We start from the raw sequence: 59379 nt of genomic DNA, 5'->3' as shown, positions 1-59379 counted from the left end.
ATCAAGGCAGAAAATACCACAATATCTCCTTTGAACTGGGTTATCTGAGTCCACACTCAGATAATGTGGGATTTTCTGACCTGATATTCTAGGATATAGGGCTGTGTGGAAGGGCCCCTAGTTCAAAGGAGATATTGTGGGATTTTCTGCCTTGATATTCTGGGTTATATGGCTGTGTGGAAGGGCCCCTAGAATATCAAGGTGTATAATCCCACAATCTCTGCTTTGAAATGAGTTACCTGAGTCCACACTGCTACACATTCCAGTTCAAAGCAGAAAATGTAGGATTTCACGCAGCTGTGTGGAAGGGGCTTCAACGCCTATCCAGAAAGACCAGGCGCTTTCCTATTGCAAGGGCAAGAGAGAGACCCGACGGGTCCTTTAAGCGAGACGCCGCCATGCATTGTGGGTGTTGTAGTTCTGGAATGGCCCCGCTCTAGGTCAGTAATGAGCGTCGAGCTTGGCAGGTGCACTACAAGTCCCAGGTGCCGCGGGGAGTCAGGCGGCGGTGGGAGAGGCTGGGTTAATCATGAGCTGGTCTTCCGAAGGGGGCGGGCGGGGCCAGCGGCATGCCTCGGCAGGGCAAGGTCCCCGCCGCCCTCTTTTCGCGGGCGCTGCTCGGGAGAGGGAGGCTCCGGGCCCCGGGGGTTCCCTGGCAAGCCCCCGAGCCGAAGCCGAGGCCGATCTCCGCCGCCATGACCGAGGAGGCCAAGAGACTGGCCGCTGGGGCTGCGGTGGACAACCACGTGCAGGTAAGGGCGTCTGCACTGTGGGACGAATGCGGTTTGGCGCCGCTTTCACTGCCATGGATCTGTTCTGGTCAAGAAGGCTAAGGCGTGTCAAACTACAGCTCCCACGATTGCATAGCCATAGCATGTAAAGTGGGGTCAAGCTGCAGCCATTCTACAGTGCTGCACCACCCCTTGCAAAACTACAACCTCAGGATTCCACACCATTGAACCAGTGGGAGTTGTAGTTTGACAAGGGTCTGTTAGTAATACACCCAAATTTGAATACAGGTGGGATTGGGGGGGATTGATTTTGCCATTTGGTAGTTGTAGTTGCTGGGATTTATAGTTCACCCACAATCAAAGAGCATTCTGAAATCCACCAATGATATAATTGAACCAAACTTGGCATCCAGAACTCCCATGACCAACAGAAAATACTGGAAGGGTATGGTGGTCATTGTCCTTGAGTTTAGGAGTTGTAGTTCACCTGCATCCAGAGAGCACTGTGGACTCAATCAATCATGGATCTGGACCAAACTTGGCATGAATATGCAATATGCCCAAATGTGAACACTGGTGGAGTTTGGGGAAAATAGACCTTGACGTTTGGGAGTTGTAGTTGCTGGGATTTACAGTTCACCTACAATCCAAGAGCCCCTTGAACCTTACCAGCGATAGAATTGGGCCAAGGACAGGGGGAGAGATCTTCAGCCTTCTCTGCCAGAGGGGTCACCTAAGACCATCAGAAATATGTGTTTTCTGATGGTCTTCGGTGACCACTCTGAAGCCCCATTGTGACCCCCTCAGGGTTCCCGATCCCCAGGCTGAGAAAGTTGTCCTGTAGCATTGAGCCATAGCAAACTGCATTAATTCTCCAGTGTAGATGCACTCACGTTGTGTGGCCCCTTCTATGAAACAAAAATGGCTTGCCACTTTGGCTATGTTGACTAATATTTACCTTTAAATTGTATTTTTTTTTTTTACTTTTATCAGCCTTGATTCTAAATTTGTTACCTCAACGTTTAGGTTTGATTTTACAGTAGAGTCTCACTTATCCAAGCCCCGCTTATCCAAGCCTCTGGATTATCCAAGCCAATATTTGCAGTCACTGTTTTCAATGTATTGTGATATTTTGGTGCTAAATTCGTAAATACAGTAATTACAGCATAACATTACTGCGTATTGAACTGCTTTTTCTGTCAAATTATTACATGATATTTTGGTGCTTAATTTGTAAAATCATAACCTAATTTGATGTTTAATAGGCTTTTCCTTAATCCCTCCTTATTATCCAAGATATTCGCTTATCCAAGCTTCTGCCAGCCCGTTTAGCTTGGATAAGTGAGACTCTACTGTAATTTGTGGTAATGTCTGTGTTATCACTTTGATGTGGATGTTGGATCTGTTTTTTATTGGGATGAGTCTACACTGTCATATAATCCGGTTCAAAGCAGATAATCTGGATTTTATATGGCCATTGTGATATGCTCAATTGTACTGTAGCTTTGAGTTGGAAGCGTGGCAGACGCCACACTGCATTGTTATAGCAATGTAACTGGTTCAATAAATAAGAGTTCTGGGATGTGTACTTTTGTGACATATTTACCCATCTCTGGTTGCATCTACACCAGGCATGGGCAAACTTGGGCCGTCCAGGTGTTTTCGACTTCAGCTCCCACAATTCCCAACATATAGCAGTGTAGAAGGGGCCATAGCCTAACTGGTGGGTATTTATTTGGCAGCACTTTTGGCCCTAATAATTTTTAAGGATATCCTGAATTATGAAATCTTAACTGTGACAATCAGGTGTTTGAAATGCATTGCTACACTTGTTGGAGAAACAACACGATATTGTACTGACTTTAGTAAATACAGCATTTAATTATGATATTTTACTACTTCAGAATATTGAATTTCATGCCTACATTTTCATCAGTCTTTAATAGTAACATAGGAGGATGGTTTGGCTATTACATCCAGCTGCATTCACTTAATTTTTCTGAATGTGTTTTTATCTCCTTTAAAATGAGACTGGCAATGATAATGGTTTTTGAGTTATTTTTTTCTGATCTGCAAAAAATATAACCTGTAGTTTGGTTTCTGTATTGCTTGTGATTGCCTAAGCAACTTGTTTCTGTTTACTTGTTTCTAGACTAATCATGTCCTTGGAATCGGAAGTGGCTCTACAATTGTTCATGCTGTACATAGGTTAGGTATGTATTTTCGCCATTTGTTCTGTTAGAAATAGTCATAGAATCATACAGTTGGAAGAGACCTCGTGGGCCATCTAGTCCAACCCTCTGCCAAGAAACAGGAAAATCACATTAAATTATTATTATTATTATTATTATTATTATTATTATTATTATTTATATCCCGCTTTTTCTCTCCACAAGGAAGGCACTAAGCCACTTAGATTAAAAGTTTTTCAATACAATTTAAAACCCCAAAATACACAAAAATTAAAATAGAATTAAATATTACTGGTTGTAATTAAAGAATAACAGTTTAAGTCCTTAAAACTCCCATAGTATTAAAGCATGGAAGTTATAAAGGTACAGTGTAGATGTGCCCATCATCTGTGACCCCTTCTATACTGCCATATAATCCAGATTGTCAAAACTATGCTATGAACTAGATTATATGAGTCTACACTGCCACATAATCCAGTTCAATCCAAATAATCTGGATTTTATATGGCATTGTAAAAGGGACCTCAAACTCTGCTGTTATTGTTTCTATATAGAGGAGATTTGGGTTGGGACATTTTTTTATTATTATTATTATTATTATTATTATTTGTTATCAGCCTCTCCTCATGGCCTGATGTGGGGTATAGCACAGTCAAAACACATTACCATAAAATGCATACAATAAAATACATATATTAAAACATATTAGCATAAATATACATATAATAAAATATATAGTACATAAATTGTATGGTATTGCACGTACGTGGAAGGACGTGCCTGATTGCATTCCTTCATAATTTCTATACATTTGAGTTCTATATTATTTGTGATTACAGAAACATAAAATATAAAGAATTAAAACCTAGCTGTTGATAAATTGAGTGAGCCATGGGCAAGTAACTTAAGTCTTTTCAATACACTTTAGCATAACATCATTGCAGTTTCTCATTGGTGTTGTCAATCTGTTGTAAAGTATTTCGTTTAAGCCATTTTAAGCTGTTCATGCAATGGTTTTGCCCTGAATTTGATCCAGTCAGGTTGGCTGGTTCCACCAGATTGTGCAGAATGGAGGTTAGTTCTTCTTTGTGCTACAGTACCTTTGTTGAGAATGTTTTTTTAATGCCCAATCAAAAGACTTTGTACACAGCCCTAAATAATAATAGAACAAAAAAGATTCCATAATCCATTTACAAGATTCGACTTGCCATTGTTCAAATTATGCCTCTTAACTACTTATTCTGCAGAATGAATGCTGCCTTGTTAATATAACTCTTTTCATTCATTTATTACCTGGAAGTGAGCATGAGTAATAAAAGTTTTCATCAGAGATTGGGGTGGAGAAATGGTAAAATAGTGCTAATAAAAGTTGAATATCTTTTATCTAGAAATCTGAAATGCTCCATAATGGTCCACATGGGTGGCTGCGATAGATATCTTTTGCTTTCTGTTGATACAATGTATGAAAACAGTGTTTCATGTACAAAATTATTAAAACCATTGCGTATAAAAGTACCTTTGAACTATGCACAGAAGGTATATAGCAAATTGAATGAATGTCATGTTTAGACTATCCTGTTTCCAAGATATCTCATGGTGTTTATGGATATATTCTAAAATATCGGAAACCCAGAATAATACCGGTCGCAAGCATTCCAAATAAGAGATATTCAACCTCTGTAGTTCTTCTGTAGATAATGTTGCCTTCCTGTCTTGCAAACAGAACTAAGCCTAAAGGCAATATTTTGAATGGACTATTGTGAGTGATAATACTTTAATATGGGTTGCTCTTGCACTTCCTGTGCTGATTTGAATAGGTATTAAACCCAGTTGTTTCTCTTCTACAGCTGAGAGAGTGAAACAAGAAAATCTAAGCATAGTTTGCATCCCTACATCTTTTCAGGTAAAATCGTTCTCTTAACATTCCTATTAAATAGTTTGTTGAAAGAAAAAACATATCATTAAAAACGTATTAACTCTCTGCTTTGATAGATATCACAATTGGACATTTAAGTAGAAAATAACTAACTTGATGTCACTCCTTCTTCCCCCTTAATTGTTCCTTATTCTGCATGTCTCAAAAAGAGACTGATAATGGTTAAAGTTGAAATGATATCAAACTGCATTGTGAGTAGATTCACCTTTTGTCTTCTAGTGAGAATTGAGTCTTGATTAACTCCCAAACCCATTTATTTGTCTTTGGTGATTTGTTGATAATAGTAGATCACAACTAGATATCTAGCAAAACTTGGGGGGAATTATGTAATGCGGATAGCAACTCTTTGTTTATAAGCATAGTATTATAAACAGTATTTATATAGCCACATTTTGTCCTTTTGGAGGATAAATAGAATTTGTTTGTTTACTCAAAATGATCTATCATTGGTTTGCTTACTCCTATTTCCTGTTCAAGTGAGGATGTCCAGAGAAACAATGAATACAATTCATTCTGTTCATAGTTTATTAGATCATTTTGAAAAGATCTTTGCTGCATCTTGGTAATGTAGTGTTAGTTTTTAAATGTGGAAACAGAGAACTTTTACTTCATATGGTCAAGGTAGAATTGAATTTTAAGGCATTTACCTTTCAGAATGGCCACAGAAGTTCAGTTGCATATACAGTACTTAAAAGTTTGTGTTGATATTTATGTTATGGAGACTGATTCTTTTAATACTAACATTGACCATCCAAACAGTCTTGGAAACTTAAACATACAAATGTAGTTCTAAAATGAGATTAACCCGACATAATATATACAACAATGATCAAGAAAGAAACCCGTACCAATATGAAAATTTAGTTACAGTACAGAGAAGAGAGTAACATTTTGTAAACTGTCTGTGTGTGTGTGTGTGTGTGTGTACATTTTCATAAATCACTCCTTACACAGAGGCATTCTTAGGTTTTTTAAATATATTTTGGTTGCCTTAGTTAACTGATAACATTGGCAGTTGTTTGTGCTTCAGATTGTGTCTGAACTGTACAGAAAATTGTTTCATAATTGTTGATTATAATCAACAAAATATTTGTATGTATGAAATATTAAAGGACTTGAATGGCATAGGAATATGCCTGTGGGCTGAATAGAAGAATAGATACCTAGAAAAACCTGGGAGGACTAGGCAATGCTGATTTATTTATTTGCCATATTTATACCCTGCCCTTCTCATCCCTAAGTGGACTCAGAGTGGCTCACATATATATAGGCAACAATTCGATTCCATACAGACATACATTCAGCAAATAAACATATACATTACAACCAACCGTTAAAAACATCTCAAATATTAAAACCAATTAAGTTATCAGATGAAAATGAAGTGGTATTAGCAAAGGCCATGTATTTTTGTGACGTTCCCATGCTTCCTTTTTCACCGCAGTGTTTCCAATGGTGATGTTTGCTATTGAGTAGTCTCCTCAAGTAGGCCTACCAAGCTGATCTTTCTGCTTGCCTCTGTCAGTTGGAAAATAAATACAACTGGCTTTCCACTTTTGCTCGGGTTAGGGACACAGGGCCCCTGCGAAAGTGGGAAAACTCTGACTAAAAAACCCACGTTTTATCCTGAGAAAATAATGGTATGACTCACTAGGAGCCCTTGGTGGCGTAGTGGATTAAAGCCTTGTGACTTGAAGGTTGGGTTGCTGACCTGAAGGCTGCCAGATTCGAATCCCACCCGGGGAGAGCGCGGATAAGCTCCCTCTATCAGCTCCAGCTCCATGCGGGGACATGAGAGAAGCCTTCCACAAGGATGGTAAAAACATCAAAACATCCAGACGTCCCCTAGGTAACGTCCTTGCAGACAGCCAATTCTCTCACTCCAGAAGCAACTCAAGTTGCTTCTGACACATACACACACACACACACACACACACACACACAAACTCACTAGGTCCTACTATAGATTCCTAGAAAGAGTATATTAATCAAATGGTTCATAATTGAATTGGCAAGAGTTAAACTTGCAGATGGGGAGGGCCAACTGTACTGTTTTGCTGACCTGTGATTATTTGAAGTCAATAGGTAGGAAGTGCCCAATATGGAAGAGAGACCCATACCTTGAACGCAACATGTCTATCACTTTTGTTAAACACTATCTTCCAAATTACACTATGGAACACGATTTTTGTTCCTGGGTTATAAATGTCATTTCCTAATTGTTTTTGCGAGACATTCTTCAGCACATTTCGCTATAGTTTTTCAATGAATATCTCATTGAGTCTCAACCAATTCAATATAGTGTGTGGCAGCCACAAAAAACAAAGTTTCTGAGGTATAACAACTGCTTTCAAAGTACGTACCGCACAATTAAACAGGAAATAACACAGATTTTTTTTTTTAAATTTTGTTACATAGTGTTATCAACCATAACAGCCCATCGAGGACAGAGAGACATTCTTGGATTAGTTTTGTGCTGGAATTTGTTTTCCTGGGCATGGTATAGCTGTTACTAACATTTCTCTTATTGAGCATCCAGAGATTCCAAGTGCATTTGAAAATCAGTTGTTTGTTTGAGTCACATTGTACAGTCACCATGCAATGTTGCAGTCATGCATGGCTTATTGAATTACTAGACATGATCAGGCGACAAAGCAAGATCTGAATGAGCCATTCAGCTACTCCTTCTCCACAAACTGAAACAGGGCAGGAAATCTTCACTTAATATCTTCTGAACAAGAAGCCCTGAATTAAAGTTAGCTTCATATTCACATATGTTCAGAAGCTGTCAACCATAATTTTCCACTTCAGATAAAATGGGATGCTATAGTTAAATGGAAGACTTCCTTGGGTTTTTTCCTAGCTGGTGCAAAGGCAGGCATATGGTGGCTGAGAGTGCACTCATGAAGTCTGTTTCTCCACTTAATGCATAACAATACAATTATTTGAATAATATCCTCTAAAGGAATTTAGCCATGTATGAAAATAATTCTTTCTATAGCTCACTAGTTTAGCTTTATTAAAAATGATAAATCAGCCTTCTTGCAAAACTTAATTCTGTATTTTGAGCTAACAGACTGAATCCTCCCTCCCTCCCTACCCTGAAGACCATATAATTATTTGGCTTCTTAATTTCCTTCTAGGCACGTCAGTTAATTCTGCAGAATGGCTTAACTCTAAGTGACCTGGATAGACACCCTGAGGTAAGAATGTTTTTCTCCCTCTTTGGCATTTTGCTAGTTGTCCTGTGCACAGAGAAATCTGTACTTGGGCTTTTCCAGTACAAGTGGAAAGGGAATGATGAGAGCCTGGTGAATGGAGGCTGCAAACAGCAAAGGGGGGTGCAGGGGCGGGGGGCAGTGCTTTGTGGGCTGCACCAACCAGTTCCACGGGCCGCAGGCAGCCCGTATGCCTTATGTTGTGCAGGCCTGCCATAGAGGCATGCTGAAGGATCTAGAAAATTTCTAGGGACAACATATTTATCAGATTCAAATAGGTGAAACCACAGGCACTGGTCGGGCAGATACAGGAGTTATACTTTACATCAAGTTTGCATTTATCCTTTTAGTATCCAAAACTTAAAGTGCTTACCTCAGTGAGTTATCTTCATATAAAAGCATTGATTTTGAACTTACATAGGATGATATCAGTGCATATAAATAAGTCCTCCTTTGATACCAAAATCTGATCTCAAATTCCACGACTTAATTTCTTCAACAGTTTGAACCCCTGGAACAATAATCATTGCGGAGTTTATGATGACAGATAATTGCATAGTTATTTTTATGAAGCACAGGGAGAGTTTGCCAGGAAATCCTGTTGTGCCATTGAGCCGGGTTACATAATACAATTTATGCAGAAATAATCTTTTTCAGACATAAGAAATATATTAAGGAAAGCCCATAGGACAGGTGTCTCCAACCCCGCCTCTCAATATGTTGGACTATAAACCATCTTGCTGGTTGATGTAAAGGGAATAATAGTCTTAAGTCTTCTGGTTGGGGATGGATGCTTTAGAACAGTGATTCTCAACCTGTGGGTCTCCAGGTGTTTTGGACTACAACTCCCAGAAATCCCAGCCAGTTTACCAGCTATTAGGATTTCTGGGAGTTGAAAACTTGGGGACCCACAGGTTGAGAACCACTACTTTCGAACAATCTCAATGCATTTAAACACAGGAAAAGATAAGCTGTTTCATCCTGCTAAGAAGAACCTGTCATAAATACTGTAAATCTACTTATCCATAAAATAGTCTGTCTTTTTGAAGATGGTAATTGTAGGTTATTTTGGGAGCCAGTTCTGGTGAAGAGGTATGGTATGATCAAGATAAACAGTCTCGTAACTGCAGTCCCAGTTAATTACTTAAGAGCCCAGGATTAATTGCTTGGCCTTGTGCTGACCTGAAGATGAAGAGCTTTATTTCCATTCCACGGTTCCCTCTCCAGAAGTCCTTAACCCTGTGTCCTTGGGCTATAAAGTCCAAGTTCAATGCTGCATTAGTTTAAATGTCACTTTTGCAATAGCTGGGCTTTCCTTTGGAAGACTGACTCAGATAGCCAGTGCGCAGTGAATGAGATCAAACTTGAGACACTAGAGCCTTTCAAGTGGACAGATTTCTGAGTGGCTTGTCAGTGGCCTTGCCATCAATTGCAAGTTCGGCCTGTGTGTACTTATATCTATCAGATGGCTGTTCTGAATCACTTGGATTTTGTTATTGCTTGTGTCAAAAAGAGTTGCAGCACAAGGCTTCAGTTCTGGAAGGAGCTTTTATGTACAACTTTGCCGGATTTAAAGGGACCTCATGTGCAGAAGGAGTGATAGACGGCACTAGAGAATTAGAACTTGCCTCTGCAGGATTCATGTCCCATCTTGCTAAAATTAGATGTGTAGCATTCCAATTTTTGTGTGTTGTGACAGTAATTTCCTAATGTGAAGAGAACTAGCCTGCTGTGTGAAAGGAACAAAAGGCTCCCTTAACAAAAGGCTCCCTTCCCTCGCTGGCCATGCTTCCAACCAGTAGTGCTGGGGCCGAGGAACTCTACTGTCTTTATTCATCAGGGAAGTAGGATCCTTTAGTCACTCCTATTGGAATTGTCCATCCCTTGAGGCATTCCCTGGTGATTTAGAGTGTGTTGCCATCAGCATGCTGATGACCTGTCAAATCTATTTCCCGTGGGGTCGGGTGGAGCGGTAGAAATGCAGAATTCCTGCCAGGATCAGTTATGAATTTGATATGGGTCGAAAGAGAAAACTAAATGTCATGAATACTTTTTAAATATTAAAAATATACTTTTATTCCATTTTCAATGAGACTGTATATCAGGCACTTTACTTTAGTTTTATATAGGACTCAACCATACTCCAATCATACAATTTCATTCAATCCACTTATCATATTTATCACATAAACTCCAATAAAACTATCAGCCTTCCACATTTTCTGGGGCTAGGGATGCAGGACCACTGCAAAAGTGGAAAAACTGTGAATAATTTTTTTTAAAACCTGAGAAAACATCTCTCTAGGAATCTTTAGGCCCACCACCACCACTTTATGTTCAGCTTCTACGGGAAGTTGACCAGAAAATTGCATGTAGAGTCTAGAAATTCTAAGGCCCCTTCTACACTACCATATAAAATCCAGATTATCTGCTTTCAACTGGATTACATTACAGTGTAGACTCGTATAATTCCATTCAAAGCAGATAATTTGGATTAACGGCTTTGATAATCTGGATTATATGCCAGTGTAGAAAGGACCCTAGAGTGGTGTTCTCCCTAAAAATTGCTAGGTCATCCAGCATGACATATGGTCAACATCTGGTGAAAGATTTTTAGACATAAAGATTCTTAGAGATAACATTTTCATCAAATCCATGAATAATGAAATCTGTAAAAGTCAAGGCCACAAATGTGTAAGGTATGCCCTCCCTCGGCTTTTAAAACATCAGTTAAATTGCCTTAATGAAGTTTTACACTTCTTTCCTGTTTTTTATTGCTTTTTAGTATACTAATGCAACATTACATTCAGTAGGTTTATAATTGCAATCCTGGAGGTATTTTCTTCTAAGATTTTGGCATATACATACTATAAATCTCTTCTTCCTTTTGTGTAGCTGAATGTTGCCATTGATGGAGCTGATGAAGTTGACATGGACCTCAATCTTATCAAGGGAGGAGGGTAAGAAATAACTAATTCCATACTGTAATGGTTTTCATCAAGGTATGAGCATCAAAGGAAGAATCAGGTTTGCATTGCAGTTGCACTAATAACTGATGGTGCAAACAGCTCTGATAGTACAGGACAAAGTTACTTGGGCCTTTAGTTGGAAAAGAGAGGAAAGAAAGTTTGTATTTGTTGACAGAATGTGTTAAAGGTAGATTTTTGTTTTGTCTTTGAATGTTACTTCTGTAACATGTGTCCTGTATTAATAAATACAGAACAAAAACAGTGGGAGAGTGAGCTTTGTAACGTAATTTTTGTTCCTGGGTTATGAATGTCATTTCCTAATTGGTTCTATTATAAAAATATGAGTACCCACAACAAACACAGAAACAAGGAAATACTACCCAGGATACCTTGTAGTTAACCTCAGTGACCCCTTAGAACTCTTCTTGGACACTTTTACAACCTCTTGGGCAACAAACGGTCTTCTAAGAAACTTTAAGACTGAGTTTTTGAACTATTAGACAGATCCTGTCAATATATTGGACCTTGGAATTTTCTTTTACTAAAAGGAAATTGATGTCTCCCACTTCTAATTTATGTAAATGCAGACATTTACATGTAATAGAGATAAGATTTGTTTCTGAATGTTGTATATAAAAGAGATTGACTTCATAATACCATATTTGATGTTCCAAAAATTAACGATAACATACTATTGCCTATGTACTCTTATAGGACTGAAGCAGTAATGTGCAAATCCAGTGGAAAATACAACATTCCAATTCCTAGTTATATTGGCTGCAATCCTGTGCATAGCCTGTGTAGATTTTTTTTTACTTCTATAGGATATAAGCAGTGTTTGTTCTACTCTTTTTTCTTATCAGGGGCTGCCTGACCCAGGAGAAGATAGTTGCTGGCTATGCAAAAAGTTTCATAGTTATTGCTGATTACAGGTAATAATCCGAAAGGCATAAGGTGCCATTTGATCTTGAAAGCTAAGTAGGGCCTGCTTTGGTTAGTAGTTGGATGACAGATCACCAATGAATACCAGGTGCTGTAGGGTATATGTAAGAGGAAGGAATTGGCAAAGCTACCTCTTGAGTATTCCTTGAAAATCCTATGAAATGCATGTGATCACTATAAATTGGCAGGCAGTTTGAGGGCACACACACAAAAATTAAGAAGAATGGAAACAAATTGGAATGGATTCCACAGAATAGATAAAAATAGATAGAGGTAGTTGGAAAAAAATAAGCCCCCAGTGTTGCAGCAGATTAAACCGCTGAGTTGCTGAACTTGCTGACTGAAAGGTTAGTGGTTTGAATCCGGGGAGCGGGGTGAGTTCCTGCTGTTAGCCCTAGCTTTTGCCAACCTAGCAATTCAAAAACATGCAAATGTGAGTAGATCAATAGGTACCACTCTGGCGGGAAGGTAACGGCGCTCCATGCAGTCATGCCGGCCACATGACCTTGGAAGTGTCTATGGACAACACTGGCTCTTCGGTTAAGAAATGGAGGTGAACACCACACCCCAGAGTCAGACACGACTAGATTTAATATCAAGGAAAAACCTTTCCCTTTACTAATTGGAAAAAACTCAAGTTTCCCATTAATGTTCATTTGATTTCAGACAGAGCAAAACAGCATAGTAAAATGTGTTAATTTAAGAACGAACAGAGTATTTATGCTGTGGTTTCATCTTTGTCACACATGGGGTTTGGCTACATAGAGGACAAATTGAGGGCATTGGTCCATATAAGAATTCCGCCTTCCCAATGGAATTTTCCACCAGTCCCCAAATTTATAACATTGGAGAGAGTGAGATACTGGAAATTATCTACACCATTATCTCCTACATTTACTGTTTTTGTATTCCCTTGTATTTTTTCTCCTTTTCTATGGATTCTTCTATTGCATTTCTGAATGCTTACCTGAAGTTTTAATTTACTACAATGCTAAAACAATGTTTATGAGAGAGGGCACAATTCCTGTTTTGTCCCATTTCCCACACTTCAGTCATACTGCATGTATTTTCCATATCTATTCTTTTTTTTATTCTGTAAAACAAGTGGTAAGGAATGTGTGGCACAGGAACAGTGGCAATTCTTCCCACACACATTGCTCCTACCTCCCCGTTACCCGATGCTCTCCCGCAAAGAAACTGAACACAGACTTCTGCATAAACCTTTTTGAAGTCTTTACTGCCTTGCACACTTCTTGCACATCAAACTGTTAGATTTAGGTAATCGTGGGTGTACTTGCTATAATGTTAATATGTTTTTGAAAACCACATTTCTTTAGAAAAAAGTCTGAACACCTTGGAGAGCAATGGAAGAAAGGAATTCCAATTGAAGTCATCCCGATGGCCTATGTGCCGATCACCAGGGCTTTGGCCAAGAGGTTTGGAGGCGTTGCAGAACTAAGGATGGCTGTCAATAAAGCAGTAAGTACACAGTGTGGCAATGGAGAAAATCCCCAATTTTTGAAACTTCTCCGTATCCTCTAAAGAAGAAGATTGATAAGCCAAAAGATATATGTGTTGGAACAGTTTGGCTGTTAATAGACTAAACTGGCAGTGTTGAAATTACAAAATGGGCTTTATTCCAGGAAGTGCCACAGGAGGGAGCCTTTCTAATTGTTTATCCTTGACTCATTCTGCAAAACAGCTACTTCTCAAGCTTTGCTGCATATCTTTCAGACTCGTAAAAGCTATTTGCCTGTGTGGCATGGAGTTGTGGTTGGATTAGGCCTAGGAAACCAAGGTTCAAATCCCAGTTTGTGCATAAAGTTGACTAAGGCCCCTTCTACATTTCCATATAAAATCCAGATTATCTGCTTTGAACTGGATTGTATGGCAATGTAGACTCATATAATCCAGTTCAAAGCAGATAATGTGAATTATCTGGTCTGATAATCTGCAAATCTGCCATTTTGCTGCATACACCACCTTTCTCCATCCCTTGGAGAAAGAGGTGGTTGTACAAACTCTGGTGTCTACCACATGTTTGGAAAATAAGAAAGTCTCTTATATAAAGCAAATTTCTTGCTGATGTTGTTCAAGAAGTTATAAATGACTGGCAGGGTGTTTTCCCATCTAAAACAGTGGTTCCCAACCTTTTTTTGACCAGGGCCCACTTGACCAGGGACCACTCTTCAACATTAGTACCAAAAGGGTTACAAATCAGTTTTTTGGCAACTTTAGATTCAGTTTGGTTATTTGCGGTTCTGATTCAGAAAATTGCATTGTATAGACCACATCAGGTCTAGTTTCTGATACAGTACATATGCCATCCAGTAGTCGCCATCTGCTCACCCATAGAAAACCATATTTAATAATCTAGAGCTGATGTGGTCTATCCAATGCCATGGTCAGCTCTGCGGAAAGGAGTGGAAATAAATAAAGAGGAACAAGGTTTGTGAATCAGATTTTCAACCTCGTGGCCCACTACTGGGCTGCGGCCCACAGATTGAAAACCACGGATCTAAAACATGCTTGACTCCATCAGTTCCTGACAGATGTTGTCGTCTTTAATGGATGTTAGTTTTCCTTCTTAAGTAAGGAGCATTTTTTCCTTCCTTAACTGAAAGAATCTCTGTCTTTGACTGTGTAAACATGCTGTTTTCAACCAAGAGTTAATCATGATCTCTGGTTAGGTTAGCAGTTTGCAGTTTAGTCGTTTTTCTTCATCAGCCTTTTGCAGTTTTCCATAATGCCATTCTTCTTAGGGTGGTGTTTTCATATCCAGCCAGAATCCAGTCATACATCTTTCATACCATATCATCCAATCAATCCACATATACTTATCACATCATCAAGCTCAAGAGCCTATTGTGGAAATAGAAATGAGAACTGTGTTCACTGTCTGAATAAGATGCAAATTTAATAAATTCCTGTGATTTTACCAAATTTTGGCACTGAGCTTTGAAATGCTGCACTGGCTTAATACAAAGTGCTATTACTAACTACAGGTGAGATGACCCACTCCACTCCATTTATAGGTGGTGAAATGTTGGCCTCTTTGTTGAAGCTATACCACTGAATGTGGAGATTGAACCTATTGCTCCCAGAGCATCTTACGGCAACTACCAGTTGCCATTACTTCTCCTCAAAATAACTTGAACAGGAGCTGGTGTAAAATAAGTGGTTTGCCGAGAGATTCTTCTATAGTAAAGGCAACAAAGAATCTTCTAGTATCTTACTGACTACCTCATGCATAAGTTTTGGTAGAAATACAGTCTGAAGCAGCTTTATGTACAGCTCAAGGTAAACAGTGACTATTTATATATCTCTTACCAGAATGGTAACAGTGGCCAACACACATTTTGGGCATATGATGCCAGTTTTCCCTATCATCTCTAGCTTTTGGGATACAGAACATTTGCCATCTACCAGTCACCATCCGCTCCCCCATACAAAATCATGATAACTATATCTAAGAAACTAGAGCTGATACGGTTTATTCAATGCAGTTTTATGATTCAGTGCCCCAAATAACCCTATGAACAGACCTAAAAACCAAGGCGGCAAGATGTGTAATATATGCCTGTAGATTACTTTAGCAGGGCCTTGGTGTATGCTAATAAATCACTTTCTCTTTGTTTGCCTAATACAAACAAACCAAAGTAATCTTTTCACACCAGTTGCCAACTTGCCATGTGTTGTACTAAATAGTTTTCACGAAATGACTCCAGTTGTTGCTGTGTTTAATCAGTTTGGCATCACTTGAGGATACACACACAAAATGTGTGTATGTGATGATAAAGGCATTAGAAAATGTGAATACTGGTTGATTTTCGCCCTTAAATCCAGAATGGTGTTTATAGCTATGGCAGTGAGATGGGGTTAGATTTTGGTCAGTTCTTGCTTGAAAGTAAGTGTGTGACTCTAATTGGAGTTACAGTTTTAAAGCATAAAATGTACAAAATAGGACTTCTTTTGCTTATTAGGGCCCAGTGGTGACAGACAATGGGAACTTCTTACTAGACTGGAAATTTGACAAAGTTCATAACTGGAAAGAAGTAAACATGGCAATCAAGATGATACCAGGTAATGTCTGCATGCTATCTTATCTTTTGTCTGTGTTTATCAGTTACCTTCCAAAAGAAGCATATACTTGTTGGGAGAGATTGGCATATTGCAAGCAGCCCCTGGGGTTATTAACAAGATAGGCTTTATAGGTTTGCTCTTAAGTTGAATTTGTATGTAAGTTGGAACAGGTACAATTAGATTGTGAAAATGTTGAGTTGTTGTGGAAATAAGAGTGGGTAATAAATCTTTGGTGGAGACCTTGTCCCATGATAGTGACAAACTCCTAGTTACAAACGGGCATGAGACAAGAAGAAGTGAGATGAAATCTACCCCCACGAAGGGAAATTCACTCCTGGAAGAGTTATCATGGGGGAAAAGTGTCTCCATTAAAGCTTTATCACCAATCTTTGTTTCTATGACAACTCAAAATTTTCAAAATCCAATTATCACGGAGACAGAAAGTGAGGTGAAATCTTTTGAACAGGGACACAGCATCCCTAGGCTATCCAAAACTTTTAAATATATATTGGCTGGAGTTACACTTAAAAATGTGTGTGTTCCGACTTGCATATAAATTCAGCTTAAGAACAAACCCACTTACCTTGTTCGTAACCTGGGGACTGCCTGTACTGCATTTGCTAATATAAAAAGACCCAGCAGGTGGCAGTAGGGTTTCACTTTGTTGTTTTCTTCAAAGCAGGAAGTTTGAAGAGCAACAGGCAAGTTGAAAAGTCCCATTGGTCCTCCTTTCCCCTTCTTTTTAATTACATGTGGACTTGTATTCAAAGATGGGAAGGGATGCCTGTTTTTTTAAATATTTGTTTATTCATTATTACTTTGGAAATTGATGAGACATGATTACTGACAGCTGACTATGAAGAAATGGCAACTTGGAGAGTAATCTTGCATTTGTATGGCCTGTAGAATAAAAATGTCCACCTGCTCGTCTGCTTCTGCAACATAACTTGTTTCCAGAGAGACACAAAAGCCTTACTTTTAAACCTTCCCAGCCATGCTGACTAATGGTTTCCATAAGCCCTAACTCTAAAGAGTTGCCACAAGTCAGAATAGATTGGAAGAAAAGGAATTAAAATAGCCAGGTTTTCAGATGTTTACAGAATGTGGCCAGGGTTGGGGGGGGGGGGGGGGCTAATCTAATTTCTCTCAGGAGAAATTAGTAGTTTTCTCCTTCTGAAAGCTCTTAACATCTGAACTATTGATTTTATATTAGCTCCATAAGAGAGGCCAGCTCTGCTTCATATAAAAGGTTTGGATAGGATCGAGGTTTAACTTTGGTGTCTCTGTTCCAGGAGTGGTAGAAACTGGCCTTTTTATCAATATGGCGGAGCGTGTTTACTTTGGCATGGAAGACGGCTCTGTCAGTGTGCGCGATAAGAGAGTCCACTGACTGCCATTCAGCCTCTGCATATCTACGCTGCCTTCAGCCTGTTACAGTTTATCCTCATGGTGCCAACTTGACATCTTGCCTTAAAACACATCTGTCCGGATCTAGATGTATGAAGCGGAAGGTCCCGCAGATTTCACAAATACTGAAAGTGAATGTTGTCTTAAAATCTATTTTTTTACTTTTTTCATGTAATTTTTTTAAGTGATCAATCACTATTTTAATCTCTTTTCACTTGGGTTTTTATACAAAACATTTACCAAAAAGGATGTTTTACACAATACTTGAACCAACTGGTTGCTTGGTGGGAGAAAGATAGTGGCCTGAATCCTATTGGTAATCCCAACTAGATTCACGGAAGCAATTGGATTTACGTACAACTGATTCTGTGTGCCATTTCTAGTTGGGACTATTGATTAGGATACATTTTTTGCAAGACATGCATCCAGCTGGGAATCACAGATGCCTTATTGGAATCTTTTTGGTTCTATAATTTATGCCTTTTAATGATTTTACCATAAATGTTTATAATGACAAAGAATGTCTAGTTAGTGTCACATTATAATGCAGCTGCTATTTATGCAGTTGGCCTCAGAATGGGAACGGCCTTTTAAGTTTTGTTTAGAAGCAACTCGTAATTTCCCACAGCATTATTGATATTCACACATTGTATGGGTAATGTTTGAAAGAAAGGGATCACCATGCCTTGCACCTTAAAGTAGTGTCTCTGGTCCTAGTCAACATTGACATTGGATGAACCATTGTGCACAGCTCAATATGCATGAGCCACACTTTTAAATATTCCAAAGTGGCATGGGAGAAGCCCTACCAAAGTCTCCAATCAATTGCACACAATGCCTGAATTAATCAGAATTCATACCTGACTTTAAAAGTGTTTCTGTCTTTTAAAGGAAGGGAAATATTTCGGTTGTACGGTATTTGCTCAATTTTAGTTGAATCACCTAGACAGACTGAACTGGTTTGGTCATATTTAACATGGCAAGTTGCTGATTCCTTGTATGCTGGCGATTCCCAATCTATTGTATTTGATTCAAACAAGAACTGAAGTTCCTGGATAGATTGTTCTAATGTAGCAAGAGCAAGGCACTTGTTAAATCTGTTGTTTCCATTTCAGAGTGCTTTGCATGGTACTGTATGTCAGAAACAAGAGCCTTCATGTTGTCTGTTTTAGGCTCTGAAATAAAAGCTGCAATGTCAGCTTTATGTTTCTCTGTTTTGTGGTCATATGCCTTTCTGGTTAACTAAATAAAACAAAACCTGCCTTGCCAAATCATCCCAGTGGTCTGTGTCATCCATTAGCCTGTGTCAACACCAGCCAGATGCTTTTAGAAGGCCACTTGTTGCTTGAAGCAGTGTTGCTCAGAATAGAGGTTCATGGACTGATACTGAATTGTAAGCTGTTGGCTGCCAGTCTGTGGTGGGTTTCCAGAAAATAAAGAAGTTTTTCCCCATCGGACACATTGTGGGATGAAAACTGGTCTACCACATCAGATAATTTAAGAAGCACTGCCATAAAGAATGAATGGATATCATCATGGATAATAACTTGTGGCTGAGTATTGTTAGGGATTGTGGATGATAGATAGAAGCTCTTACATGTGCCCATGAACCCAGAGTCACCCTGCAGAATGATGCACCACTCAGCTTTGCAGAAGAAATAACACAGGAACTTTTACTACGTCCAAGAATTCAACACAACAGTGGTATTTACAATAGTCCTTTTGATGGCTTACAGAAATCAGCAGTCATAAGCAGTCCTTTCTTAGTCCGTAAATCTGCTTCAGTGAAGATCAATAGCAAACAAGGCCTCAGAAATAGTCAGGCCTCTCTGAGTACAGAGCCATCTTCTTTCCAGCCAGTACTCAGTAAATTCACACACACACACAGAGGGAAACCTGTTCAAACCATTATCCGGCAGCAGGACAGCAACAGTTGCAAACCGATTCCCAGGTTCTTGCAAACTCAGCCCATCAGCTTCATGCATTTGATTTTCCAGTTAACACACATATAGTATCTTTGCAAACCATGACAAGTATGACTGTCCTCCAGAGGAAGAGATCCATAAATTAATGTGAAGACCTATTCTGGATCCACACGATGAGGACATACATTTCCAAGCGGAAGGTAGTCACGACGAGGATTTGCTTAATATGTCTTCGTCTTGCGTGTTTCTTCCTTTTGTCCCACATTTGTGCCTCTTCAAAATCCATAACATTGTTGTGTGACAGCTGACTCCCAGTTACAACGCTTGAGTGCCAGGACCTCCCAGTTCTTGGTATTTAGAGCTGATTGGATGTGGATACAGATGCAATTGTTTATCCCCAAGCTTTACTGTTTCCTAGTTCACTACCTCGGGAGATTATCCATACTTGAAAATCTTTTTTATGGCATCCTGAATCAAACCTGGTCTGGTGCAGAATCATGGGCGTTTCACTCTTGACCATCCTGTTGCTGATTCTCTGACTTGTCTTCTACATCCTTGAGTTTTGTCTTCAGAATTGCTTTCATCTGTAACCATTTTTAAAACAACCAGTGTCTGTGTCTGTTAGTGCTGTTCATCTCAGTCTATTGTGCAATGTACACTAGGCATGTGCGATCGATTAAAAAAAGTTTCAAAAGTCATTACAAAACTGGGGGGCGGCAGTATTTCTAAAGTGTCATTAGTGAAAATTTCATTACTATAATGAAATTTTGTTACTTTTTTGTTACAATAATTGCCCAAGTGGGGAAACTTCAGGGGCTCCTTTCTCCCTCATTTTTACAGCTATTGGGGTGAAACTTGATACAATGGTAGAACACATTTATGGTTGAACAGCGAAAAGGAGGTGAGAGGTCTGAGCACTTTTTTGTGTCAGGAGTGACTCCAGAAACTGCAAGTCGCTTCTGGAGTGAGAGAATTGGCCATCTGCAAGGACGTTGCCCAGGGGACACCCGGATGTTTTGATGTTTTTACCATCCTTGTGGGAGGCTTCTCTCATGTCCCCGCTTGGAGCTGGAAATGATACTCTGTTTCCCCAAAAGGAAGACCTTCCCTGAAAACAATAATTTTTCAGCATTTCTGGGGATGCTCGAAATATGAGCCCAATTTGAAAAATAAGCCCTAGATATAGTTCATTTTGGGGGCCCTGGTGGTGGCGCAGCATGTTAAAGCACTGAGCTGCTGAACTTGCAGACCGAAAGGTCCCAGGTTCAAATCCTGGGAGTGGAATGAACGCCTGCTGTTAGCCCCAGCTCCTGCCAACCTAGCAGTTCGAAAACATGCCAATGTGAGTAGATCAATAGATACTGCTCCGGCAGGAAGGTAACGGTGCTTCATGCAGTCATGCCGGCCACATGACCTTGGAGATTTCTATGGACAACGCTGGCTCTTTGGCTTAGAAATGGAGATGAGCACCAACCTCCAGAGTCAGTCACGACTGGACTTAACGTCAGGGGAAACCTTTACCTTTTTATAGTTCATTTAAAAAGTCAATTTGGAAAAATAAGACTGCCTCTGAAAACAAGTTTTAAAGCATCTTTTGGAGCAAAAATTAATATAAGTCCCTGTCTTATTTTTGGAAAAACAAGAGTATAGGGAGCTCATCCGTGCTCTACCTGGGTTGGATTCGAACCAGCAACCAGTTGAAGTCAGCAACTCAAACTTCAAGTCATCAATCCTGCCAGCACAAGGGTTTAACCCACTGCGCCATCAAGGGCTCCAATAAATAAATAAATAAATAAATAAATAAATAAATTTGTTTTAACAGCAATGGTAATGTCTTCTGAAATCCTCACACTTACCATTTACAATTACAGTTGGCTCTTCACATTTGCGGGTTTCACTTATGGATTATTCATGAATTAATTGAATAGGTTCCCTCATGGAATATCTAGGTCCTCCCATGTGACTCTATGTTCAGCTTCCACCAGGAGATGCCCATAGAATTACACAGGAGGATCTAGAGATTCCTAGAGAGAATACATCTCTAGATATTTGTAAACATGCTAGAGCACTGGTTCTCAACCTTCCTAATGCCGCGACCCCTTAATACAGTTGCTCATGTTGGGTTGACCCCCAACCATCACATTATTTTTGTTGCTACTTCATAACTGTCATTTTGCTACTGTTATAAATTGTAATGTAAATATCTGATATGCAGGATGTATTTTCATTCACTGGGCCAAGTTTGGCACAGATACCCGATACGTCCAAATTTGAATACTGGTAGGGTTGGGGGGATTATTTTGTCATTTGGGAGTTGTAGTTACTGGGATTTCTAGTTCACCTACAATCAAAGATCATTCTGAACTCCACAAATGATGGAATTGAACCTAACTTGGCACATAAAACTTCCATGACCAACAGGAAATACTGGAAGGGTTTGGTGGGCATTGACCTTGAGTTTGGGAGTTGTAGTTCACCTATATCCAGAGAGCAGTGTGGACTGAAACAATGATGGATCTGGACCAAACCTGGCACGAATACTCAATATGCCCAAATTTGAACACTGGTGGAGTTTGGGGAAAATAGACCTTGACATTTGAGAGTTGTAGTTGCTGGGATTTATAGCTTACCTACAATCAAAGAGCCTCTTGAACCCTACCAACGATTGAATTGGGCCAAACTTCCCACACAGAACCCTATGACCAACAGAAAATACTGTTTTTTGGTGACCCCTCTGAACCCCCCTCGCGACCCCCCCCCCCCGGGGTCCCGACCCCCAGGTTGAGAAACGCTGTGCTAGTGTGATTCTATGTTTAACTTCTGGTGGAAGTTAAACATGCAGTCACACCGGGGTCCCTAGAGATTCTCGGAGAAGTGTTTATTCAGATAAACAAGTATTTTAATTGTAATTTTTCCATGTACACGGGGTCCTATGCCTAACTCCAGAGAAAGTCGAGGACTTACAGTAGTCGGAAAGTTACTCTACACACACTAGAATTCCACAGGAAGTTGTCATGGCACTTAAAGTGAAATCAAAGTGCTGCAATTGTGTTGTGTAAAAGGGCACCAGGTTTATTGAATTATTTTTTGTAAGGGGGGGGGGGGAAGCAAGGAGTACCTGAGGCAGGAGTTCTATAAATGTTTCGCCCTTCTTTCTAATAGCAAAAAAGCACAAATAAATCAAATAATGCATTTCCCAATGCGTCAACCTGGCTATGTGAAATGACAATTCTAGTTTGCCCAACAAACGCCTGTTCTATTTGTATCCAGGAAAAACTCCAGAGCAAACTTTAACAACTTCTGATTCTAGGAATGGATAAGTTGGCTTTCTATCTCCAACAGAAAGACACTTTTCCCCCAGATATTTTTTCAGTTGGAAGTAGTGAATCTGTTAGCTGGTTTCCTTTCTGCTGACCCTCTCCAAACTACATTTAATACATCCCTGTAATTTCTGCGAATGGCCACAAGAGGAGGCTCCAAACTAGCATTTTATTAGGAAGCCCATGATCTTCAATAGACTATCATGTTGGCTCCTTTCTCCTTAGAAAGAATCTATCTTAACAGTCTTTCTCTCTAACCTCTCCTGCAAAGATAAGACTTGTCATCATTAGTTTCCCGACACTGTTGTTAAATGGGATGACCCTGCAAAGTGATCTGAAGTGTGCACTCAATGTTGACAATATTTTCCTTCCTAATTCCTATTGAAAAACACTACTAATTCCTATTGAAAAGCACTGTTTAAAAAGTCAGATTTTTTTTTCATCATAAGGAAGGAAAATTAACTGGAGGAAAGTATGTGTGTGGTTAATAGCAGCCGTGGGGATGATTAATAATTTCTGAAATCCTATACATTTATGAAAGGTGCTCCCCAACAGGATCCAAGGTACAAATATTTTCAACTTCTATATTTTAATCAAGGGTTATTGTGTGAGAAAACAACAGAGGTGTCTCAGAGGGAGTGAGATCGTTTTTAGTGCAACATCGCTAACATATGCAGTATGTTATACATTTTCTTAAAAAAAGAATATGACAAAAGGCTATCATTTTTACCAAACTATCATCATTTTGTGGCTTGATTATATGAGTAGTAATGCTGAAGGCTGTTGGTGATTTGTAGATCTAAACATGTTGGTGTTTGTGATACGAAAAATCTAAAATGTGTGCAGTCAAAAAGTACGAGCCGGCTAAGTGACACAATGCATCATGGCAGCATGCTTCCCATACACAAATTCTCAGCTTCCCCTGAAAGGGAGAAGCTACTGATTTCTAATATGAACATGCATTTACTCCCCCAAAATTACACACCAAGAGAAAGATTTCTAAGAGCTGCTGAGCAATGCATTATTTATTATTTACTAGCTTTAGTACCTGGCGTTCCACAGGTTATTTGAAAAAATCAATTTTTAATTGTACAAAATGCATATGGTTGTGGATTAACTACAACCTACATCATGGCAAGTTAACCCTGAGAAACTCAATCTGTACTTAAAGTTTCTTATGTTAAGTAAGTTTGCTCTTAGATGGATCATTGGTGAGGTTCAGTGTGCTCTCTGGCTGTGGGGTAAACTACAACTCCCACTATGGTGAATCAGTCCTCTCAAATCCTTCCAGTAGGTTGAATTAGTCATGAGGGTTCTGTGTGCCAAGTTTGGTCCCGGTCCATCATCGGTGGAGGTCACAGTTTTTCTGTTTGAGGGTGAACTACAACTCCCAGAAAGTAAGGTCAGTTCTCCCCAAACCCTTCCAGTAATCACATTTCGGCATATCAGGTATGTGTGTCCAGATCCATCAGTGTTTGAGTTCACAGTGCTCTCTGGATGTAGGTGAACTTCAACTCCCCCAAATCAAGGTAATTTTCCCCAAAGGCCTCCAGTATTTTTTTTCTGGTCATGGGGGCTCTGTGTGCCACATTTGGTCCAATTCCATCTTTGGTGAAGTTCAGAGTGTTCATTGATTGCAGGTGAACTATAAATCCCAGTACTTGCAACTCTAAAATGTCCAGGCCAATTCCTCTCAAAACCCACCAGTATTCAGATTTGGGCATATCGGATATGCATACCAAGTTTGGTCCAGATCCATCGTTGTTTGGATTCACAGTGTGCTTTGGATGTAGGTGAACTACAACTCCTATAAATTCCTCCAAAGACCTCCAGTATTTTTTGTTGGTCATTGGGGTTCTGTGTGTCAAGTTAGTTCCAGGTCCATTGTTGGTGGAGTTCAATGCTCTTAGATTGCAAGTGAACTATATATCCCAGGACCTACAACTCTAATAAATCATGGTGAATTCTCCCCATATCTCTCTAGTATGTTTGGTGGCTGATCAGTTCCTCTGTTTGCTTTATGCCTTAGAAAATAATAGGCAAGGGTAACGGGAGATGCAGTGGGCAGTGCCGTGCAAATTCCACACCAATGGAGAGAGTAAGAAACATTGGGATGTCTGTGGTGGAGGAAAAATAGAAAATATAGGAAATTGTTCCGTATGAAAACCTTCACTTCAATGGTGGGCAGTATGATGTTTGTGGAGGACATTGGCAGGGCTCTTGTACATGTTCAGGGAGCTCTCCATAACCTGCAATGTCATTGGAGGGAGGGCCATTGATGTCTCTTGAGCTATGGGAGCTGTAGCCATTTGTGGAAGTGAGAATTTATCTGTGTAAGTGGACACCCCAGTCACACACACACATACATATATTTTCATTGTTATTACGTATGGAGAAATTTGGATTTACTTATTGAATTTTATATCCTGACTTTCTCCCCTAGAGAAATTATTTCAAAGTGTAGCAGAATATTATGGGGCACTTCTGATCTTAGTTCTCTCTCATCAATTGTTCTACTGTCTTAAACATAATATCTTCCACAGGATATATATTTCTAAATTCTATGAGATTTGTTTATTATGTCAGTGAGTAGTCTGCATACATTTGAAACCAAGGTCAGAAGGGGAAAAAAACAATCTTAGAATAGATACCAGTAAAAACTGGTATTTTTGCCTCATTATCTGTGTTTAAGTTGTCACTTCATCTCTCTACAACTTCTGATTTTGCCTTGGCAAAGCAATAAAAAGTCACTTTTTAGACTACAAGTCCTAGAAGCTAGCCTGGGATTCTCAAAATCCTTGTAAAAATATACAGTAGAGTCTCACTTATCCAACACTCGCTTATCCAACGTTCTGGATTATCCAACGCATTTTTGTAGTCAATGTTTTCAATATATCATGATATTTTGGTGCAAAATTCGTAAATACAGTAATTACTACGTAGCATTACTGCGTATTGAACTACTTTTTCTGCCAGATTTGTTGTATAACATGATGTTTTGGTGCTTAATTTGTAAAATCATAACTTAATTTGATGTTTAATAGGCTTCTCCTTAATCTCTCCTTATTATCCAACATATTCGCTTATCCAACGTTCTGCCAGCCCGTTTATGTTGGATAAGTGAGACTCTACTGTATATTTTTCCAAGATAGGACATTGATTAACACAGTGTCTTGTCATGTGATTATTTGATGAGCACCGTTAATATTTCCATTGTTTGTCCCTGAGCCTATATTTTTTGATTTTCTGTAAGGAATTTACAGAATAATCACTAAAACCCACCAATTGATTGCATACTGCCAGTCGCTTATGGTGTGAGAGAATTGGCTGTCTACAAAGAGGTTGTCCAGGGGACTCCTGGATGTATTACCATCCTGCAGGGAGACTTCTCTCATGTCTCATGTGCTTTTCACCTTAAGAACAGGCAAGCATTTTGAGCTCTGAGGATTACCTGGGAAGGAATCCCACTGGAGCATTGCAGCACACCAAAATATCTGGGAGCTACCCTGGACTGTGCTTTAACTTACAAGAAACATTGCTTGACTATCAAGCAAAAAGTGGGTGCCAGAAATAATATCATACGAAAGCTGACTGGCACAACCTGGGGATCACAACCAGACATAGTGAAGACATCTGCCCCTGAGCTTTGCTACTCTGCTGCTGAGTATGCATGCCCAGTGTGGAACACATCTCAACATGTTAAAACAGTGGATGTGGCTCTTAATGAGACATGTAGCATTATCACAGGATGTCTGTGCCCAACACGGCTAAAGAAATTATATTGCTTAGCCAGTAGTGCACCACCTGACATCTGTCGGGAAGTAGCAGTCTGTAATGAAAGGACCAAGGTAGTGACATCTCCAGCCCATCCTCTGTTTGGATATCAGCCAGCAAACTAATGCCTTAAATCAAGAAACAGCTTTCTAAGATCTACAGAGACACTCGCAGGAACACCTCAGCAAGCGAGAGTCCAAAACTGGCAGGCTAAAACCTGGAACCTCAATCAGTGGCCAATACCGGATGAGAAACTCCCTCCTGGGCACCCAGAAGACTGGGCGACTTGGAAAGCACTGAACACTGCGCTCGAGATACAGAGCCAGTCTTAAGAAATGGGGAGACAAAGTGAAGTCCATAATATGCAAGTGTGGAGAAGAACAAACCATAGACCACTTACTACAATGGAGTCTGAGCCCCGCCACATGCACAATGGAGGACCTTCTTATAGCGACACCAGAGGCACTCAAAGTGGTCAGCTTCTGGTCAAAGGACATTTAGTATAATGCCAAGTTTTTATCTTTGTTTGTGGTTTTTTAATACATTATAATTGTATTCTCAATTTGCTTCTGACACGATAAATATAATACCAATTGATTGTTAGAAAAGAAAGCCAATTGTTATTCTTTTTGTCCTTATTTCAGTAACACAACATCATAATTACCTTCAGAAAGAAATACGTTTATATTAAACTCTCAGTTTAAGAGTTTCTCATAGTGACTAATACTATACAGCTAAACTATACAGCTCTTTTGAAACATAAAATCTATGAGATGCATAGGGAAAGGCTTGTGCAAACATTCAGGCTGGTCGGTTCTCTTTAGCCAATCTGGCTTGTTCAGCTTGTTTGGACAGCCATAACGGCAAGGGCTTGGCCACTATGGTTTTTTTTTGCCTGAAACGGCCCACATGGCTGTTGGGCACAGCTTCTTTCCTTCTATTTGGGAGTTTGCGGCACTGAAACCCAGGCAAGAAAGGAAAGAGCCCCAGGAAGGGTGCTTCCTTAACCCCGTTGCTCAAACCCAGACTCCTTCTGAAGGCAAGAAAGGAAAGGGTCCCAGGAACAGAAAGAGGAGCCTTGTAAGTTCCCCATTGTCACCAATTGGCCAGACCGTCCCGGATTTTTTGGCTGCCTAGCTGAAAACCGATATTTCCAATAGCCGATTTTCGGGAGGCTCCCGAAAATGGATCTGGATGCCCAACAAAATTTAGATACGCAAAATGGATTGTCCTCCAGCTGAATTGCACAAGCCTAAGAAAGGTGAATATTGGTCTGCACCCTACACGATTTGCCACCGGAGGAACATGATATAGCCCAAGATCCAATAACTACTTACAGTTTGTAAATCTTTATCAATGTGTGTGTGTAAAAGAAAGAGACCTGGGACAAGTAACACATTCTAAGCCCAAAAGGAAAGCAATGGCAAACCTTCTCCAAATAAATCTTGTCAACCCACCCACCCCTGATAGTGTTACCAAAAATCAGAGCTATCTTGAAGGTACACAACAACAGTGATATTGGTGCTCATGGAGTCAAATCTGGTTCTTCCTATGTAGTTATACAAGCCCAGGTTCCCAGGTCCACCTCCATAGGTCATCTTAAATGCTTAAATCTTGCTGTGTATGGACTGTGTAATCAATAAATTTGACACTCCTGGGATTTGCAGTTTGCTGAGGCACCAGGTTTTTTTTGTTAGGCAAAGACCTTAAACACCTATAAACTCCATGGTTCTATATCATTGAGCCATGGCAGTTAAACTGGGGTCACATTTTACAGTGTAGATGCACCCTTGGACATTATGAGAGTCATGTCATTTATGTAGTGGTTCAGTGTCATCTTCCTAAGATATAATTTATTTACATTACCTTGAACATAGTTATTTATTTAAAGATTTAAATTCTGCTATATATCATTTGATCGGTTTATGCAGAATAAAATTTAAACAGTAAAACATGAACATGTTGAAACGTTGCTTTTGTTGGCTGCTATTTCTGCTTCTTGAGCATCAGTCATCCTCCACGCCTTTTCTGAGATGGAAAACACCTTCGATGTCGCACAGAGTTGTTTGTCGCTCACACAAGGCCTCCAGGTGTGATGCAGCTTTGGGTTTCGGTTCCTCAAAATGAGACCTTGACCAATAATATTGCCCTGGTGAGAGCTAAATTAGTCAACGAAACTACTCTCTTGGGAACTGTTTATACCTCTGAAACAAGGCAAGCTGAAACTTCAACCTGCAGAAGAAAATATTGATGCATTGGTTTAAAGCAAAAACAAAAAACCTAACTCAGTATCAGGCAGCTGTTATTCAGCACCTTTGCTCTCTCTGTACTGGATGGAGCAGAGAGACTTCATTACACATTTCAATTCAGATAAAGGTCAACTATAATATTGGACATTAAAATGACAATCACTGGGTTGCTATGATTTTCCCCCCCGGGCGATATGGCCATGTTCCAGTAGCGTTCTCTCCCAACGTTTCACCTGCATCTGTGGCTGGCATCTTCAGAGGTTCTGCTGGCAGTGAGGCAAGTGGAGTTAAAACAATAAGAGACATTTTAAAACTAAACAGTTACAAAGACACTGCGAAACTTACTTTTCACATGCTGATAATTGCCAGTGGAAATTAATTAAGAGACATAGCCATGTTATTAGATCAATATGCAAAAGGATCTCTAATGAGACTAATTGAGAAAAAGAAATGAATACATTAATCAAGAGAAAAAAAGTTCATAGACACCCCATGCATCTGATGAAAAGGTGAAATAGACTTAAGACAACAACAACCTATGCTCCCAACATCCGTCTTTCAGTTTGTCCCAAAGGTGATACAAGATCTCTCTGCATTCAGTGGAAATGAATTTGTGGGTACCTTAGTTAGAATAGATACCTCTGACAAAATATCCCTTTTAAAAAGCTTTTTATGTCCACTAATAAACTTTATTTATACCCCGCCACCATCTCCCCACGGGGACTCAGGGCGGCTCACATGGGGCAAGGCCCGACTAGCACAATTTAAAAAAAACAACAGCATAAATACATTGAACAATATACAAAAAAAAATGAAACACAGTAAGACAATAAAACATTCTCTTTTCGTAGCTGTAAGCTTTTAATATCACCAGCATTATGTGGTTAGTGAAGGAGTGTGAAGAAATACAGCTTTTCTTTGTCAGATTGCAGCAGTGTACCTTCAATAAAGGTTGAGTTAGGAAACAATGGATTCATGATTCTACTCTCTTTTGGAATCTTAGGGTTTGTGGGGTTGAGGCCCTGGATCTTCCTGGCTGGGAATTCTACATTCTTCTTTATAAACTGCCAATTTTAGGATTCCATGGGATGGAATCATGGCAGTCAAACTGGAATAACTGTGCTTCTGTAACGTGAATGCCTCCGTTCCCTGGTTGTTTGATTTCACACGTGCCTATTATTAGTTTTGAAATATGTTGAATGGCTGTTCTTTTTTGTAGCGTAGGAAAGTATCTAAAATCTTTACATATTGTTCCTGTCTTTGGTACCAAATAGTCTGTCTAGGAACACAACTACTTCATTAAAAGGACTGAACTATTAATGTGCACTCCACTGTTGCTCCAAATAAGAGATTTGCTTAAAGAACCACTGACATATATAACACCAAAAAAAATTAGGTTACATAAATAAATCTTTAGAAACTGCCTGTTGGAAATGTAGGAAAGAGCAAGGATCCTTTTTCCACATGTGGTGGACATGTGAAAAAGCTAAAAAATATTGGAAAGAAATTCATGAGTTGGCTCAAATAATTTTGAACCTTAAATACCAAATGAGACCAGAGCATATACTCCTGAAATAACAGACATAAAATTAACAGAAAATGACGAACTCCTACTTAATTATATGACAACTGCAGCAAGGATTATATATGCGAAAAATTGGAGACAAGAAGATGTACCAAACGTAGACCAATGGTTAATAAAATTAATGGAAATTAAGAATATGGACAGATTAACATATCTAATAAAGAAACAACAGGGTTTACCAAAGAAATGTACTGACTGGCAACCACTTCTAGACTTTATTAGTAAAGAAAAGAAATTCACTATAATATAATTCAAGAACATCTAGACGACGATAAGAGTAACAAGAAAGACATGAATTTAGAGAAGCTAAAACATAAGTAAGGAATGATAGTAAACGGAGGAGATCCAGGATTGGATTGAAGACAATATGGAGATGGATCGAAGTCAATAACCCCTTTTTTAAAGTTTTTTTTTGACAATTTTATTTCTTCCTTTTTACCCTCGTATCTTTCTAAATAACTCAGTTTCCTACTTTTCTATCAACCAAAACGTTCCCCCACTTTTAATGTATCTACTTAAAACTATAAATAAAGTTTTTTTAAAAAAGAAAAGAACAACTGACAGTATTCTGGGGTCTAGCCCAATGTTTTGTATTTACTGAAGACACATTATTAAGGACCATGTCAGAAGAAAAATTCCTTACATCTTGATTCTACATGCAGCTGCCTTCACCCTCTGAAAAGTGCCTCTGGAGGCTGGGGAGGGGATATGAGATGTGGGATGGGGATTTGTGAAAGAGGAGAAACTGGCAAAACATGGGGTGTCAATTTCCCATTTTGTGATGGTCATCTTACTCCTTCAGCAGTTTTATGTGCCTCATCTCACTTTCCTTCAGACCTCTGGCTCTTAGCTACCCAGAGAGGCTTTGGGGATGTGGGGTGCTAGTAGGAAGAAGACTGTAGAAACTTTTTTTTGTTGTTGTGAATTTCTAATTAACGTATCTTAGCATCTAAGCCATTATTTTTTTCATTTACTTTCTGTTTTTAAATCATTTATTTATAAATATGATGGAGGTTTAGAGGGCGTGTTTATCAACTTTGCAGATGGTGACACCAAATGAGAAGGGCAAGCTAATAATACTCCAGAGGACAGGATCAGAATTCCAAAACTTTAACAGATTAGAGAGCTGGGCCAAAACTAACAACATGAATTTCAGCAAGGACATGTGTAAGATACTATAAGGTAAAGGTTTTCTCTGACGTTAAGTCCAGTCATGTCTGACTCTGGGGGTTGGTGCTCATCTCCATTTCTAAGCCGAAGAGCCGGTGTTGTCCGTAGACACCTCCAAGGTCATGTGGCCGGCATGACTGCATGGAGCGCCGTTACCTTCCCGCCGGAGTGGTACCTATTGATCTACTCACATTGCCATGTTTTTGAACTGCTTGGTTGGTAGGAGCTGGAGCTAACAGCGGCCGCTCATGCCGCTCCCGGGGTTTGAACCTGGAACCTTTCAGTCTCCAGCTCAGTGCTTTAACGCACTTCGCCACCGGGGCTCCTATACTTAGATACTATACTTAGGCAGAAAAAAAAAATGAAATGCAGAGATACAGAATGGGTGATGCCTAGATCGACAACAGTCCATGCGGAAAAAAATCTTGAAGTCTTTGTGGACAACAAGTTGAACATGAGCCAACTGTGTAATGCAGCAGCTAAAAAGCCAATGGGATTTTGGGCTGCATCAAAAAGAATATATCGAGGGAAGTCATGGTAACCATCTATTCAATTTTAGTTAGACCTCACCTGGAATACTGTGTCCAATTCTGGGCACCACAGTTCAAAAAATATATTGACAAGTTAAAATGATCAACGGTCTGGAGACCATGCCCTATGAGAATCGTCTTAAAGAACCGAGCATGTTTAGCCTGCAGAAGAGAAATTGAGAAGATACACAATAGCCATGTATAAATATGTGAAATGATGCCATAAGAGGGAGCAGGCTTGTTTTCTGCTGCCCTGAAAACTAGGACTCAATGGAGCAATGGGTTCAAATGAGAGGAAATGAGATTCCACCTGAACAATAGGAAGAACTTCCTGACTGTGAGAACTATTCACTTCAGAACTCTCTTCCTCAGAGTGTAATGGAAGCTCCTCCCTTGAAAGCTTTTAAACAGAGGCTGGATGGCCATCTGTCAAGAACCCACATGGTCTCCTCCAATTCTATTATTCTATGATTCTGTGATTCTAAATTATAGCTCTACAGATGATAGCCAGCTGGCTACCAATAAAGCCCTATGCCCTTGTCATCAGCATGGATGATATAGGGTCAAGCTATAATCTCTCAACATAATTTTCTGGGATTGGCAAAGTAGGAGCAGAATGACTGCAACATTGGATCTCTGCCCTCCAACTCACAGAACCTATCCAGAAGCATACCATATTTGATATCATGATAATACACTAAGAATCTTAGAATTTGCAGAGTCACGCTGCCTAAGCCATTATCGTGGCATAGATTGTCCACATGCACAATCAAGATTCAGTACCAAAACCTGGCCTGAAATTAACTCTATATACCAGGGGTCCTCAAACTTTTTAAATGGAGGGCCGGTTCATGGTCCCTCAGATTGTTGAGGGGCCAAATTATCATTTGAAAAAAAAAAACCTGAACAAATTCCTATGCACACTGCACATATCTTATTTGTACTGTAAAGGCCCCTCCGCCAAACAACAATTATTTATTTATTTATTTGCTACATTTATACCCCACCCTCTCTCACTCCGAAGGGGACTCGGAGCAGCTTACAAGTTGTATGTACATACAATATATTACAGTAGAGTCTCATTTATCCAACACTCGCTTATCCAACGTTCTGGATTATCCAACGCATTTTTGTAGTCAATGTTTTCAATATATCATGATATTTTGGTGCTAAATTCATAAATACAGTAATTACTACATAGCATTACTGTGTATGGAACTACTTTTTCTGCCAAATTTGTTGCCTAACATGATGTTTTGGTGTTTCATTTGTAAAATCATAACCAAATTTGATGTTTAATAGGCTTTTTCTTAATATCTCCTTATTATCCAACATATTCGCTTATCCAACATTTTGCCGGCCCGTTTATGTTGGATCAGTGAGACTCTACTGTATATTATTAGCAAAGTACAATATTAGCATTATATATTAATATACTGTACTATACCACTATACCGTAATATTATTAGTAATATTACATTTAATTTATAATATATAATTTATATTATTATATTACACAATATTATTATATTGTATTATTATTATTAGCCGCCCTGAGTCCCCTATTGGGTGAGAAGGGTGGGGGTAGAAATACTGTAATAAATAAATAAATAAGTTATTATTAATATTATATGTATACACAATATATTATATTATTACCATAGCACAATATTAGTAAATGAAAGAACAATACAATATTTAAAAATAAAAACAGTTTTAACCAACATACTGTAAATCTTTCAGGATTTCAATGGGAAGTGTGGGCTTGCTTCTGGCCAATGAGATAGTCAAGTTAAGTAGGATTTTTGTTGTGTGCCTTCAAGTCATTTCAGACTTTGGGCGAGCCTAAGTCTAAAACCAAGGGCGAGGGCCAGGTAAATGACCTTGGAGGGCCGTATCCGGCCCCCGGGCCTTAGTTTGGGGACCCCTGCTATATACAGTAGAGTCTCACTTATCCAACATAAATGGGCCGGCAGAACGTTGGATAAGCGAATATGTTGGATAATAAGGAGGGATTAAGGAAAAGCCTATTAAACATCAAATTAGGTTATGATTTTACAAATTAAGCACCAAAATATCATGTTATACAACAAATTTGACAGAAAAAGTAGTTCAATACTCAGTAATGCTATGTAGTAATTACTGTATTTATGAATTTAGCAACAAAATATCACGATATATTGAAAACATTGACTACAAAAATGTGTTGGATAATCCAGAACGTTGGATAAGCAAGTGTTGGATAACTGAGACTCTACTGTAGTTCCAAATAATTATTCTCAGCAACCATCTGCTGCACAGTCAGCATACGCTCAAACAGTGTAGCCAAAATTTTTGGATATTTAATTTGCTACAACTCAATAGCTATTTTAGACTTTGAGATTCAAGGAGGGTTTCCATGGAAGTAGCTTCATGACAACCCAGTAGAAACAGCTACCTATGGTATAAAGGCATTAATGGCCTCCTGAACCCAGGCAGTCAATTCTTTCTCCTTAATGTTATTAGATGCAAAGAGGAAGGCAAAGAAAAATAAGTGATAAACATCATTCTTCCAAGTACCTCGGCTGAAATCACTGGATTGTGATAACAAAGAAAAAGAAAACAATTTCAGAATTATTGATCACTTGTTTGTTACCCACCTATGAACTCAAGTATATGTGGCAAGACCATTGTTATGTAGTGATGACCAAGGCGTCATGGTCTACACGAGATAAAACCGTAATTCTTGCCATCATGAGGTCGGAGCTGGGACTCTTCCACCATTTGTGGGAAATAATTGTCTGACTTCCTCTGGCTTGATCCACAAGCCATGACTGATTACCACTAAATCTAAGGCTATTTCCATAATGATGATGATGATGATGATGATGATGATGATGATGATGATGATACTTTATATACTGCCCTATCTCCTCAAGGTACTCAGGGCAGTTTCCAACATAGCAAGGAAACCATACAACAACAGAACATGATACAATAATGAACCTAAGTACACAAAACATACAGATCAATCAATTAACCACAGACCTAAGAACTAATAACAAAATACAGTAGAGTCTCACTTATCCAAGCCTCGCTTATCCAAGCTTCTGGATTATCCAAGCCATTTTTGTAGTCAATGTTTTCAATATATCATGATATTTTGGTGCTAAATTTGTAAATACAGTAATTACAACATAACATTATTGCGTATTGAACTACTTTTTCTGTCAAATTTGTTGTATAACATGATGTTTTGGTGCTTAATTTGTAAAATCATAACCTAATTTGATGTTTAATAGGCTTTTCCTTAATCCCTCCTTATTATCCAAGATATTCACTTATCCAAGCTTCTGCCGGCCCGTTAAGCTTGGATAAGTGAGACTCTACTGTACTCAGATCAGTTTTCTGTGCTGCCACATGAAATCCAGATTATCTGTTTCGAACTGGATTATATGACAGTGTAAATTCATATAATCCAGTTCAAAGCAGATCGTATGGATTATCTGCTTTGATAATCAGGATTATATGGTAGTGTAGATCAGGCATGGGCAAACTTTGGCCCTCCAAATGTTTTGGCTGTTAGGAATTGTTGGAGTTAAAGTCCAAAACACCTGTAGAGTCGAAGTTTGCCTATGTCTGGTGTAGATCCAGCTCTAGTTAGTGGGAAAATGGATACAGTGCAATAGATGAGGAACAAACACTTAAAATTAGCATTCTTCTAGAGAGAAAGCAAATCAACCCAGAAATGATAGAAATGGAAACAGCATTATAAACATTAAAAAATTGGCTGGCTTGCAGTGACAAGATATTATATTTGACATTTATCTTAATTGAAATGTGTAGTTGGGGTCTCTTTCGTCCAGCCAGCAGCTAGAACAAAAAATGTTGAGCAGCAGCTGTCTGACACTGAAAGACACCAACATTTTGTTCTGTAAGTTGAAGTTTCAACCTGACTTGTTTCAGAAGTATAAACCGTTCCCCAGAGAGCAGCTTCGCTGGCTAATTTTGCTCTCGCCAGGGCAACGGTATTAGTCTGTGCCCCTTTCGGAGGAACCGAAACCCCCAAACTGCATTGCACCTGAAGGTTTTGTGAGCAGCAAGCAACCATGTAGAAACTACTTTGCTTTCCATCTCAGGAGAGATGAGTTGGTTTTTAAAATATCTGAGATTCCAAAATGGTCTCCATCCTGATAGGCAGTGTCTCATATATTGAAAAATGGCATTTATTTCATTTTCAAATTTATATTGCAGTTTTCAAGTATGTTTCCAAGGAAGTTTTTATTTAATGAAAATAAAATAGGGATTCCAAAACATATTGCAAAATGTTTTTAACCAACAATGATGAAATGTTTAAGCCACAAAAGAATATACGATTGCCTTGTGCCAAATAGGTGGTGATGGTTTATGTGAGATGAGACTTCCGAGAGATGTAATTCCACAATGGATCAATTAATGAGAAACCCATCACCACAACTGGTCCTCTGATGAAAATTTTCTAAACTTGTTTTACAAGGTTGATGGTTACTTATTTCCAAGTAACACATTGCTGGAAACTCATATACAGCAATAGCCTCTGCAAGTTGAATTCTGCCTTGGATATGGATAAGAGGCAGTTAAGAGACAGGCTATTTTGGACTGATTCAAGAAGGCCTCTGCAATCAATCAAGAACACAAAATTCTCCCCATGGTCCCCTTTGTTGTAAACTGAATATTTTAGACCCAGATATCTGATTAAACTTATGCCAGGCTCCTTTAGAATTGCCTTCACTACCCTTTTCAGGCTTTTCAGACTCTAGTACATTTTGAGGTGCAATAATGAGAATCCACTTGTAACATTACATTGTACAGTACTCATCTATAGCAGCAAGACATATGAAACTTATGTCTTTCCTTTAAGTACAGTAAAGTCTCACTTATCCAACGTTCACTTATCCAACATTCTGGATTATCCAATGCATTTTTGTAGCAAATGTTTTCAATACATCATGATATTTTGGTGCTAAATTCATAAATACAGTAATTACTACGTAGCATTACTGCATATTGAACTACCTTTTTGTCATATTTGTTGTATAACATGATGTTTTTGGTGCTTAATTTGTAAAATCATAACCTAATTTGGTGTTTAATAGGCTTCTCCTTAATCTCTCCTTATTATCCAACATATTCGCTTATCCGACATTCTGCCGGCCCGTTTATGTTGGATGAATGAGACTCTACTGTACATTATTTTCATCATTAGTACAAAAAAACCTCCATATAATTTTACCATTGATTAAAGCCAATTCACATACTAAAAAAGGAAAAAAGAATGGTCTTCATTGAACTGCGATTCCAAGTAACACCCACTGCAATGTTAGATGGTCATTACCATAATGTGCCATGGGAAAACAGACTTTGCATCTGTAGCCAATGTTAAGTGGAAGACACTGTGTTAAACTGTTAAACAGCCTGGGCTGTGGCGCAGGCGGGAGAGCAAGCCAGTGCAATTAACTGCAATGAATCACTCTGACCAGGAGGTCATGAGTTCGAGCCCGCTGAGAGCCTATGTTTGTTTGTCTTTGTTCTATGTTAAAAGGCATTGAATGTTTGCCTATATGTGTAATGTGATCCGCCCTGAGTCCCCTTTGGGGTGAGAAGGGCGGAATATAAATGCTGTAAATAAATAAATAAATAAATAAATAAATAAATAAACATGAGATCATGACTCGGCATTTTATATAGTTTTAATCTGTTAATTTATTGATATGTGTTTTAATTGCTTATATGTTTAGATTGTTTACATTTTGATGAGATGTCTTTTATTGTTTACCTGTGTGGCATTGAATTTTTGCCAGATTTGTAAGCCGCCTTGAGTCCCCTCCAGGGTCAAGAAAGCTGGAGTAAAAATGAAGTAAGTAAGTAAGTAAGTAAGTAAATAAATAAATAAACTGCCCTTTGTATAGTGAGCTGAGAGAGATATTTGAAACCCCTGCTGATAAAAGGAAATGGTAGCTCTCTTGTAAAACGGTTCAGTTTCTGCTGAGTGACTCAAATGATTATGTAACATATAAAGTGGCCCTGCGTTTTTGGGGCCCTTCCGCACAGTCATATAATCTAGAATATCACACCAGAAAATCCCACAATATCTGCTTTGAACTAGGTTATCTGAGTCCACACTGTCATATATTCCAGCTCAAAGTAGATAATTGGGATTTTATTCAGCTGTGTGGAAGGAGCCTCTGTCTGCAAAAGAGTCTTGAAAGGTAGACCTATGTGCAATGCATTACAGTTGTCACTTTTACATGTTTCCAAAGCATGGGATAACAATGGCAGGATTGTCTCTGTGAAGATAAGAAAGCATCTGGCGAACATGATTAACTGTGATGAAAGGCATTTCTCGCTATAGAATCTATATTGGCCTCAAGTGATAAATGTTGATTTAGAAACTTACCAAGATGATGAACGGACACTATAGGTGTTTAGGATAAACTGAACACTGTCTTCGTAAGAAGAACCTCCATCTTTTCAGTTGAGACATTCATTGATCAATGGCATTAGCCATGGGTGAGTTTAAATACCCATTCAACACTTCCACACCTTCATTTTAATCAGAGAAAAGGGAATCAACCCTTTGTTTTAAGGGGGAAAATTAATTCACAGATGCATGGCAGAGTTTTTACTATTCAGTGAGATATAGGAAAAGCACTAAAATTGAGTTTAGGTTGTCAATTTGATCTGAGGCCTAATTGTTTAGTTTTTGAAAAGATGTGCTTTTTTTTTTAAGTAAGTTTTCAGTCTCTTTTGTTCTTCGGTTTTATTAAGAGTACACTGATATTTTATCCTGCATTTTATTATTGTTAGACAAGTCTTTTTTGTAGTGCAAGGCAGGATTTCAGTTCCATCAACCAATTTATCAACAATTCCTTGTTTGACGCCACTTGAACTGCCATGTCTCAATGTTATGGAATCTGGGGACTTATAGTTTTGTGAGACAACAGCACTTTTTGACAAAGACGTCTAAAGGCCTTGTAAAACCAAAATTACCATGATTCTAAAGCATTGTGGCATGGCAGTTAAAGTGCCGTCAAACTGCATTAATTCTGCAGTGTAGATGTGTTCTCTGCCTTCTTCCCTCTCTATTCTAGACTTTAAAAATAAACAAATGCAATTAGAAAATGCTCAGTATCAGTGTTTGAAGGCATAAGACACAACCATTGCCTTTAAGGCAAATGTAATGTTAAAGAGGATGTAAACAAGCCAAAATAGTTCTATAGGTATGTTACATCCCCCCTTAGGCACTGTTTCATAAGTGTAGCACATGGTAGGTTCTAAATTGTGAATGTAGTGTTCTGCAGAATTGCTGATATGGAACTTGTTTGCAGGATCAGATCTACCATTAATAAAAGGAAAGTAATGACTTTGGGGCAGTGACAATAGCTATCAGGGTAGTGGTGTAAAATCATGGAATATTATGCATCATTTTACCACCAGGAAGAGGATATTGTGCACTTTCTGCTTTAGATGTTAAAACAGTACATAGTAGTATGTACTTTAGTTGTAGTGGGAGGTATCACCATCTGAAGCTTTATCTCGTATATCAAATTTTCTTGAATCTGCCCTCATTCTATAACTACTCAAATGAAAAGGTCCTGCTGAGCCTGGTGATGACTGAAGTTGGCTTGAGCTCCCTGTGGCGCAATGTGTTAAACCCTTGTGCCAGCAGGACTGCTGACTGAAAGGTCGGCAATTCGAATCTGGGCAGCGGGGTGAGCTCTTGTCAGCTCTAGCTCCCCATGCAGGGGCCTCCCACAAGGATGGTAAAACATCAAACATCTGGGTGTCTCCTGGGCAATGTTTTTGCAGGCGGCCAATTCTCTCACACCAGAAGCAACCTGCAGTTTTGACACAAAAAAACCAACCTGAAGTTGGCTGATTCCAGTGGCCAGAGCTTTGTCCATATTTTAAGCTTCCATGGTGCCATCTACACTGACCATATAATGCAGTTTAATTGCATTGAACTGCATTGTATGAGTCTACACTGTTATACAATATGAGTTAAACAGCATTATATGGCAATGTAGATGGGGCCTGAGTCACTCATAAACAATGAACCATGTTTATCTATCAGTGGATTGATAGCATTGAAATAAGTGGACACGGACATACACACAATATTTTTGGTTCAGAACTCACAATATTATAGTTGTAGTATAGTAGTATAGTCTTTTTCCTCGGGTAGCTTTGTGCACTGAAATTCAGAGTGAGTAGGAGGCTTGAATCATCAATGCCCTTCCACACACACACCACTATTTTGTGAATGTAATGCATGGGATGGAAATTGTATTGTTGCTACATTCTACCACCTTGCCTCATCATTACTATGGGCCCCTTCAACACCCCTTTCAGCTGTATTAAATCCACACTGGATTATATAGCAGTGTGGACTCAGATAACCCAGTGCAAAGCAGATATTGTGGATTATTTATCTTGATATTCTGGGTTATATGGCTGTGTGGAGGACCCCTACACTGCCATAGAAAATTCAGGTTATCTGCTTTGAACTGGATATATTTATTTATTATGTTTATTTATATCCTGCTTTATGTATAGACTCATATAATCCAGTTCAAACCATATAATGTGGATTATCTGCTTTGACAATCTGGATTATATGACAGTGTAGAAGGAGCCATAGTGTCCAAATGTTTTCAGGGTTTGTGCTGGAACAAACGCAATAGCAGTTTGCATGCATGATAAATATGCTTAGCCTGTGTACAGTAATAGTCAGAAACATCAACTTTGCACTTCTGTGAACCAATGGGACATTGTGATTTCAGGGTCCCATACTAAAGGGGCATAAAAAGTAATTTTAGAGCAGGTTTAGTCCAGGTTTAGTGATTATAGCCTCGATCACTACATTCGAGGATTTAGTGATTTCACTTCTGCACTTTATGGGTACTAATATTGTATACAGCCACTATTCTCATAGCTTGCTGGGTTTTATAGTATTTTTAAATTAATTGGGCTTTTATTGCTGTTTTAATTGGGTCAATTTTATTGTTATTAATTTATACTTTTCTGTATTTTGTTGTATTTGTATATTGTTGCTCTATTGAGTGCTTTCTGTGAGATGCTCCAAGTACCTTTGGGGAGATGGTGGTGGCTTACAAATAAAGCCTTATTATTATTATTGTTGTTGTTGTTGTTGTTGTTGTTATCTTGATGTGATTCATCATCTTGACCCCTTGTTAGCAACTTGCTTATTTTAACTTTGGTTGTAATGTGGGTTGTATGTTGTATGTGTTAAATGTGTTTGTCAAATGTTTTGATATGGCCAATAGGCTAGTCAATAAAACATATTTCATGTGATGATGATGATGATGATGATTTAGATCAATACCCTGCCTGACTTCATCCTAGAGTGTAAAACCAAAAAAACATAACTCTGCCAATAACCATAAAACCTAGCTGAGTTTTTGGTTTTATTCAACCAATTTTTGGTTGTATTCAGTCAATACACCAAAATCAAAAAGTGAAGGAGACCAAATGGTTTTTAAAACAAATGCCTTTATTAATAAATTTGTGTCATTTTTCACTAATAACACAGGGAAAAGAAAGGGATGATGTTAGATCATGTATTACAGTGAAAGAACAGAATATGAACTCTTGAAGATTATGAAATACGAAAAGAACATGAAATATTTCATTCATGCATTATACTGGGAGAAAACGTCTACTACAGTTGTTTTATAGCCGAAAATGGATCTAGTGAGAAAATGGAAGTTACATTGCATTGCGGAGGATTTTATGCATCATGTCCTATGAAGGACACTCAGATCGCCTGAAGCTCTTTACAAGAGGCTTGGTTAACGTTTTGTGTGTCACTTCACAATCATATGTGTCATGAGAATTATATTCATCTCTGGAGAGTGTCAGGGTGCTGCTCAGTTTGTAGGTCTTGTCCGCTTCACTTGCCGCTGAACTGGTTTGAACATCCCCAGTGACAGCTTTGCCGTCTGCTTTCCAGGCCACGTTCAGATCACTCGGATAGAAGCCAGTGACCAGACATGCCATAGTCGCTGAGTTGGTTTTAAGTTGCTCCTGCGAGGGTGGAAAAATGGATGCCGAAGGGGCGGCATCATCTCTCTCTGTAGAAAAGAGTTAAAACACAACATATGTCATAATTGCTGTGTATAGGTACAGACAACATCCTCATTTATTCTTTCCCTGTTCCATAAAAGTCAAGTAACCATCTCCTTGACATTTTAAAGGTAATAACAAACAAATGTAACATCAGTGCAGGCTCACTAAAGATATTCTTCTGCTCACTGTAAAATGCACTAAAAGTCCATGGAAATCGATGCCATGCCCTCCTACATTCATCTTCTGATGGCAATAGATTTAAGGGTTTTGAGTTCTTTATGTATGTATGCCAAATGCCTAGAATCATTAATATTCTCAAATGATATTGTTGTTATGTATTAAAGTCTTCAATTCATCTATGGTATTATTATTATTATTATTATTATTATTATTATTTATTTACACTCGGCCTTTTTGTTATGAGATTTACAATGTCAAATTAAGAACCAAAGGCTCCTGCTACACTGCCATATAATCTAGATTATCAAATCAGATAATCCACATTATCTGCTTTGAACTAGATTATATGAGTCCACACTGCCGGGGCGGAGCATGTATTTTTGGTGACCGAACCTGTTGCCGAGCTTCTCTGTGAAAAAAGTTTGTTGAATATAACTTACCCAAGGATGAAAGTGCAGTAAATAGACTAGGAGCAAAGTTAAAAGACTAATGAACAAAGTCACTTACTTTTCTGCCTAATCTGAATTAGTAGAAGATACAAAGGCTATCTCTAACATTTGAATGCTTTCAGAAGATAAGCAGCTACTGCCGCTAGGAGCTGCCAGGAGTAGCCTAGGAGTCTACACTGCCATATAATCCACTTCAAAACTGCAAGGCCTTTTCGACCTATGCTCCAATTCTGTGGAACTCATTGCCTCCATATGTTAGAGCAATGTTGGAGTTACAATCTTTTGTAAAAGCGCTCAAGACTTGGCTGTTTGGTTGTGCGTTTAAGTAAATCAGATCTAATTTGCCAAATAGTCACTGTTGAATGTTTTTATGTTGAATGTTTTATATTGTGGAATGATATTTTAAATTGTAAGTCGCTCGGAGCACTCTGGTGGAGAGCAACCAATTAAGAAATAAAGTGAAGTGAAGTGAAAACAGACATTCTGGATTTTATATGGCAGTACAGAAGGGGCCACAATCACTAGCCACAGTTACAACAGGAACATTTTCTGAGACCCCATCTAGACTGCAATTATGATGCAGATTAAATTACATTACATGGTCAGCATAGAGTCATATAATCTAGTTAAATGCAATTAAACTGCATTATATGAGTCTACATTATATGAGTTCAATCTGCATTGTAATGGCAATGTAGATGGGACCTCATGTATTTATTTCAGTTTTTTTCTGAGTGGGACAAACAACTGATTCTTGTACACGCTTAGCTGGAATTATTTCAACGAAGGAATTATGCACAAAATGTTGATCCAAGTCTCAATTTCTAAGCATATTGGCTGCAATAAAGCACTGGGTTGTGTGTTGAATTTGAGGGCACCAAAGCATTCAGAAATATGGCCATTTACTTTAAAATAATTTCCATTGAAATGAGACAGATTCCAAGTATTTATGCTTGCTTAGCATTGTGGTGCAAAACCTTCCCCCTCACTTGCATTGCATGTGAAATGCTTTCTATCAAGAATAAATGTTTCTACTGCCAGTTATGAAATATGGTCAACAGTTTCAAAATGTAATTAGATATCTGAAATTAAGCTCGCCTCTATGTCCTTGCTTGTGGCAAAAATTTCTGGGAAGATTTTTTAAATTATAGTAAAATGTAAGCTCTTTCAACTCTCTAGTCTTAACATTTTGCCCCCATTTTGCTGCATGCTGAAAGCTTTTAACAGCGTCTCAAAGATGGCAACTGCCAACTGGACATGATTTAGTTAAAAAATAAAATTAGTCTAGTTGAATTCTTTTTATACAGAGGATATTCCTATCCTTGCTTGAGTTTTGAATGATAACACTATGTAACACATTTTTGTTCCTGGGTTATAAATGTAATTTCCTAATTGATTCTATCATAAAACATGGAAAAAATGCATTAAACTGCAAAAACTGTTTTTGTGGGACATCCTGTAGTGCATTTTGCTATAGTTTTCAATGAATATCTCATCGAGGCTCAACCAATTCAACATAGCTAATTCAACAAAGCCTTTGACAACACAATTTAACATTGTTTGTGGCAGTCACAAAAACAAACTTTCTGGAGTATACCAACTGCTTTCAAAGTAAGTACCATACAATTAAACAGGAAAAACACATTCAAACCAGGAACAGAACAAAATCAAATGTTGTTACATAGTGTAATCCATCTATCATTATCTTCCATGTCCGCACAAAAATTTTCTACAAGATTTAAAATAAATGTAGAAAAATAGCAGCTCTTTTAACATTCTAATCTTAATATTTTGCCTCCAGTTTGCTGCACTGTCTCGAAGATGGTAGCTGTCAAATGGACATAATTTTGTTACAAAATTAAATTAGTCTATTCTATTTACAGAGGATATTCCCATTCTTCCCTGGGTTTTGAATGATAATCCAGCCAGCAATATCTCCAATGTCTGCCCAGCTCAGAACATGAGGTTGGGGCAAAAAATGCAACATGGAAAATATAAGGGATAAATAAAAGACTCCAAATTACAATTTCTTTCTTTGGTGAAGAAGACCACAACAATTCTTATGCATTTCCTTTGATTCTCTTTGCCCACTTGAATGGACCCTACAATAAGCACATTTAGAAGTGTTTCATTCTAAATTTCCCACAATATCCTAAAAAAGACTAATTCCACTCCCAGTGAATTAATTTATTATTTCTTCCAGTGCTGAAATGGCCATCAAAAATGGAACAGAAATAGCAATGATCAAAGACTTTGATATTTAGTATAGAATAGAAAAGTCAACACTTACGTTTCACCTTTAGCTTGGTCCCAACACCAAAGGTGTACCACAGTGTTTTGCCATAACCCAACCACTTTACAAAAATCAGTGTCCCTCCTAAATAGGATTGTTCACTACGATTGTAGGAAAGATTTCATAGAGTTTGTCACAGAAATGCTAGCAACTGTTACTAAAGGTCTATGGATCATTGCATGGAGGTCAGGAAGCCGGGGGACAGCAGGGGGAAACATAAGGCTTTGTCCCATTGTATGGGGCAGCATAAGGCTTTGTCCCATTATTGTCAGTGGTCATGGGATCACATCCCACAACGTTTTTGTGCTGTCCACGGCTTCCTCCCGCTTCCTCCCCGGCTTCAATTTGGAATTGATTATAATTTTTATCAATCTCACTATAAAGCAAAAACAAAGAAAAATGCTCACATTACAGGGCCACTTGTTGAACAAATACCAACGTTCTCCATTTATCTTTTAAAGCAGCTACTGAATAGTACTTATAATATTGAATCAAGAGATCAAATCTCTAGATTCCATTTCCACAGAAAATGAAAACATCTGTTCTTTAAATAATTTTGGGCACAATTGTCTCAAAAGTAACCCCTCGATAGGTTCACGATATAAGAATTTTGGCCATATTCAATAATTGTTTAATTGGATTTACTCCAAAATAGCTATGCAAAAGGCAGCAGTTTAAAACTGTTTTTCTCAATACACGGGCTCCAGTCAAGCGCACAGTTACATTTCCCTTCTCCTTGAGATATCACACTTACTTTGAAATACATTCCATGATAGTAAACTTGATTTTAAGTGTGTTTAAAAGTATCAAGTGACGCGGTTCTATACTTTTGTTTTTGCCATACCGGCAAACTATTAAAAGTTCTTCCTGATCATTAACAGAGGAAAAAGTGACCTCTGCCAAATCTGGAAAACTTGCCAAATTTTCATTTTTCTGACCCGCCGGGTTTGGAAAACGATCAAATTTTCCGGAAAAAGTGACCTCTGCCAAATCTGGAAAACTTGCCAAATTTTCATTTTTCTGACCCGCCGGGTTTGGAAAACGATCAAATTTTCCGGAAAAAGTGACCTCTGCCAAATCTGGAAAACTCGCCACATTTTCATTTTTCTGACCCGCCGGGTTTGGAAAACGATCAAATTTTCCGGAAAAGGTGACCTCTGCCAAATCTGGAAAACTCGCCACATTTTCATTTTTCTGACCCGCCGGGTTTGGAAAACGATCAAATTTTCCGGAAAAGGTGACCTCTGCCAAATCTGGAAAACTCGCCACATTTTCATTTTTCTGACCCGCCGGGTTTGGAAAACGATCAAATTTTCCGGAAAAGGTGACCTCTGCCAAATCTGGAAAACTCGCCACATTTTCATTTTTCTGACCCGCCGGGTTTGGAAAACGATCAAATTTTCCGGAAAAGGTGACCTCTGCCAAATCTGGAAAACTCGCCACATTTTCATTTTTCTGACCCGCCGGGTTTGGAAAACGATCAAATTTTCCGGAAAAGGTGACCTCTGCCAAATCTGGAAAACTCGCCAAATTTTCATTTTTCTGACCCGCCGGGTTTGGAAAACGATCAAATTTTCCGGAAAAAGTGACCTCTGCCAAATCTGGAAAACTCGCCACATTTTCATTTTTCTGACCCGCCGGGTTTGGAAAACGATCAAATTTTCCGGAAAAAGTGACCTCTGCCAAATCTGGAAAACTCGCCACATTTTCATTTTTCTGACCCGCCGGGTTTGGAAAACGATCAAATTTTCCGGAAAAAGTGACCTCTGCCAAATCTGGAAAACTCGCCACATTTTCATTTTTCTGACCCGCCGGGTTTGGAAAACGATCAAATTTTCCGGAAAAAGTGACCTCTGCCAAATCTGGAAAACTCGCCACATTTTCATTTTTCTGACCCGCCGGGTTTGGAAAACGATCAAATTTTCCGGAAAAAGTGACCTCTGCCAAATCTGGAAAACTCGCCACATTTTCATTTTTCTGACCCGCCGGGTTTGGAAAACGATCAAATTTTCCGGAAAAAGTGACCTCTGCCAAATCTGGAAAACTCGCCACATTTTCATTTTTCTGACCCGCCGGGTTTGGAAAACGATCAAATTTTCCGGAAAAAGTGACCTCTGCCAAATCTGGAAAACTCGCCACATTTTCATTTTTCTGACCCGCCGGGTTTGGAAAACGATCAAATTTTCCGGAAAAAGTGACCTCTGCCAAATCTGGAAAACTCGCCAAATTTTCATTTTTCTGACCCGCCGGGTTTGGAAAACGATCAAATTTTCCGGTAAAAGTGACCTCTGCCAAATCTGGAAAACTCGCCAAATTTTCATTTTTCTGACCCGCCGGGTTTGGAAAACGATCAAATTTTCCGGAAAAAGTGACCTCTGCCAAATCTGGAAAACTCGCCAAATTTTCATTTTTCTGACCCGCCGGGTTTGGAAAACGATCAAATTTTCCGGTAAAAGTGACCTCTGCCAAATCTGGAAAACTCGCCAAATTTTCATTTTTCTGACCCGCCGGGTTTGGAAAACGATCAAATTTTCCGGTAAAAGTGACCTCTGCCAAATCTGGAAAACTCGCCAAATTTTCATTTTTCTGACCCGCCGGGTTTGGAAAACGATCAAATTTTCCGGTAAAAGTGACCTCTGCCAAATCTGGAAAACTCGCCAAATTTTCATTTTTCTGACCCGCCGGGTTTGGAAAACGATCAAATTTTCCGGTAAAAGTGACCTCTGCCAAATCTGGAAAACTCGCCAAATTTTCATTTTTCTGACCCGCCGGGTTTGGAAAACGATCAAATTTTCCGGTAAAAGTGACCTCTGCCAAATCTGGAAAACTCGCCAAATTTTCATTTTTCTGACCCGCCGGGTTTGGAAAACGATCAAATTTTCCGGTAAAAGTGACCTCTGCCAAATCTGGAAAACTCGCCAAATTTTCATTTTTCTGACCCGCCGGGTTTGGAAAACGATCAAATTTTCCGGTAAAAGTGACCTCTGCCAAATCTGGAAAACTCGCCAAATTTTCATTTTTCTGACCCGCCGGGTTTGGAAAACGATCAAATTTTCCGGTAAAAGTGACCTCTGCCAAATCTGGAAAACTCGCCAAATTTTCATTTTTCTGACCCGCCGGGTTTGGAAAACGATCAAATTTTCCGGAAAAAGTGACCTCTGCCAAATCTGGAAAACTCGCCAAATTTTCATTTTTCTGACCCGCCGGGTTTGGAAAACGATCAAATTTTCCGGAAAAAGTGACCTCTGCCAAATCTGGAAAACTCGCCAAATTTTCATTTTTCTGACCCGCCGGGTTTGGAAAACGATCAAATTTTCCGGAAAAAGTGACCTCTGCCAAATCTGGAAAACTCGCCAAATTTTCATTTTTCTGACCCGCCGGGTTTGGAAAACGATCAAATTTTCCGGAAAAAGTGACCTCTGCCAAATCTGGAAAACTCGCCAAATTTTCATTTTTCTGACCCGCCGGGTTTGGAAAACGATCAAATTTTCCGGAAAAAGTGACCTCTGCCAAATCTGGAAAACTCGCCAAATTTTCATTTTTCTGACCCGCCGGGTTTGGAAAACGATCAAATTTTCCGGAAAAAGTGACCTCTGCCAAATCTGGAAAACTCGCCAAATTTTCATTTTTCTGACCCGCCGGGTTTGGAAAACGATCAAATTTTCCGGAAAAAGTGACCTCTGCCAAATCTGGAAAACTCGCCAAATTTTCATTTTTCTGACCCGCCGGGTTTGGAAAACGATCAAATTTTCCGGAAAAAGTGACCTCTGCCAAATCTGGAAAACTCGCCAAATTTTCATTTTTCTGACCCGCCGGGTTTGGAAAACGATCAAATTTTCCGGAAAAAGTGACCTCTGCCAAATCTGGAAAACTCGCCAAATTTTCATTTTTCTGACCCGCCGGGTTTGGAAAACGATCAAATTTTCCGGAAAAAGTGACCTCTGCCAAATCTGGAAAACTCGCCAAATTTTCATTTTTCTGACCCGCCGGGTTTGGAAAACGATCAAATTTTCCGGAAAAAGTGACCTCTGCCAAATCTGGAAAACTCGCCAAATTTTCATTTTTCTGACCCGCCGGGTTTGGAAAACGATCAAATTTTCCGGAAAAAGTGACCTCTGCCAAATCTGGAAAACTCGCCAAATTTTCATTTTTCTGACCCGCCGGGTTTGGAAAACGATCAAATTTTCCGGAAAAAGTGACCTCTGCCAAATCTGGAAAACTCGCCAAATTTTCATTTTTCTGACCCGCCGGGTTTGGAAAACGATCAAATTTTCCGGAAAAAGTGACCTCTGCCAAATCTGGAAAACTCGCCAAATTTTCATTTTTCTGACCCGCCGGGTTTGGAAAACGATCAAATTTTCCGGAAAAAGTGACCTCTGCCAAATCTGGAAAACTCGCCAAATTTTCATTTTTCTGACCCGCCGGGTTTGGAAAACGATCAAATTTTCCGGAAAAAGTGACCTCTGCCAAATCTGGAAAACTCGCCAAATTTTCATTTTTCTGACCCGCCGGGTTTGGAAAACGATCAAATTTTCCGGAAAAAGTGACCTCTGCCAAATCTGGAAAACTCGCCAAATTTTCATTTTTCTGACCCGCCGGGTTTGGAAAACGATCAAATTTTCCGGAAAAAGTGACCTCTGCCAAATCTGGAAAACTCGCCAAATTTTCATTTTTCTGACCCGCCGGGTTTGGAAAACGATCAAATTTTCCGGAAAAAGTGACCTCTGCCAAATCTGGAAAACTCGCCAAATTTTCATTTTTCTGACCCGCCGGGTTTGGAAAACGATCAAATTTTCCGGAAAAAGTGACCTCTGCCAAATCTGGAAAACTCGCCAAATTTTCATTTTTCTGACCCGCCGGGTTTGGAAAACGATCAAATTTTCCGGAAAAAGTGACCTCTGCCAAATCTGGAAAACTCGCCAAATTTTCATTTTTCTGACCCGCCGGGTTTGGAAAACGATCAAATTTTCCGGAAAAAGTGACCTCTGCCAAATCTGGAAAACTCGCCAAATTTTCATTTTTCTGACCCGCCGGGTTTGGAAAACGATCAAATTTTCCGGAAAAAGTGACCTCTGCCAAATCTGGAAAACTCGCCAAATTTTCATTTTTCTGACCCGCCGGGTTTGGAAAACGATCAAATTTTCCGGAAAAAGTGACCTCTGCCAAATCTGGAAAACTCGCCAAATTTTCATTTTTCTGACCCGCCGGGTTTGGAAAACGATCAAATTTTCCGGAAAAAGTGACCTCTGCCAAATCTGGAAAACTCGCCAAATTTTCATTTTTCTGACCCGCCGGGTTTGGAAAACGATCAAATTTTCCGGAAAAAGTGACCTCTGCCAAATCTGGAAAACTCGCCAAATTTTCATTTTTCTGACCCGCCGGGTTTGGAAAACGATCAAATTTTCCGGAAAAAGTGACCTCTGCCAAATCTGGAAAACTCGCCAAATTTTCATTTTTCTGACCCGCCGGGTTTGGAAAACGATCAAATTTTCCGGAAAAAGTGACCTCTGCCAAATCTGGAAAACTCGCCAAATTTTCATTTTTCTGACCCGCCGGGTTTGGAAAACGATCAAATTTTCCGGAAAAAGTGACCTCTGCCAAATCTGGAAAACTCGCCAAATTTTCATTTTTCTGACCCGCCGGGTTTGGAAAACGATCAAATTTTCCGGAAAAAGTGACCTCTGCCAAATCTGGAAAACTCGCCAAATTTTCATTTTTCTGACCCGCCGGGTTTGGAAAACGATCAAATTTTCCGGAAAAAGTGACCTCTGCCAAATCTGGAAAACTCGCCAAATTTTCATTTTTCTGACCCGCCGGGTTTGGAAAACGATCAAATTTTCCGGAAAAAGTGACCTCTGCCAAATCTGGAAAACTCGCCAAATTTTCATTTTTCTGACCCGCCGGGTTTGGAAAACGATCAAATTTTCCGGAAAAAGTGACCTCTGCCAAATCTGGAAAACTCGCCAAATTTTCATTTTTCTGACCCGCCGGGTTTGGAAAACGATCAAATTTTCCGGAAAAAGTGACCTCTGCCAAATCTGGAAAACTCGCCAAATTTTCATTTTTCTGACCCGCCGGGTTTGGAAAACGATCAAATTTTCCGGAAAAAGTGACCTCTGCCAAATCTGGAAAACTCGCCAAATTTTCATTTTTCTGACCCGCCGGGTTTGGAAAACGATCAAATTTTCCGGAAAAAGTGACCTCTGCCAAATCTGGAAAACTCGCCAAATTTTCATTTTTCTGACCCGCCGGGTTTGGAAAACGATCAAATTTTCCGGAAAAAGTGACCTCTGCCAAATCTGGAAAACTCGCCAAATTTTCATTTTTCTGACCCGCCGGGTTTGGAAAACGATCAAATTTTCCGGAAAAAGTGACCTCTGCCAAATCTGGAAAACTCGCCAAATTTTCATTTTTCTGACCCGCCGGGTTTGGAAAACGATCAAATTTTCCGGAAAAAGTGACCTCTGCCAAATCTGGAAAACTCGCCAAATTTTCATTTTTCTGACCCGCCGGGTTTGGAAAACGATCAAATTTTCCGGAAAAAGTGACCTCTGCCAAATCTGGAAAACTCGCCAAATTTTCATTTTTCTGACCCGCCGGGTTTGGAAAACGATCAAATTTTCCGGAAAAAGTGACCTCTGCCAAATCTGGAAAACTCGCCAAATTTTCATTTTTCTGACCCGCCGGGTTTGGAAAACGATCAAATTTTCCGGAAAAAGTGACCTCTGCCAAATCTGGAAAACTCGCCAAATTTTCATTTTTCTGACCCGCCGGGTTTGGAAAACGATCAAATTTTCCGGAAAAAGTGACCTCTGCCAAATCTGGAAAACTCGCCAAATTTTCATTTTTCTGACCCGCCGGGTTTGGAAAACGATCAAATTTTCCGGAAAAAGTGACCTCTGCCAAATCTGGAAAACTCGCCAAATTTTCATTTTTCTGACCCGCCGGGTTTGGAAAACGATCAAATTTTCCGGAAAAAGTGACCTCTGCCAAATCTGGAAAACTCGCCAAATTTTCATTTTTCTGACCCGCCGGGTTTGGAAAACGATCAAATTTTCCGGAAAAAGTGACCTCTGCCAAATCTGGAAAACTCGCCAAATTTTCATTTTTCTGACCCGCCGGGTTTGGAAAACGATCAAATTTTCCGGAAAAAGTGACCTCTGCCAAATCTGGAAAACTCGCCAAATTTTCATTTTTCTGACCCGCCGGGTTTGGAAAACGATCAAATTTTCCGGAAAAAGTGACCTCTGCCAAATCTGGAAAACTCGCCAAATTTTCATTTTTCTGACCCGCCGGGTTTGGAAAACGATCAAATTTTCCGGAAAAAGTGACCTCTGCCAAATCTGGAAAACTCGCCAAATTTTCATTTTTCTGACCCGCCGGGTTTGGAAAACGATCAAATTTTCCGGAAAAAGTGACCTCTGCCAAATCTGGAAAACTCGCCAAATTTTCATTTTTCTGACCCGCCGGGTTTGGAAAACGATCAAATTTTCCGGAAAAAGTGACCTCTGCCAAATCTGGAAAACTCGCCAAATTTTCATTTTTCTGACCCGCCGGGTTTGGAAAACGATCAAATTTTCCGGAAAAAGTGACCTCTGCCAAATCTGGAAAACTCGCCAAATTTTCATTTTTCTGACCCGCCGGGTTTGGAAAACGATCAAATTTTCCGGAAAAAGTGACCTCTGCCAAATCTGGAAAACTCGCCAAATTTTCATTTTTCTGACCCGCCGGGTTTGGAAAACGATCAAATTTTCCGGAAAAAGTGACCTCTGCCAAATCTGGAAAACTCGCCAAATTTTCATTTTTCTGACCCGCCGGGTTTGGAAAACGATCAAATTTTCCGGAAAAAGTGACCTCTGCCAAATCTGGAAAACTCGCCAAATTTTCATTTTTCTGACCCGCCGGGTTTGGAAAACGATCAAATTTTCCGGAAAAAGTGACCTCTGCCAAATCTGGAAAACTCGCCAAATTTTCATTTTTCTGACCCGCCGGGTTTGGAAAACGATCAAATTTTCCGGAAAAAGTGACCTCTGCCAAATCTGGAAAACTCGCCAAATTTTCATTTTTCTGACCCGCCGGGTTTGGAAAACGATCAAATTTTCCGGAAAAAGTGACCTCTGCCAAATCTGGAAAACTCGCCAAATTTTCATTTTTCTGACCCGCCGGGTTTGGAAAACGATCAAATTTTCCGGAAAAAGTGACCTCTGCCAAATCTGGAAAACTCGCCAAATTTTCATTTTTCTGACCCGCCGGGTTTGGAAAACGATCAAATTTTCCGGAAAAAGTGACCTCTGCCAAATCTGGAAAACTCGCCAAATTTTCATTTTTCTGACCCGCCGGGTTTGGAAAACGATCAAATTTTCCGGAAAAAGTGACCTCTGCCAAATCTGGAAAACTCGCCAAATTTTCATTTTTCTGACCCGCCGGGTTTGGAAAACGATCAAATTTTCCGGAAAAAGTGACCTCTGCCAAATCTGGAAAACTCGCCAAATTTTCATTTTTCTGACCCGCCGGGTTTGGAAAACGATCAAATTTTCCGGAAAAAGTGACCTCTGCCAAATCTGGAAAACTCGCCAAATTTTCATTTTTCTGACCCGCCGGGTTTGGAAAACGATCAAATTTTCCGGAAAAAGTGACCTCTGCCAAATCTGGAAAACTCGCCAAATTTTCATTTTTCTGACCCGCCGGGTTTGGAAAACGATCAAATTTTCCGGAAAAAGTGACCTCTGCCAAATCTGGAAAACTCGCCAAATTTTCATTTTTCTGACCCGCCGGGTTTGGAAAACGATCAAATTTTCCGGAAAAAGTGACCTCTGCCAAATCTGGAAAACTCGCCAAATTTTCATTTTTCTGACCCGCCGGGTTTGGAAAACGATCAAATTTTCCGGAAAAAGTGACCTCTGCCAAATCTGGAAAACTCGCCAAATTTTCATTTTTCTGACCCGCCGGGTTTGGAAAACGATCAAATTTTCCGGAAAAAGTGACCTCTGCCAAATCTGGAAAACTCGCCAAATTTTCATTTTTCTGACCCGCCGGGTTTGGAAAACGATCAAATTTTCCGGAAAAAGTGACCTCTGCCAAATCTGGAAAACTCGCCAAATTTTCATTTTTCTGACCCGCCGGGTTTGGAAAACGATCAAATTTTCCGGAAAAAGTGACCTCTGCCAAATCTGGAAAACTCGCCAAATTTTCATTTTTCTGACCCGCCGGGTTTGGAAAACGATCAAATTTTCCGGAAAAAGTGACCTCTGCCAAATCTGGAAAACTCGCCAAATTTTCATTTTTCTGACCCGCCGGGTTTGGAAAACGATCAAATTTTCCGGAAAAAGTGACCTCTGCCAAATCTGGAAAACTCGCCAAATTTTCATTTTTCTGACCCGCCGGGTTTGGAAAACGATCAAATTTTCCGGAAAAAGTGACCTCTGCCAAATCTGGAAAACTCGCCAAATTTTCATTTTTCTGACCCGCCGGGTTTGGAAAACGATCAAATTTTCCGGAAAAAGTGACCTCTGCCAAATCTGGAAAACTCGCCAAATTTTCATTTTTCTGACCCGCCGGGTTTGGAAAACGATCAAATTTTCCGGAAAAAGTGACCTCTGCCAAATCTGGAAAACTCGCCAAATTTTCATTTTTCTGACCCGCCGGGTTTGGAAAACGATCAAATTTTCCGGAAAAAGTGACCTCTGCCAAATCTGGAAAACTCGCCAAATTTTCATTTTTCTGACCCGCCGGGTTTGGAAAACGATCAAATTTTCCGGAAAAAGTGACCTCTGCCAAATCTGGAAAACTCGCCAAATTTTCATTTTTCTGACCCGCCGGGTTTGGAAAACGATCAAATTTTCCGGAAAAAGTGACCTCTGCCAAATCTGGAAAACTCGCCAAATTTTCATTTTTCTGACCCGCCGGGTTTGGAAAACGATCAAATTTTCCGGAAAAAGTGACCTCTGCCAAATCTGGAAAACTCGCCAAATTTTCATTTTTCTGACCCGCCGGGTTTGGAAAACGATCAAATTTTCCGGAAAAAGTGACCTCTGCCAAATCTGGAAAACTCGCCAAATTTTCATTTTTCTGACCCGCCGGGTTTGGAAAACGATCAAATTTTCCGGAAAAAGTGACCTCTGCCAAATCTGGAAAACTCGCCAAATTTTCATTTTTCTGACCCGCCGGGTTTGGAAAACGATCAAATTTTCCGGAAAAAGTGACCTCTGCCAAATCTGGAAAACTCGCCAAATTTTCATTTTTCTGACCCGCCGGGTTTGGAAAACGATCAAATTTTCCGGAAAAAGTGACCTCTGCCAAATCTGGAAAACTCGCCAAATTTTCATTTTTCTGACCCGCCGGGTTTGGAAAACGATCAAATTTTCCGGAAAAAGTGACCTCTGCCAAATCTGGAAAACTCGCCAAATTTTCATTTTTCTGACCCGCCGGGTTTGGAAAACGATCAAATTTTCCGGAAAAAGTGACCTCTGCCAAATCTGGAAAACTCGCCAAATTTTCATTTTTCTGACCCGCCGGGTTTGGAAAACGATCAAATTTTCCGGAAAAAGTGACCTCTGCCAAATCTGGAAAACTCGCCAAATTTTCATTTTTCTGACCCGCCGGGTTTGGAAAACGATCAAATTTTCCGGAAAAAGTGACCTCTGCCAAATCTGGAAAACTCGCCAAATTTTCATTTTTCTGACCCGCCGGGTTTGGAAAACGATCAAATTTTCCGGAAAAAGTGACCTCTGCCAAATCTGGAAAACTCGCCAAATTTTCATTTTTCTGACCCGCCGGGTTTGGAAAACGATCAAATTTTCCGGAAAAAGTGACCTCTGCCAAATCTGGAAAACTCGCCAAATTTTCATTTTTCTGACCCGCCGGGTTTGGAAAACGATCAAATTTTCCGGAAAAAGTGACCTCTGCCAAATCTGGAAAACTCGCCAAATTTTCATTTTTCTGACCCGCCGGGTTTGGAAAACGATCAAATTTTCCGGAAAAAGTGACCTCTGCCAAATCTGGAAAACTCGCCAAATTTTCATTTTTCTGACCCGCCGGGTTTGGAAAACGATCAAATTTTCCGGAAAAAGTGACCTCTGCCAAATCTGGAAAACTCGCCAAATTTTCATTTTTCTGACCCGCCGGGTTTGGAAAACGATCAAATTTTCCGGAAAAAGTGACCTCTGCCAAATCTGGAAAACTCGCCAAATTTTCATTTTTCTGACCCGCCGGGTTTGGAAAACGATCAAATTTTCCGGAAAAAGTGACCTCTGCCAAATCTGGAAAACTCGCCAAATTTTCATTTTTCTGACCCGCCGGGTTTGGAAAACGATCAAATTTTCCGGAAAAAGTGACCTCTGCCAAATCTGGAAAACTCGCCAAATTTTCATTTTTCTGACCCGCCGGGTTTGGAAAACGATCAAATTTTCCGGAAAAAGTGACCTCTGCCAAATCTGGAAAACTCGCCAAATTTTCATTTTTCTGACCCGCCGGGTTTGGAAAACGATCAAATTTTCCGGAAAAAGTGACCTCTGCCAAATCTGGAAAACTCGCCAAATTTTCATTTTTCTGACCCGCCGGGTTTGGAAAACGATCAAATTTTCCGGAAAAAGTGACCTCTGCCAAATCTGGAAAACTCGCCAAATTTTCATTTTTCTGACCCGCCGGGTTTGGAAAACGATCAAATTTTCCGGAAAAAGTGACCTCTGCCAAATCTGGAAAACTCGCCAAATTTTCATTTTTCTGACCCGCCGGGTTTGGAAAACGATCAAATTTTCCGGAAAAAGTGACCTCTGCCAAATCTGGAAAACTCGCCAAATTTTCATTTTTCTGACCCGCCGGGTTTGGAAAACGATCAAATTTTCCGGAAAAAGTGACCTCTGCCAAATCTGGAAAACTCGCCAAATTTTCATTTTTCTGACCCGCCGGGTTTGGAAAACGATCAAATTTTCCGGAAAAAGTGACCTCTGCCAAATCTGGAAAACTCGCCAAATTTTCATTTTTCTGACCCGCCGGGTTTGGAAAACGATCAAATTTTCCGGAAAAAGTGACCTCTGCCAAATCTGGAAAACTCGCCAAATTTTCATTTTTCTGACCCGCCGGGTTTGGAAAACGATCAAATTTTCCGGAAAAAGTGACCTCTGCCAAATCTGGAAAACTCGCCAAATTTTCATTTTTCTGACCCGCCGGGTTTGGAAAACGATCAAATTTTCCGGAAAAAGTGACCTCTGCCAAATCTGGAAAACTCGCCAAATTTTCATTTTTCTGACCCGCCGGGTTTGGAAAACGATCAAATTTTCCGGAAAAAGTGACCTCTGCCAAATCTGGAAAACTCGCCAAATTTTCATTTTTCTGACCCGCCGGGTTTGGAAAACGATCAAATTTTCCGGAAAAAGTGACCTCTGCCAAATCTGGAAAACTCGCCAAATTTTCATTTTTCTGACCCGCCGGGTTTGGAAAACGATCAAATTTTCCGGAAAAAGTGACCTCTGCCAAATCTGGAAAACTCGCCAAATTTTCATTTTTCTGACCCGCCGGGTTTGGAAAACGATCAAATTTTCCGGAAAAAGTGACCTCTGCCAAATCTGGAAAACTCGCCAAATTTTCATTTTTCTGACCCGCCGGGTTTGGAAAACGATCAAATTTTCCGGAAAAAGTGACCTCTGCCAAATCTGGAAAACTCGCCAAATTTTCATTTTTCTGACCCGCCGGGTTTGGAAAACGATCAAATTTTCCGGAAAAAGTGACCTCTGCCAAATCTGGAAAACTCGCCAAATTTTCATTTTTCTGACCCGCCGGGTTTGGAAAACGATCAAATTTTCCGGAAAAAGTGACCTCTGCCAAATCTGGAAAACTCGCCAAATTTTCATTTTTCTGACCCGCCGGGTTTGGAAAACGATCAAATTTTCCGGAAAAAGTGACCTCTGCCAAATCTGGAAAACTCGCCAAATTTTCATTTTTCTGACCCGCCGGGTTTGGAAAACGATCAAATTTTCCGGAAAAAGTGACCTCTGCCAAATCTGGAAAACTCGCCAAATTTTCATTTTTCTGACCCGCCGGGTTTGGAAAACGATCAAATTTTCCGGAAAAAGTGACCTCTGCCAAATCTGGAAAACTCGCCAAATTTTCATTTTTCTGACCCGCCGGGTTTGGAAAACGATCAAATTTTCCGGAAAAAGTGACCTCTGCCAAATCTGGAAAACTCGCCAAATTTTCATTTTTCTGACCCGCCGGGTTTGGAAAACGATCAAATTTTCCGGAAAAAGTGACCTCTGCCAAATCTGGAAAACTCGCCAAATTTTCATTTTTCTGACCCGCCGGGTTTGGAAAACGATCAAATTTTCCGGAAAAAGTGACCTCTGCCAAATCTGGAAAACTCGCCAAATTTTCATTTTTCTGACCCGCCGGGTTTGGAAAACGATCAAATTTTCCGGAAAAAGTGACCTCTGCCAAATCTGGAAAACTCGCCAAATTTTCATTTTTCTGACCCGCCGGGTTTGGAAAACGATCAAATTTTCCGGAAAAAGTGACCTCTGCCAAATCTGGAAAACTCGCCAAATTTTCATTTTTCTGACCCGCCGGGTTTGGAAAACGATCAAATTTTCCGGAAAAAGTGACCTCTGCCAAATCTGGAAAACTCGCCAAATTTTCATTTTTCTGACCCGCCGGGTTTGGAAAACGATCAAATTTTCCGGAAAAAGTGACCTCTGCCAAATCTGGAAAACTCGCCAAATTTTCATTTTTCTGACCCGCCGGGTTTGGAAAACGATCAAATTTTCCGGAAAAAGTGACCTCTGCCAAATCTGGAAAACTCGCCAAATTTTCATTTTTCTGACCCGCCGGGTTTGGAAAACGATCAAATTTTCCGGAAAAAGTGACCTCTGCCAAATCTGGAAAACTCGCCAAATTTTCATTTTTCTGACCCGCCGGGTTTGGAAAACGATCAAATTTTCCGGAAAAAGTGACCTCTGCCAAATCTGGAAAACTCGCCAAATTTTCATTTTTCTGACCCGCCGGGTTTGGAAAACGATCAAATTTTCCGGAAAAAGTGACCTCTGCCAAATCTGGAAAACTCGCCAAATTTTCATTTTTCTGACCCGCCGGGTTTGGAAAACGATCAAATTTTCCGGAAAAAGTGACCTCTGCCAAATCTGGAAAACTCGCCAAATTTTCATTTTTCTGACCCGCCGGGTTTGGAAAACGATCAAATTTTCCGGAAAAAGTGACCTCTGCCAAATCTGGAAAACTCGCCAAATTTTCATTTTTCTGACCCGCCGGGTTTGGAAAACGATCAAATTTTCCGGAAAAAGTGACCTCTGCCAAATCTGGAAAACTCGCCAA

The 59379-nt window shown here is 39.5% G+C and overlaps 2 protein-coding genes across 5 annotated transcripts in view; one reads left to right on the top strand and one right to left on the bottom strand.

Annotated features, from left to right (window-relative positions):
* The first annotated feature begins 501 nt into the window (after nucleotides 1–501).
* rpia (ribose 5-phosphate isomerase A) lies at nucleotides 502–18752 on the top strand. The gene is made up of 9 exons (XM_003222371.4): nucleotides 502–752; nucleotides 2884–2944; nucleotides 4771–4826; nucleotides 8003–8062; nucleotides 10973–11037; nucleotides 11910–11978; nucleotides 13326–13467; nucleotides 15972–16071; nucleotides 17364–18752. The coding sequence occupies exons 1-9, from the start codon at nucleotides 570–572 to the stop codon at nucleotides 17459–17461; spliced, it is 834 nt and encodes a 277-aa protein (XP_003222419.2). The 5' UTR covers nucleotides 502–569; the 3' UTR covers nucleotides 17462–18752.
* A 22790-nt stretch (nucleotides 18753–41542) lies between these two features.
* LOC100551879 (CD8 subunit beta) overlaps nucleotides 41543–59379 on the bottom strand; it is a 67224-nt gene continuing 49387 nt past the window's right edge. For 3 of the 4 annotated variants that reach the window (XM_062957827.1, XM_008113101.3, XM_008113088.3), the window contains exon 4: nucleotides 41543–42143. In XM_062957827.1, coding sequence (XP_062813897.1) covers nucleotides 41815–42143 — 329 coding nt within the window. In that variant the 3' untranslated portion in view covers nucleotides 41543–41814. Of the gene's footprint in view, nucleotides 42144–45057; nucleotides 45096–59379 lie in introns of all 4 variants that reach the window. The other variant, XM_008113089.3, reaches the window with a different exon arrangement.

The sequence above is a fragment of the Anolis carolinensis genome, chromosome 6 (assembly GCF_035594765.1).
Source record: "Anolis carolinensis isolate JA03-04 chromosome 6, rAnoCar3.1.pri, whole genome shotgun sequence".
In the NCBI taxonomy this organism is placed as follows: Eukaryota; Metazoa; Chordata; class Lepidosauria; order Squamata; family Dactyloidae; genus Anolis; species Anolis carolinensis.
Note: the sequence above shows the minus strand (reverse complement) of the source record. Positions and strands in the feature narration are given on the sequence as shown.

Coding starts and splice junctions, on each gene's coding strand:
- rpia (XM_003222371.4), top strand. CDS start 570: ATGCCTCGGCAGGGCAAGGTCCCCGCCGCCCTCTTTTCGCGGGCGCTG. Junction 753..2,883: donor CGGTGGACAACCACGTGCAG/GTAAGGGCGTCT, acceptor ACTTGTTTCTAG/ACTAATCATGTCCTTGGAAT. Junction 11,038..11,909: donor AATCTTATCAAGGGAGGAGG/GTAAGAAATAAC, acceptor TTTTCTTATCAG/GGGCTGCCTGACCCAGGAGA.